The following is a 70,588-nucleotide window of genomic DNA, read 5'->3' on the forward strand; positions in this document are numbered from 1 at the left end:
TTCACCGAACATTTCTTAAGCCTTAATTACTGATCGGATTCATAAGTAAATAAAATAAAAACTGATACAATAATTAAATTAGATATATTGTGTTATGATAGTCACGACCATGCAGTACTGCCACAAATTTGTGTTTTATTATTATCATTATTATATTTATAATTATTATAGATTTCGGATCCGGTTTTAGAGATCAAATTTATTGTTTCCGATAAAAATAAAATTGTAGATAAGATTGTGTGCATATATTATTTCCGATAAAATTGACAGAGAGATCAGAGATACTTCCCTAGGCCAAACAAATATATTATTTCCGATAAAAATAAAATTGTGTGCATATTTTGAAAATTAATTGTAGATAAGATTTAATTATAATTACTAATATTCTAATAAAATCTTATTTTGCGGGTTTGACACTGGAAATTTGATCGAGGTGGTCAAAATTAGATCTCCAAGGTGTACTGGATTTGGAGATATACCAAGAAAATTATAGCCAATAAATTAGGGATTTTGGTATTCACGTAATCTAGAATTAACATAATAAAATTTTGTCCATATTGGTGAGCATTGTCTGCCATCTACTAATTATTTTAAATATTAATGCGATATATATAAACTTGTAGTCAACTGTAGCATCTTCGTGATAAGAACATAATAATTAACGATGTAAAAACCACCACGTACGTTCAATTCAAAATAGTTGTCCATTTAGTATGAAGCTGATTAGTCAATTAATGAAGATGAGTCAAAATTTTAAAATAATCTATAGTAGTCTTTTTCATATTTATTTCTTTATTTTTGGAAATATTGAGAGGAGAACAAATCTTTGAGGATGAGTAGAAGAGGAGGAGATGGTGCCACATTGTAGAATGATTTTTATCCAATTATTTATTTTGTTTTGAATTTAAGAGAAATTATAAATTTATAATAAGTGCGTCGAACTCAGTCTCACCATCGTCCAAAGATTATCTTTTTAATTTATTTGGCATTATAAAAAATAAGTACTCCTTCCGTTTCCGTCCCTCTATAGCTGAGTCGTATTCCTTTTTAGTTGTCCCATTATAGCTTAGTCATTTCCCTTTTTAGCAAAAAGTACTTTATTCTCTCTTACTTTACTCTCTCTTCATCTCTCTACCTTTTTTTCTTTCTACTTTATTCTCCTTTTACATAATTCATTTAAAATATTTTTTCTGAAATTTCGTGCCGAAAAGAAATACATCTACTACATAGGGACGGAGGGAATACATCACAACGACTAAATATCTTGAATAAAATTAAAATTCAATCACAAAAAGATTTCTAAATTCTAGAGTCGTTGAACTGCAATTATGAAAAAAAATACATTTTTAAGAAAATAAATAGAGTAAGGGAATATATTTGTGATTTAACAAACAACCAAAACTCATGCCAATATTGAGTAAGACAGACATGGCTTGTTTACAATCATGATCACAAAATTATCATGTAATGTAATAATGTTGTCAATGTCAAAAGCTTGTGAATCATCTAATTATCAATTCATAAAACTATAGATAAAACGTGTTTATACTATTTGAGATTATAAAATTGATTTGACTAAGATCACTCTAGCAGCTATTTATACCTAATAACTACTCCACATATAAAACTATTAAAATTTATATAGAAATTCAACCTGCGAATACTCCTCCACTTAATTATAATCATGCAACTCTTGCGACTTGCAATCTTTGAATATTTATTATGATTTAAAGTTCGGAACACGTTACATTAGGATTATATTTTTTTCAACTAAAATTTCCAAGTATTTTTGTTACTTTGTTCAAGCATTTACTAACTGGTGTAATATCATGTAGGGTGTAAGTTTATAGAGAAAAAAAAACATATGAGGGGCCACATGTGTAATAAGACAAAAGTAGATGGAGGTGAAGTAGAAATACAAAGTAGAGCTTAAGCAAAAATTTATTTTTCCCTCAAATAGGTGAATGCAATAATAACAAAAAATGGTGTGTGGTACTAACTATTGATGGAAACTAGACTCATTTATCAACTCATCATGGCCATTCATTTATAATTAACCCAACAGTACTACTCATCCATTATATTCAAGAAGCTGATTGCTGCTTGGATATTACTATGGTACATTTTCCTATTTTAGGATGGAGCTTCTTCTTGTTTTGATAATATAATTAAAATTAATTTTTTACTTATAAAAATTAACAAACCATCAAAAAATATGCATCTATTATAATTTTTACATTAATATTAAAAGAAAGAGAAGTAACGAAGACATAGAAATGAATTAACAAATTTTCAAAAAGTTGGAAATTTTGAAGAGCTTGGGTGACAACAAGTCATGAAAAAACTAGAGAGGAGAGTAGGCAAATTATATTAGCAGGCATTACAAACAATGATTGTTTATCTCAATTCAAATGATAGATTGTTTGGATCGTGGTCTCGTGCTCAAGTCAGCATTTGGATTTCGGATCCCATTTTCATCCAATTCGATCAAAACTGAAAATCTAAAATTTTATGGAAAATGAATCTATTCCAATTCGAATCGTTCAAAAATCTGAACTCCAAACAATAAAATCCAATCCGGTCCAAAAAATCCAAATATCCAATACCAAAAATCCAAAAAATTGAAAATTCAAGACCAAAATCCGAAAATCTTATATACCAAATATCATTAGAATTGTTACAAAGGTTTTATATCCGATGCCAGTTGCTGATGCTCCCAACAGACCTATGCGTGTTCTTGGAATTGCCGACTAAAAAAACAGAAGTGGCCACCACTCTCACTAATAATGCCAAACCCTAAACTTTTTAATTTATCTCCTAAATCAACATCCCCGCTCTCTCCGTAAGGCATTCGCAACGATGTCTCTTATCCGTCTTTTAATCATCTTATCTCTTCATTATTCATGGGTCCCACTATACTTTTCATCTCATCTCTTAGCTAAGAGACATCATCTGCAACCCTCCATCTCTTAACCATCTCATCCCTTAACTATTCATTCAATTTCATTTTTTATTTTTATTTCCAACAAATTCAATTAATAAAAACACACTTCATTAAATAAAATAAAATTACAACTTAAAATTCAAAAAATTAAAAAAAAAAACATATAATTAAAATCCTTAAAAAATAAAAATTACATAATTTAAAATACAATTTTATAGAAAGTATTAAAATTTAATTTAAAAAAAAATCAAATTTTATAGATATTATTAAAATCGAATTTTATACAATTTTTCATTTATATTTTTTTTATTAAAATCAAATTTTTTTAAAAAAATGATTTATTGCGTCAGCGTGACGACGCCCACTCGTGGGCCGGCGAGTGGGCGTCACGCCTAGCGCCAGCGCTCGCCACATGGCGCTGGCGCGTGACGAGACGTCTCGCGAGCCGTCCCTCGGGCACGAGACGCTTGGCGAGACGAGACCGAGACGGAAGGCTGCAACGCCATCTTTTAGCCGTCTCGTTTCTCCGAGACGAGACCGAGACGGCTAAGAGATGCATTGCGGATGCTCTAACATACTACATTTTTTTTTTAATTATTCCTATTTACAAATTTAACGGACCTCACTCATTTGACTAATTGCCGGACTCCCCACTTCTATTTAAACCATTCAACCCCCATTCTCTCTCCTCATCTCCTCCCTCTCTCTCTCTCCACGGCTGCAATTCTATCATTTCCAATGGCAGAAACTCCGTCCAATTCCAAACGCCTCACAGAAACCCCCAATTTCGAGGAATCAAATTCCAAGCGCCACAAACCCTACAACACCATTCTCTCCCTCCTCGACGAAGAAGAGGAAACCCTAGACCAACAAAATCATGACTTATCCGCCATATTCACAACCCTGGAGCAAGAGCTCTCCCTCGATTTCGACTCCTCGCCGCCTGCGGCGGAGCCCGCCGAGGAAAACGACGGCGTGAAGTCGATCATGAGGCACCTTCTAGAAGCCTCCGACGACGAGCTAGGGATTCCGAATTACTCCTCCGAGGAATTTAATACTAATAACAATGATGATTTCGGAATTATTAAATCTGAGGAAAATAGCATTTCGGTTAATTTCTTCGATAATGGGCTCTGGGAATTTGACGACGAGGCGGCCAACTATTACACGATTGTGCAGTCGGAGCTATTTATGTAGATTTTATTTTTTTTAGGGGGGAGGGTGGAGTTAGTGGGGAATATAGGGGTGAAAATGTTATTAAGGAGGAAGACAGGGGGTTTGGGAAAAGAAAACATTGGATGCGGTTTTCGTTATGGTCCCCTCTCTTTGCTAGAATTGGATATGTTCCCCTTTTTTTCTTTTATTTAGATTAGAATAAATTTAAAGATGTAGAATTGGGAAACCAAATAAAAAGTTATTCCTTTTTATTGCTGCTACAGAAATGTGAAATGACAGGGAATCGATTTGCACTCATCGTATTTATTTATTTGTTACTATTATTAAGCTTATTTGTAAACTATAATTTCAACTCAATGATCGTTTATATTTTTAAATTTTTTATTAAAAAATTGTTTTGGGAAAATTTAGATCATTAATAAGAATTTTCGCATAATGATTTATATAAAATTTGGATAAGTTAAAATAATTTATAAACGAAAAATACTCCATAAAAAAACTTCTTGTAGCCTAACTCCAAGAACTCATACTCCAAATCAAACTTCAAATTCTACCACAATTTAACTTTTTTGTTGTTATCCAATTTCATATTTATTTTTTCAATAAATAATACTAAATTAAGAAGTCTCGGTTTGTCATTTTGTCATTTCAGGATGTCCATGAAAAATAGTCCAATTTCTAAAAATGGAAAGTTTTTCTCTCGTGCTTTTCCCATTTTTTCTCATGTCTTATACTTTATCAATTTTTTCTCTCTCTCTTACTTTACCCGTTTTTTCTCTTACTTTATCAATTTCTTATTAAAACTTTGTCGTCTAAAAATCAAAATATGGGCTATCGTCTAACCCCGTTAACAAATAAGAAGTCACGTTATCCGGCTTCGTGGTTTGTGGCCAGATCTAGGTTGGCCTACCTATCACTGGTTTTTTCTTGAGATTTTCAGTAAATAATGCGTGCATCGTGTTTGGCTAATGTCTATGCTAAACTGAGTTTTCGATCTTCAATCTTTTACTTACTATATAGTGTTTCTTGTCATGCATGTTTCATTTTCAAGTTTCAACCACTTAGATCTGTGTAGATCTATTGAGATTTGTAACATTTGTTGTATTTTTGAATTGTACTATCATTTTATTTTTCGCTGTAATTAATTTGTTAGTTGTGAGACTTATCATATCATGTTGTTCCATATAAAAGAAGTCTCAGTTATACAATAAATTTTACGAGTTTGATCCTTTTAATCTAACCCGCAATCTAATTTACACCAAATCGCATTAATACAGCTTGGTTGATTTGAAATTTTGAATACTTATGGAGTAGTACAATTCAATTTGATTTGCAAATATTTGATGCATCAAGCATCATCACATCAAACCAATTTGTAATTTAAACTAAAACAAATATACAAAGTTGATTGGTTAGATTCGCTTTTCAATGTCGTTGGTCGTCTTAAAGTTGAGGAAAAATGATTCCTTCTCCTTTTTTACATTTATTGTATTAAACGTCACAATCGTTTGAGCATTTCCGATTTAAAAATATCTTTGTCCTAATCTTTTTCTTTAGACACAAATACTTTGTTATTCTTTTTGTGTTCGATATTTGGCATCCTTTTATATGCGTTATTCTCATATTCATCCCTTAGATCCTTTATTCTTCTTAATATGGGCTGTTAGATTTCATTCATCAACGGTCCAGATGATCTGCATTATTACACTATAATGTTGCATTATTAGTCGGTGTGCATTATTCAACTGAAAATTTGCATTATTAAATGACACGTGGCACCAATCTAACCGTCGGATGACAAAATTGTGGGGTTGAGATTAAAAAAAACAAAGAACAAAAGATACAAAAAGGAAATGAATACATCCCTATATATATATATATATATATATATATATATATATATATAAAATTGCCGGCTAAGTGGTTGCGAGTTGAAATATCACAGCCTTTTTCCCAACCTTTTTACCTCATAATTTTTATTTAACCATATTTGACGTTAAATTTTAAGTATATAACTTGTAATTTTGATGGAAATTTTTAATGACCAATACAGATTTTTTATGGTGTGCTATATTTATTAAAACAACTATAACTATAATTATAAGGAAATGTTTTTAAACAAGAAGGAAAAAGCGGAAGTTGACTTGTAGTGGAATGATGGTTTTGCGTTAGTGCTCAGAATTCATGCTGTCTGCTTCTATATGGAGTACATATAGGCTATTATCTGATTAAAATACAATAGTAGGAGTAACTATGACGACTATCATGATACGAATCGAAATAACTTCTTTATTAATTTGGTAATAATATTTGTTTACAATGTGATTTATAATTTCAATTGGTGACGTATTGAGTGCAAGTGTAGTTGTGGTCTATCTATTTAGGAAAAATATAGTGCATGAAAGAAAAAGAATGCAACATTTCTTGATTGGGAAAATCCTTTCAAATTATAGATTTAGTTTACTCACAATGATATGAATTGATAACATATGATCCACAATTTGAATAATAGTAAAAATTATAAAATGGTTAAATAAACTCAAATTAGTCAATCTATTACAGAATTCACATAGACTATTTTTTTTATCAATCTGTCATATGAGCATATGATTCGATTATGTCAAATGTGATAGTTTGATAAAATTAGGATTGTGTGTATTTAAAAGATAAGATTATCAAATAAGTAAAAATTTGTTAGTCTACTAACTTGGATATATCACTCAAAATAAATAAATTATCCTCTCAACGTAAACGCCCCAACTTTACTAATCACTAATCAGGCCATGTGTTGTTTGTTGATTTCATTGGGTTAATCTACTCGGTTGGGTTACTGCACTTGATTTTTCGGGTTATTCGGTTCAAACTAGTCGAGCTTTAACTATAATAAAAACCATAACCTTTTGCCAAAGATTTTTCCAAATTTTGATTTTGCATTTACTGTTCAGTAATGACACTACTCGTGGAGGAGTATTGTTGGATAATATGAAAAAGTTGTTGCAATGATGAGAGTTCAAGCTTTGTGCGAGAAATATAGAATTTGTTACCTAATTCACCCAATCATAGCTTTATACTTTAATATAAATGGCAAAATTCAACATTAATTGTCAAAGAAACAATTTCATCCTTACTCTCAATATCTCAACAAAACGACTGATAATGCAAAGAGAATTTATCGCTACAAAGCAGCAAACAGAAACTCAAACAACCAGCTCCCAACCAGTAAAATTATAAACTAAGTGAACCTACACTTCACTCCTCATCATCCTCATCTCCATCACCACCAGAGGCCTTCTTTGCAGCTGCCTTCAGGTTCTTTCGCTTCACTCTTCCGGGGCGACCACCACCGAAGGGGCTTGTGAGAGAGAAATCAATGTGCTTTTGGGAGTCCACTCGCACAAGGAAAGATGCGACATTGACAACCTGCCTCCCAACCCTGAAGATGCATATAATTATTCAAAGGCAAGAACAGGAAGAGGCTAACACTGTACACAAAGGTGATCTGTAGATAAACAAGGGGGTCATCTAGAATCAAATACGTGCATAAATACATTGCAGGTATCCTCAAATACCATGAGCTACAATCTAATACTCCCTCCGTCCCATGTTACTTGCACTGTTGCTTTTCGGCTCGTCACAAACTCCTTACACTATTTATAATTTAAGTTAGAATTAATGCATTTAATTAATATGTCAGTTTAAGTTAAGAGCTCCTTTATTAAATGATGTCTCATTACACTTAATATTCTTATTTAATTACACTAAAAAATCAATCCCAAATTTACAGCCAAGTGATGTCCCATTACACTTAATATTCTTATTTAATTACACTAAAAAATCAATCCCGAGTAACATGGGAAGGAGGAAGTATTTGGAAACATGGGTAATGTTCATGAATATAATTTTCATACTACTGCCATAGTTCAGGGGTAGAGAGTAAAACAATAGCATGGTGAATAGACTAATGAGAGCATTAATGTTAACTTAAAAATGTTCAAAATTGAGTATTATAGAGAGCTGCAAAAAACATATGTATCTTCAATACCTAATGTGCCTTTGCCTGATCAGGACTCTAGCATGGTGAATAGACTTGGCCATGCCTGCCTTGAAGACCAAAGTTTGGAGGCGGCGCTCAAGGAAATTCTCCACGGTGAGGGACAAGACATAATCGAGCTTGTTCTGGCTCTCATCCAGCAGACCATACCTGTTCATCCTCCTCAGAAGAGCCTCACCCTCAAAAATACGACGGGGATCCTTCTCATCAAGGGTCAAAAGATTTCTAGCATTGTTCCTAATACGACTCAAGGCATACTGAACCCTCCATAGCTCCCTTTTGCACCTCAAACCATACTCTCCAACAAGCTTTAGCTCAGCATCAAGTCGCTCCTTCTCATAAGGACGACGAGGCTTCTTGAATGTCTTCCCATCTGTGACACAAAAATGTTAATAATGTTTTGCACAATCTCATTCACACTGTTTACTTTCCATATTATATGTGCATTACATTCACCAATGACAGCCATTTACAACAAAAAATGAATTCCATTCTAGCTCAGCAAACATTCCCAATTGATTATTAGCATCTATCAATAGTAAAACTTACAGCTAAATGAATTAAGATTAGGGAAAAACAGGAAGACGATACGCTATTGGTATAGATATCAAGTAATAAGTTTGATCCTACGGTTTATCAACTATTGAGATAACATTCTCTACAGAAAGGATAAATAAGCAGATCGGTCTCCTTTTCATCTAGCAACAAAATCATCCACAATTACACAAACACACATCTCTCTGAATTGCATTTGTCAAATCTAGCATCGCTATTCATCATGAACACGAAAAACACTACATACAAAGTGGCAATCGGAACACCAAAAACTAAACGCACAAAAATTACAGAAAAAACTGCGCGTGAGTCGCGTATGCATATATCGATAGAACTATAAAGAGGTGCTATAGCAGCTTACAATTGCGGTAAAACGAGACGTGCACCATGATTTCCTGCCTACTCCCCCACCGCTGCCGTCAGTCCGCCGATCTGCTCTAGCTGATGGAGTTGTAATGGGGGACTAGGGTTCGGAATTAATTGAGGTATCAATTTATACTCTTCTATTTTGAGGCCAAAACCCTAATGGGCTAAAGTTAGTTATTAGCGTTATTGGGTTTCAAATTTTAGAGCAGCCCAAATAAATTACTTGTGCTTACTTAGTTACTCTTTTTTTTAATACTCCATCTTTTAATAATATATGGGAAAAAAAATTATTCAAAACTTTACAACATTAAAACAAAATAAAATACAGAGTGAAAACTACACCCTCCGTTCATGATTAGGACATGAACAGAGTCCTATTTTTTGCATGAATTTTAAGAAATTTGAATTGAAAAATGAGTCGAAAGTGAAACAAATCTATGAATTTTAAGAAATTTGAATTGAAAAATGAGTCCAAAGTGAAACAAATCTATGCATGTTAGTTTTATTAGAGCATCTCCAAGGGAAAGAGGTAAATAGAGAGGTAAAGTCATATAACAATCATATTTACTTTTTTTCCATAAAAATTCATTCTTCAAGAGGAGACGTATTTGAGAAGGTATTATAGCTTTCCCATTTTAAAGAGGTATATTTACCTCTCCATCAATGGAGAGGTAAAATATTATAATAAACACCATATTTTCCTTCTTTTCATGAAAAATCATTCTCCAATGGGGAAGATATTTAAGAAGGTATTACACTTTAGGTTTTTTAATGCATTTTGTACTATTATTTTATTTTTTTTAAATGATATACCTTTCTATATATCTTTTTCCTTGGAATGTGGAGTATTACTTTTTGGAAGGATATATGCCACTTTTTGAGAAGGTAAATAGATGATATACCTCTTTCATTTACCTTTCCTTGTTGGAGATGCTCTTAGAGAGTACTCCGTCCGTCTCAAGATAAGTAAAACATTTCTTTTGGACACGGGATTTAAGGAGTTGATATTTTAAGAGTTCGAGTAGAGAGAGTTAAGTATGAGAGAGAGAAAATTAGAGAAATAAAGAGAGAATAAAGTAGGTGGAGAATAAAGTAAGAGAGAGCGGAGAATAAGGCCATCCACATGGGGCGCCCTAAGGCGCGCTACATCATCAGTTTTATCCTCCTACCCTCCCACCTGCAGTGGGGCGCCATAAGGCGCGCCCTATGCATTTTTTTAATTGAATATTTAAATAACTACAAAAATTGGGAAAAAACTTTATTTCATTTATAAAAATTAATACATTACAATACGAATTAAAAAATACGCAAACTCAGCGACGGCGGTTACGGGCCCACACTTCTTCAATCATGTCGTTCATGAGCTGAGCATGGTCTTGTTGGTTGCGCATTGAGGCCTGTCTAGATAGAACCTCATTGAAGCCCGACGGTAATCCTCTAGCGGGGGGCTCGGTCGCCGTGCTGGACGAGCTAGATGCACCGTCATCATCGTTCCACTCGGTGATGCTCCCACCTTCATGCTCGACTATCATGTTGTGCATGATTATCCACGCATCCATGACATCGGCGATGACTTCCTTGAACCAGAGACGAGTCGGCCCTTTCACAATTGCCCACTGTGCTTGGAGCACACCAAATGCCCGCTCGACATCCTTCCTCGCCGACTCCTGCTTTTGCGCAAATAAAACTCTCTTCTCACCAATTGGGCAGCTGATCGTCTTCACAAAAATAGGCTACCGTAGGTATATGCCATCGGCCAAGTAGTACCACATGTGGTATTGGCGCCTGTTGGCAGTGAACTCGATGGACGGGCCGTTGTCATTGCATTGCTCGGTGAAGAGGGTGGATCAGTTGAGGACGTTAATGTCATTGTTCGACCCGGCTACGCAGAAGTAAGCATGCCAGATCCAGAGCTGATGGTCAGCGACGGCTTCGAGGATCATCGTCGGGTGGCTGCCCTTGTATCCACTAGTGAATTGGCCTCTCCACGCCGTCGGACAATTCTTCCACTGCCAGTGCATACAGTCGATGCTCCCTAGCATCCCAAGAAAGCCGTGCGCCGTCTCGTGCATCTTCATCAGGCCCTGGCAATCAGTGTCATTCGGCTTGCGCAAATATGTATCGTCGTAGGCCTCCACAACTCCCCTACAAAATCTCCACAGGCACTCCCGGCCTATTGTATCCCCGACGTGGAGGTACTCGTTGAAGATGTCCGTCGTGCTGCCGCAGGCCAACTGACTGATTGCAGCCGTACACTTTTGCAACGGTGTATGGCCGGGTCTGCCAATGCCGTCTTCCCGATACGTCATGTATTCATCACGTGACGGCAACGTCCGAACAATGCTGAGAAAAAGGTAACGCGACATTCTAAACCGGCGGCGGAAAACAGTCGGTCCCCACCGTGGTTGATCGGCAAAATAGTCTGCAACCAGACGTTGGTGAGCTGCCGCGTGGTCACGTCGGACAGACGTCCGACGTCGAATAGGCCTGTGGATCTACTCCGCCGCCGCCTCCTCGCGCTGCATTTCGACTAAGCATTCCACCATGGCCTCTTCAACGGCTGCATCTAAGGCTTCCGAGGTCGAACTACCTGACTCCGAGGAACTAGAACTAGTGGTGTCGTCGTCGTGGTTCATTTTGGTATGCGAGAGAGGTAGAAATGTGAGAGATGAGCTAAATGAGAGAGGCGAGATGTTCGTATGAACAAGTGAATGAGAAACGAGGTTTAAATAGACAAAATTCGGGAAAAAAAAATAAAAAACATGTGCCATCGTCCGCGCCCATCGTCCGCCTAGCCCACAATGGGGCGCACGATGGCGCGGACGATAGGCCATCGTCCCCGCATCTTCCGCGGACGATGTATCAGGCATGGGCGTAGGACGCGGACGATGGTGGGCACCCACAATGGAGGCATCGTTCGCGCCCGAGGACGATGGCCGCCATCAGGATCCCATTGTGGGTACCCTAAAGTAAAAGAGAGAATTTTTTGCTAAAAAGGGAAATGACTCACAATAAATGAGACATCTCAAAAAGGAATATGACTCGCTTATCTTGGACGAATGGAGTACAAAATATGACTGAAACATGTTAGTTGAATATAGGACCTACTAACGGTTTATACTGAAGTGAAAAGATATTTGTGTTGATGGACGAACCGAAGTGGCACAAAGAAACTCCTATTACAGGACAGAGGAAATATTGTGTTGTAGTAGTACTTGCCAAACAAAATATCTAAACTGTCATTGCAACTTTTTATGATAGATAGTCAAAGTCTATCAAAGTGGTGAAATATCGTTTTACTTTTGCAATGAATTGTCTATGTCATCTACTTTGATGACTTGTACTAAGTACTCCTTCCGTCCACAAAAAATAGTCTCGTTTGTCATTTTGGAATGTCCATAAAAAATAATCTCGTTTTTAAAAATGAAAAGTTTCTCTTTCATACTTTACCCATTTTTTCTCTCTATCTTTCTTACTTTACTTAATTTATCATTCTCTATTACTTTACCAATTTTTTCATTAAAATTCGTGTCGTCAACAATTTGGACTATTTTTTGTGGACGGAGAAAGTATTATTACCTAGTCTAGAGTGCAAAAGACTTAAACTTGTTTTATCGTAGATAGTCTCATGCTCTGATGGATAGTCTCTTTTGCTGTCAACAATTGGGTCAATTTTTTATGGACTAAGGAAAGTAAACTAATCTATTGTGCAAAAGACTCAAACTGACACAATTATTTGATCATATTAATAAAAGTAGACAGTTTATAAATACAAATAACTATAACATGTTTTACAGAATCTAACCATTAGTGTTAAACTTAAATATTCTATTCTATTTGTCCTAAATATGGTGGATAATCAAGTTATATTTTGGTTTGTTTTTAATTGCTAATGACAACATAGGTCTTAGATTCTTAATGAAAATCCATTTTTCATTGTTGCCCTCAACAATCGAACAATTAACCGAACCAAATAGTAGTTCATTGGTAGTAACTGATTGAAGTGAATAGCTATTCAGTTAACAAAATAAATATAAGTACTCTAATAACAAATATTGTTAAATTTGAGTCTCCAAACAAGTGATCATAAATATCACTTCATTTTCCTAGATCATAAATAACATTTTGGATAGCGTAAAAATATCTTAAATAAACTAAAATCAGTAACCAAATGCATATATATATATATGGTAGTATTTCATGTTTTTCTTGAATTGGTTCATTTTATTATTCCCTTTACTGGTTCTTTTTAATAATGCCTTAATATTAAGTAAAAAAAAGGTGTACTTTCACATCTAAATGACTAAAAAACTTGAAAATTTTGTTTGCTTCCAATAATATCCACAATATACACTATAAAGTATATAATAATGTAGATCAATCATTTTAATGTATAATGATTAAATTTGGATATTAACATTCTTCGACTTTTGCATTGCATATGAATTTTTCTCTAACTCACCATAGTATCCAATTAAATAAAATCAGAAATTACGATGTGATGTGGATTGCCTTTTTAGACGAAATTAATGTGAATAATTGATTCCCAATCAAGTCATTCAGAAATGAAGATCAAGGTAAATTTTTCTATATAAAGATACTATATATCAGTAAAACAAAATTGATTGTAATCACTAATAAGAGAAAAAAATGATATCAAGATCTTGCAAAATCCTTGATTGTTTCTTCGTCACTATCTGATCCAAAATTGCCGACACTTCGAGAAATACTACTCCAGTCAATAACTAAAAAAATGGCTCCACGAAAATAAAATAATCAAATTTTGATTGTGACAAAGAGTTAATCATGAATCGGATTTGTCCGCAAACGTTACAAATTGCTATCTTGTAAAAGAAATATCGTAAATGACTTACAAATGTGGAGTATATACATACTAATGAGAACATATTTTCAAAATGAATTATATTTTGCTTAGGCAGTTGGGACTTGGAAATCAATAGTAATTTTAAATTCAATGCAAAAAAATATAAAACTATTTATTTATTTAAAATAAAAAAGCGACAAAAACAAGTGGAGAGGAAGCTACTCTATCAGAACTAGGTTTCGCAATCCTGGGACTTATAATTACGTCAAATAATTGAGCTCTTATTAAAACTACATATTCACTTATGATGCACTGTCGGCTAAGTGAGGTAAAGAGATCACATTGTCTCCTCTCTCGTCTATATGTAACAAATAAGGTTATCAATAGTCACAATTTCATTGGCACTTCATTATTTTTAAATATTAAAATAAAATGAGTACGTATATTTTTTTTACCATTTATAAATTGAAACCAAATTTGCTCTACTTTTACACACAAAAAAATATATTCTTTTCTCTCTCTCTATATATATATATTCCTTTTTTTATAATCTGTTATTCCCTTAGCATCTATTTTTATTTATTATGGATGATAAGAATAAATTATTCTCCAATTCCCAAAAATTATACTACTCTACTACTGGAGTTACTAAGCCAAGCTTCTTATGCAAGTTTTAATGTGGCGTTGATAAAAAATACTATAAGATGAAAGAGAAACAATGGTAAGCAAGTTTCTATAAATAGAGATGATACTAGCCAAATGAGAAAATAAGATTATTTTTGGTGACCAAAGGGAGTACGCTTTAAGCACCAATCATGTATTTTCACATTAGTGTTGGCACATTTGTATCCTTTTGCGAAGGGATTAATTGGGAGGAGGGGGAAGACAGCTGACCATTGTGCTCGTATGTTCGGAGCTTATTACTTTGGCTTTGATGTGGGTCGCCATCAACCCCTCTGTCAGCATAACTAAAACTAAAAAAAATCCAACAACATTATGTTAGAAATAAGTAAGCCGAGTCGAGGAGTCCTCTATTCGCAAGACGAGATGCGCCGTGGTAGTGCTCTCAGATTTGACGTTTCGTCCCCAAAGATAAAATGACTTTGTCTATGATGTAGTAGCATAACTAACTAGATGTTCGGTGAACTGTATGATGACAATGGCAAAGCTTCGCTAAAACGACTTTCGCCCCTCCGCCGCCCCGCTTCTCATCCGGCCTACGATCAACGACTCAACAGTCCTTAATGTACCCTAATATCGGCATCGTTGAACCTTAATCAGCGGCGCATCATGTCCGCAATCCTCTGTTTCACCATGCTTCGCCTTCCCCTTCTAATCTTAAGTCGTCGTTGTTTAATTGCTTAGACTTCTTTCGCCTACGATTGATATCTTATTGTATTCTGATTAGGGGCTGGTTTGTAGTTGGGATCGGGATTAGGGTTGCAATCAAACCTGAATACAAAATCACTCCACCTGGTTATCTCTTTTTATTTGTTTATTTTTGCTTAAGATTTCTCAATTGTCTTTTAATATTAGATATATTTACTAAAATTTGCTAATCTAGTCGAAATGTGGCTTAATTACCATTTACCATTAGTTTTTTATCGTTCCGTTAAAAAGGATGACTTCGGCAACGTGTTCATTTGTTTGAGACTCGATTTTCGAAAAGTGAATATTTTTTACCAACTTCGAAAATGGTCCATAGGACTCAAAATGTACTTTAGTCTTCGTAAATGATAGAGATTGTTTGAGCTCTAGCTGTGATTAAAGAGGAAGCACTAAAGGATGAGATTATCTTATATGATGTTAAATTTGTCGATTTTGAGTGTACATTTCTTTCTCAAGAATTGATATCATATTTGGAGTAGATTATGTATCAATAAGTGTAAAAGAGAGAGGAGAAAGTGGAGAGGAATTGAAGAATTATTAATATGGAGTAACCGGATGATCTCAAATTCTTAATCACAAAACATGGTCTTATACTCAAGAAGTCAAGAACCAATCACTTATGCTAAACTATATACGCAATTAATAATGTAATTTATCAAATAAAATAAAGAGAAATGCGTTATTGCGAAACAACCTAAATTCTAATCCCTTCCTTCCCTTTACAAACATTTAATTTCTTCACTCCCAAACAATCCCTAATGGGGTAAACCTATCAATTCCAGCTAAGGCCCTGCAACTTCAATAATTAAAATATAGAGTGAACTACAGAAATGGTCCCTAGACTATGGATTTATCTCGTTCATAGTCCATGAACTTTAAAAATATCACCGGACATCCCTGGACTAAGGGTTTATCTAAAAAATGGTCCCTTTTCACTGTTTTCGATCAAAAATACCCTTTTGGGGGTTTGATCAATTTGATCTTTTTACACTTTTAACATTTTAAATCTGATATTATTTCAGTTGTACTAAATCTGATATTATTTCAAAATTGTCATTCTTCCTCCCTTTTGTCATCCTTCACTTTGTTTCTTTATTTCAATATTAGATTTAATTTTATAAAATTAAATCTTAAATTCCGATTTTTAAATATCAATAAATTATTTTAATTAAAACTATTAATTCATGGACAATATAAATATTGATTAAAACTATTAATTTTTGTTATTTTATATAATATTCAGCTGAATTGAAGAAGTACAGAAAAGTAATATTAATCATGATGGAAAAAATAAGAATTATTCTATTTAGTCTTCGTTCGGTTGTTATAATTGCTTGTGATTGAATATTATGAAGTTGACTAAAAATTTGACCATACTAAAAATTTTATATAGCAGTATTTTTGTTGAAATTTTCTAGTAAATTTTGATTGTTTTCAAATTAATAAACGAAAATTATATTAGTCTTACATTAGATGTATATTTATTTCAGAATAAATCGTGTTATATGATCTATTTATGATTAAAGTTATTAAATATTGATTAAAACTAAGGCGTTGTCGTACCTTATTGATTAAATATTAGACACTATCAAATATTGATTATGACTATTAATTTTTATTATTTAATAATTTTTATAATTAAAAAAATTTATTGAAATTTAAAATTTAATTTTATAAAATTAAATCTAATGTTGAAATAAAGAAACAAAGTGAAGGATGACAAAAGGGAAGAAGAATGATAATTTTGAAATAATATCAGATTTAGTACATAACTGAAATAATATCAGATTTAAAATGTTAAAAATGTAAAAAGACTAAATTGCCCAAACCCCCAAAAAGGGTATTTTCGACCGAAAACAGTAAAAATTGACCATTTTCGAAATAAACCCTTAGTCCAGGGATATCTGGTGATTTTTTAAAGTCCAAGGACTATGAGTGAGATAAACTCATAGTTTAGGGACCATTTTTGTAGTTCACTCTGAAATAAAAAAGAAAAAAAAAAGAGAGAACGAAATTGGTTTATACCTTCTCTCGTTCTGAAATCAAAAAGAACAAAAAAAAAGAGAGAACGAAATTGGTTTATACCTTCTCTCATTCATAATCGAAATACAATTCATGGCGGATCAGCTTAACTTGTAGCTCAAACTTCCTCTATATTCGCTCTCCGAATTCTAGTGTTTCACCTTACAACGGAACCACAACTGCATAATCTGAAACCAGAAATTACTAAAAATCGATTAATCGGATAATCAATTTTCAGATTTCGAGGAAAAACAGGGTAAAACGATGAGTAGTGGACAGAAGAAGAGGAATTTTCAGATTGAGGCGTTCAAACACAAAGTAGTGGTGGATCCGAAGTATGCTGAGAAGACTTGGAAGGTTCTTGAGCATGCAATTCATGAGATTTATAATCACAACGCTAGTGGACTGAGCTTCGAGGAGTTATACAGGTTTTGCTCGATTTGTGTAATTTGTTCTGCGATTCATTTCGTGCTATTTTGTTTTTCTGAAATTAGTTTCGGTTTCATTTGCTGCATCTGTTGATGGTATCAGTAGTTAGATGAGTAGCTAGATGGTTAAAGATCTTGTGGGACTTAGCTGAGATTTAGGTGATTTTGATTTGAGCTTCAGGATCCCTATGTGTAGCTAAATTTGACTTCCTCTGTTAGAGATGACCACCTAGTTATGTCGTTTGATTATTTGATTACACCTGTTGGCTTCGTGTTTAGCGGTAGGTAGAAAATATGCTTGAAGGAATGAGGCTTTGTCTGAATTTGTGTGCATTTCAGTGATGAACCAATGGGTACTTGAGGTAGAAAGAGTGCTTGGTGGGATGAGGGGATTGTAAATTAATCTTTTGACATTTTGATGATGGACGCCATTTTAATCTCTGTTTTGTGGTGATTAAGGTTGTTGTGATATGATGCCTTCAAATTGCCTCGATTTTAGTAATCTAATATGCAAAATGGAATCGAAAAGAAGTTTTTTTCTATGTTGAACTGTTATAAATGGATTGAGTCATATGTAAAGCGGTTTAGTGCGAGGACTGCGAATTTTTTGTCTTGTGTGGCTGGTAGAATTCTGAAGGAGCTAGTGAGTATAAGTAGCTTAATAGTATGATGTTATTGGAGTTGTGAAACAGAGAATATGCAATTTTTAGTTTATGCTTCTCCACAGGTTGCATTTTGTGATGGTGAATTATCACGGAATTGCTCAAGTGTTTAAGTTGAATGTTACCCTTGTTTTGTCCATTGCTTCCATTCTTTGTGATGTTTAAGTTGGTCCACGAAATTGTAGTTTTATGTTGTCATCTTTCTCCTAGCTATGAAAGATGTGGTTTTTGATTAGGAGGTTTTGTTGTGGATCCAGAAATGCTTACAATATGGTGCTACATAAATATGGGGAGAAGCTTTATTCAGGACTTGTGTCAACAATGACATTCCATCTCCAGACAATGTCCAAAAGTATAGAGGCTGCCCATGGTGGCTCATTCCTTGAGGAGCTTAACAGTAAATGGAGTGATCACAATAAAGCTCTGCAAATGATCCGTGATATATTGATGTACATGGACAGAACTTTCATACCAAGCACGCACAAAACTCCTGTTCATGAGCTTGGGCTAAATCTTTGGAGGGATAATGTAGTTCACTCAGACAAGATCCAGACTAGGTTGCTGAATATGATTCTTGAATTGATACTTAGGGAACGTACTGGTGAAGTTATCAACAGAGGGTTGATGAGAAACATAATCAAAATGCTGATGGATTTGGGTGCATCAGTCTACCAAGAAGATTTTGAGAAACCATTTCTTGATGTTTCTGCTGATTTCTACAGAGTAGAATCTCAGGAGTTTATAGAGTGCAGTGATTGTGGGGATTACTTGAAGAAAGCTGAACAACGTTTGAATGAAGAAATTGAGAGGGTATCTCATTACTTGGATGTGAAAAGTGAAGCAAAGATAACTAATGTTGTGGAGAAAGAGATGATAGCCAACCACATGCTTGGACTTGTTCACATGGAGAATTCAGGCTTGGTAAAGATGCTTCTTGATGATAAGTTTGAGGACTTGGGAAGGATGTACAACTTATTCCGCCGGGTTCCTAATGGGCTCTCGACAATTAGGGATGTAATGACATCCCACATCAGAGATACCGGAAAACAGCTTGTTACAGATCCTGAGAAGTCGAAGAATCCAGTGGAGTTCGTGGAGTGTCTGCTTGAGAAAAGAGATAAGTATGATAAGATCATAAGCTTGGCGTTTGGCAACGACAAAACCTTCCAGAATGCCTTGAATTCTTCTTTCGAATATTTTATCAATCTGAATCCTCGTTCTCCGGAGTATATATCGTTGTTTGTAGATGATAAACTGCGGAAAGGACTGAAGGGAGTGAAAGAAGAGGATATTGAGCTGATTCTGGATAAGGTTATGATGCTGTTCCGTTACCTCCAGGAGAAAGACGTCTTTGAGAAATACTATAAGCAGCATTTGGCAAAGAGACTGTTGTCGGGTAAAACAGTATCTGATGACGCTGAGAGAAGTCTAATTGTTAAACTGAAGACTGAATGTGGGTATCAGTTCACTTCAAAATTAGAAGGCATGTTCACAGACATGAAGACCTCTCAGGACACGATGCAAGGGTTTTACACAACCTATGGTGCCGAGTTAGCCAACGGACCTACATTAGTTGTCCAGGTTTTGACTACTGGATCCTGGCCCACTCAAACTAGTGTCACCTGCAACTTGCCATCTGAAATGTTGGCTCTCTGTGAGAAGTTTCGTTCGTACTACCTCGGGACCCACACTGGTCGGAGATTGTCATGGCAAACAAATATGGGTACGGCCGACCTCAGAGCTACCTTTGGGAATGGACAGAAGTATGAGCTGAATGTTTCAACTTATCAGATGTGTGTCTTGATGCTGTTCAACGGTGCTGATTCTCTCAGCTACAGGGAGATTGAGCAGGCCACTGAGATTCCATCTTCTGATCTCAAGAGGTGTCTGCAGTCCTTAGCTTGCGTAAAAGGGAAAAACGTGCTGCGCAAAGAGCCCATGAGCAAGGACATCGCGGAAGATGACGGGTTCTCTGTCAACGACAAGTTCACCAGCAAGCTTCGCAAGGTGAAGATTGGGACTGTCGTTGCACAGAAAGAATCCGAGCCTGAAAAGCAAGAGACGCGACAGAGGGTGGAAGAGGACAGAAAGCCACAGATCGAAGCTGCAGTAGTCAGAATCATGAAATCACGGAGGGTGTTGGATCATAATAATATCATTGCAGAGGTCACAAAGCAACTGCAGTCGCGGTTCCTGGCAAACCCCGGGGAGATCAAGAAACGGATAGAGTCCCTCATCGAACGAGATTTCTTGGAGAGGGACAATGCAGATAGAAGATTATACCGATACCTTGCCTGAAGAAAGAAAACAATTCCAGTTGCTGTACTTCCTTTTCAGGGTAGCTTTCTGCAGCGGAAATGTAACTTATTGACAGCTGTTGACATCAGTTTTATTCCTGCTGAATGCATTTGTTTTACTAGTCTTCATTCATTTCTTTTGCCTAAGTTTTCTATACCATAATAGGAAGAACAAGAAGCAGCAGCCAATTTCTCAACTGATTTCTGGATTTTATTTAAATTAGGATTTGCATTATACATACACCACAAGAGTATGGCTAAGTTAAGAAACTTATTCCTCTTCTAGATCACATTCTATACTATTTCCTTAACTCTCTTGACCAATGTCTCATAAGTTCAAAAGGAAAAACGGGGATACAAGCTGACTCGTTGCCCGGGTTAGGACTGCAACGCTCTCGTTTCCCTGCAAGCTTGCACAGCGTGATTTTAGGGCTCTGATTGGAGGATGCGATTTTGTATATCTGAGAAGCTATTCACATCCTTCCCCCATAACCTGCACATTCAGGTAAGGAACTGTGTTACAAGTAGAAATGCATAGGAAGTTGAGTTTTGTAAAAAAGGCTAAAACGGCCACCAGCAGTCAATTCCGATAGCATTAGCCCCTGCTTTGTCGGCCGTTGCATCATCTCCGACATGAACTGCTCTGCTCGTCCCTACACAGATTTGACCTACACCATTGCCAATGTACATCACTAGGAATTTAGTAGAAACTAGTACCATAAAATAACATCTATTGGTAGCATTTGGGCCCTACCTAAAGCAGCTCTAAATATTTTCTCATCCGGTTTTTCGTATCCAACCTCTGATGAGATGATGACTGCGTCGAACCTAGAAACACAAACAATCAGGATATGATGAGAGAAGCCAAAATTTAACCATGATCATAGAGGTGGAAAAATAGATCTATATCTCAATCACCAACAAATACATTTTGAAATAAGAGGTACCTAGAAAAGCAAGCTATGCCACTCACAGATGTAATACATTGAGGTCCTTGAGTAACTTCCTCAGGCGAGAGTCAAAGTTGGAGACAACGGCTAGTTTAACTGCACCAGCCATTCATTTCAGTAGAGATGTAAATAGCAGGTATAAAGAGCAACAATACCGTTTATATAGAAAGTGGTTGTGTAAAGTAACGAGATGACCTCCAGAATCTTTCAGGGATACCATAGTCTCATGAGCTCCTTGAGGAAGATGCCAAGCATCACCATTGGCATAGTACTGGTGAAGATATGATGAGATCAATCAAATAAATTAATACAGCCTTGTTCCTGTCCTAGCCATTCTTTCATAAACCATAAAAAACAAGATAGAAAACAAATAGGGCTGTTTAGATCAGCCAAACTGAAGAAATATACCTCGTACACTTCTTCAAAGTAGTCCACACTGTCGCAGCCAGTGGCTTCAGAAACGACGTGTTTCCAAAATGGCTTGCCATCACCCTGTACTAAACACATAATCGGAGCCCAGTTAGCAAAGGAATGTGCTGTCACAACCTTTGTTTCGTTTCTTGATTGGAAGAATGCCCAATGCACACATTAAACCAACCATATCATATACTCCCCTAATGTTTGAAAAAGAAGCACTTTCACTGCTTCGTCCTTTAAAATCAACAAAACTTAGACACTAGACTGTTTGATCAACCAAAGCAATCACCCATTCCTTTCAAAGTGACACACGAAAACTACCATATGCTAACGTTACAACTTTGGTGAGCATTTTGGTCTCTAAAATCAACAAGCACTAATGAGAAGCTGTTCAATCATTCATTCATATAAAGAATGCCTATATACACACATTAAAACTACCAACAGACACTCAGGACACCGTTCAATGAATCAAACACTGCAATCATTCATACTACCTTTCAAGAATGCCACATCAAAACTAACTACCATATGAATATTCCAAACCTTTGAAAAATCCAAAACTAAGCACCTGGTATCGAAGTTTCTGAGGCCATGTTGCAGAGAAAGCCCTTCTGAAACCTTGCTTTATATCAGCTGCAGTGGACTGCAGACCTGAAAAAATCAGCACAAAACCATAAACCCCCCTTTTCACAATTCACCAATTTATCGACACCCACTATTCCAAGATTTCATCTTTATACACCAAAACAAGAAACAAATTCGAGAAGATCGCTAATCTCACACCATATTTTGTGCCGATGGTCAAGTAAATTTCTTCGACCGGCTTCGCCAATTGCAGCAACGTGCCACCGGCGTCCAACAACAATCCGTCATACGCCCTCTCGCGCTTTCCATCATTACCTGAATTGTGGAAAAGCCATCAAAACTAACGCCATTTGAAGGCAATGAAAGAATAAGATCAATGCGAAATCGAGATGAATTATGACCTCTGTGAACTGTGGAGGCTGACGAAACGGAGGAGAATCTTAGAGGTGTGGGTTTTGGGAGCTTGAACTTGAAATTGAAGGGTTTAACGGCTCTGAAGAGATTGGCGACCTCCATTGTTGCAGCTGACCAACACAATATCATCAACAAGAAGGAATAATGCTTGAATGCTAATTCAATCCCAACAAATTTGGGATTTGATATTAATTTTTATATGTTTAATGTAAATGATAGATTTATTTTTAGTTATACTGGTATTAGGCTGAATAAATGGGCAAAATATGGCCCAACACATAATTATGAGCTACTTACGGATTGGGCTTTAAACCTCGCAATTAAATTTCTATGAAAATTCATTTTCACTAAATTCGTTGCTCAAAAACTTGGAGCAGCAGCCATGGCGACTGAGCTAGAAGAACTCATCGGATTTCTCTCACATGATTCTCCACCTGTATCCATCTCTGCTTCACTTTTTGTTCTGCTAATTTCGGTAACTTTTTCAATTGATGAGGTTTTTTTTACTGTTTTTGCAATATAGATTAAAAAGGCTGCGGTAAATATTTTTCGGGATTATACGGGTTCAGAAGATGGCTTACAGTCTGTCGGGAAATATTCTGCCGTCGCTGTTCCGTCTCTGTGTCGCCTCCTTGCTGAGAAAAAGGTTTCCTTATCTTTATTTTTTCGTTGATAGTTGACGAGTTGAATTCCTTAAATTGTTTGTTTGATGTATGATTTTTGGGAGAGGCTTGATTAGTTTGTATTCACTAGTTAAATTAGGATGATATGAAAAATTAAAGGTCACTTACTTTGGTGAAGTTTCGAAATTAGCAAGGGAGTACTTAAAGTGGCTGAATGGAAAATCAAGGCATGGTAGAGAAGTTAATAAAGATTTCGAATGTTACTTAAATCCACCTAAATAATCAAGTCAAATCGTTGAGAGTAGCCTGTTAGCTGAGAATATACTGCTAACCGTTTAACTTTTCTTGAACTAAATGGAGTTTTTGCTTCTCTAGTTTGGATGTGCCACCAGTAAAGTCATATATCCAATTCAGTTTAACTCCGTTGAACTGTTAGTCATGTAGACAAGATGAGCTGAAGTACAGACACACTCCTATTTGATTGCTATTTGGTTTCTCATCTGAATGGAAAAGTTAGACGATATTGTATCTTGGATTGCTGCTAGTTCTTTTGTAACATTTGACATCAGTATTTGTTTAGGAAGTGTCTGAACCTGCTGCAGAAGCCCTTGTTAATTTGTCACAAGTACCAGATTTGGCAGGAAAGATGGTTGAGATGGGTATTGTCAAAATTGTGATGGATATACTTTACAGAATAGACTGCGACATAAAACACTTACTGGTCATGCTTATTGTCAATGTAACACAACTGGATGCTGGAATTGAGTCTTTACTTCAGGTTACCATTACCATTTCCTTGGCTTTTCATTTTGTCCTTTTATTTCTGGTGTTGTACTATATGAAAGTTCTTTAGTTGAATAGTCATCGGCCTTAAACTGTGCATTTTTTGTTGAAATGCTGTTGGAGTTTATTGTATCCTAGTTTTTCAAAAGATTGGTCAACAAAAATTAATATAGTGAATATTATTCTGGATTCCAGAATGGAGATGAGAAGATGCAAGGTCTGTACGTCATGAAGCTGGTTCGATCATTTTGTGCTTCATCTTGTTCTAGTGAAAGGAAAGGTCAGTTTTCCTTCCATTCTTTATGTATTGTATCATTTCAATATCTTTGCAAGTATTGCAGGAACGTCAAACAAGTTGTAATCCTATTCTGGTAGTGTATGTGATTTATCTTATGTTTCTGGTCATTCTTTAGGCAGTTCAGGATCCAATCATCCTACAATTATATTTGATGGCTTAACCTTTGTCATCTTTTTTACCCTTACTAGGTGATGATCCTTTTGAACATGTGGCTTCTATACTTGTAAACATATCACAGAAAGAAGCAGGAAGAAAGCTTCTACTGGAACCCAAGCGAGGGCTTCTGAAGCAAATTATCAGGCAATTTGATTCACCAAGCCCATTGCGAAAGAAAGGGGTATTTCATTTTGTCTTTCTTTTCTTACTCCGTAGATACTACTACTAGATTTACTACCCTGTTTTTTGTTTGATATTGCTTGAGTATGAGAGCATGGACATAAATCCATAGAAACAATCTAAACTTAGTCCCTCATTGTTTATCTATCGTCCGCAATATTAATGTACCGGTCATATAGTGATCAACTGTTTTTTGTCCATTTAATTTATCTACATCTCTGGTACTTCTCCGTAGTTCACTTTACATGTATTTTTATTCTTATTTCTTTCTGTTTTGAAAAGGGGTTGTTGAAAACAAAAGGAAAGTAGATAACAGCTAGTAACTAAAACAAGTTTATCCATGTACCTGTCCAAAATGCTTGCGTTGCATTCGAACCAAAACTCTTGGGGTGTCTTTCTGAAGGAATAGTTTGGATTGGATGATTATAGAACTAGCAGCTAGAAAGTAGAATGGCTTTATATGCTCTAAGACATTAGGTTAGCACCTTTTGAGGGAATTATGGAATGTTTTCTGATACTAGTTATATTTTCTTTTTACAGGTTTCAGGAACTATTCGAAATTGTTGCTTTGAAGCAGAAAACCAGCTGCAAAATTTGCTTCTTGTATCAGAGTTTCTCTGGCCTGCTCTACTACTTCCAGTAGCTGGAGAAAAGGTAAATTTTCTTTGAAAACCAGTTTTCTCTTTCGACTATTTTTTTCTTGTTTGCCCTTCCCATTATTTTTCTTCTCTCCATAACCTCTGATATCAGAACTCTAGTGATTAGTAGTAGTAATCTTTTGATTTAGACCGAAGTTCTTGTACCAAACGAAGAAGCACCTAGCCAGATATGTATAGCCCTTGACGAGTTACGTAAAGTGATCTAATGAAAATGATAGTAATCTCTGATATCACTTATCAGAACTCTTGTGATTAGTAGTAATCTTGATTTAGACTGAAATTCTTGTACCAAACGAATAAGCACCTAGCCAGAGATGTATAGCCTTATGTAAAGGGAGCTAATGCAAATGATAAGATCTAAAATTTTCTGGTAAAGAATTCTGTGTGGTTTGGCTATGTAGCCCGACATTCATGTTGCGGAGTAATGGTGAACCATGTAATCTTTATACATGCATTTTATCACCCATCTTATATTTCTGTATTCCTTTGATCTGTAACAGATATACAGTGAGCAAGATACATCTAAAATGCCCCCTGAACTTGGGAGTGCACTCTCAATTGAACGTGAAGCAGTAGATGACCCAGAAATTTGTGTTCAAGCCCTTGATGCTATATACCTACTCGTCTTACAGGTGAATTAGCTTATCCCTCCACTAAGACAAAAACTACCGAGGGACATTTTTAATGGGCGATTTATTTAGTGGATTAGCCTATATTATTTTTACCTACAGTATGCAAAAGTAGTGTTTACCATCGTTTCTTCTTCTAGGAAGCCGGCAGGAGGGCTTTCTGGTCCATTAATGGTCCTCGAATACTACAAGTAGGGTACGAAAACGAGGAGAACCCTCAAATAATGGAGGCATTCGAACGAGTTGGCTCATTGGTAGGCCTACTTCCTCCCCCTTCCCGCAATAGCATCATTTTTGCAATTAACTGAACTACATCATCACTGGTGCATCTGACAAGTCGTTAACTTACATTATTCATATTTCACCAGCTGATCCAAGAGAATGGCGTGGAGACAGACACCACACTGGCAACATAGGAGCAGCCCTCCCTTTGTTATTATGAATTTCCGGTTGGGAGGATAGCTCCATCGGTTTGATCGAACAGTGCAGTGTTCCTTGGCATCAGCGTGAGCACAGGTTATCAACAGCTTAGATAATTTCTTGAATTGTGTTGTATTTTATATATATATATATATATATATATATATATATATATATATATATATATATATATATATAGGGATGTATTCATTTCCTTTTTGTATATTTTCTCCTTTTTCCTTCTTGATCTCAGACCCACGATTTTGTCATCCGACGGTTAGATTAGTGTCACGTGTCATTTAATAATGCAGAGTTTCTGTTGAATAATGCACACCGACTAATAATGCACCATTATAGTGTAATAATGCAGATTTTCAGTTGAATAATGCACACCGACTAATAATGCACCATTATAGTGTAATAATGCAGATCATCTGGACCGTTGATGAATGAGATCTAACGGCTCATATTAAGAAGAATAAAAGATCTAAGGGATGAATAGGAGAATAACACTCCCCTATATATATATATATATATATATATATATATTTTTGGCAACAGGTGATGTGAAATATATACATATGCTTTCAGTGAATATTGTGTTCCAATCAATATTGGAATTCTAATTGTGTTCCAAGTCTAAATGAGAAATCTAAGTTATTACTTGAATATGATCACTTTCGATTCAATCTAAAAAAGACATAACTAGAAAATAAAAGTAAAATTGATTAATTTTCAGATTCTAAATTCATAAAAATCTCTTCACTTTTGAAAAACGGGGGTTTATTTCTGGTTGAAGAAGTATCTAAGTTTCTGAAAATATTTTCTAGAGTGAACTACAACTTTCTCCGTCCCACAATAATTGTCACACTTTATTTTTTTTTTACCATAAATAGTAAGTAGGTCTCACATTCTATTAACTCACTTCACTCATATTTTATTATAAAACCAATATAAAAAAGTGAGTCTCACATTCCATTAACTTTTCCAACTAACTTTTCTTTACATTTCTTAAAATTTGTGCTCACAATAAAAGTGACAATTATTGTGGGACGACGAGAGTATCTGATTTTTCACTTTCGTACAAAAATGGTACCTAATTTTTGTTTTATATCGCTTTTGGTACCTAAAAATTACATTTTTAGTACTTGATGCTAATTTTCACCCTAAAATTCACATTTTAAATTTTTTGCCATGGATGGCATTTTTGGCCATACACGAAAAGATGACTTATTGTGAAGACGATGAAACGCTACTCAGTTGATAAAACGTTTTTTCTCAATCTAATAGGTTAGCAATTCAGGTCATCACGACAATAAATAAGGAAAATAGAGGTGGTGTTGTTTCTATTTTATGAAACATTTCAATTTTAATGGAACAACCCAAAAAAACGTTTCATTTTTAATGAGACAGAGAGAGTATATGATATACTAAGACTAAATTGTATTTATATTTTTTATTTTAAAATTTTCTTGATTTTAATTTTAATTCTTTATTTTCCAATTACTAGCATTTATTTTTGTAACGCTACGTCGAACCTCAATAAAAAATAACCATATATTTTTTACTAATCTACTTAATACTTTCTACTACTACTATTTTAAAGCTATATAGTTAATGTTTTTCTCTCTTTTTCAAATAAAAAATAACCATATATTTTTTATTATGCAGAGAAGAATAGTGAAAATAACTATTTCCTTTGCACTATTCTGCTTATTATGCGAATTCCTCTCTCCCTCTTTCCTTGTATGAATTCCTGTCTTATTCACTATTCTACTTCAAAGTCAACTTAAATTTCTACCTTCATGCAAAAATAAAAAAATCACTTTCTGGACTATCTGGAAATAGTTGTGCAAGAGTTGATTTTTTTAGGTTGAAAGAGATGGCACTAAAGTTCGTCTATAATGTGCTATATACTTGACAAAGAGAGGGTGAGAGAAAATGCATTCCGGTAGGATCACCTCCTCTACTCAAAAGTTCAATTCAAGATGGAATTAAGCCAACGAATAAGAGAACTTTTAGTGAATAAGTGCAAGCTTCGTTTCAAGAATTATCAAAACTTAGATCCTATCAATCTCATATTCAATAGAAATATGAATTATAACTCTATATATATATATATATATATATCCAAATTTTATCAACATTAAAAAATAAAACACAAAAAGTTTAATTTTACATTCTCACATTCAAAATTCATAGTTAATGTCATTTAACCAGTTTCAATCAAGACCAAATGTCCTTTGGTACAAGCTTCTAGACTATATCAAAGAGAGCCTTATCTTGGCCTTCTCTTTGCAGAGGTTCAATCAACATAGAAAAAGTGGCGGAGTTGAGTTTGAATCCCCTTGAATCCATCTCTTCCAACAATGGAATCGCATCCACGATCTTGTTCCACTTTAGAAGACCTTGCACAAAAACATTGTACGTCACAGTGTTAGGTAAGCAACCGTTGCTTACCATTTGCATCATCAAATCCTTCGCCTCATCCATCTGCCTCCGTTTGCAATACGCACCAACAAGAACAGTATATGTTACGACGTTGGGCTGCAAACCTTTGAATGGAAGTTCGTCGAACACATCCCTTGCTTGCAAAACTTTATCATTATGGCACAATCCCTCGATGAGGACACTATATGTTACTATATTTGGAATCACGCCTTTGTCTTCCATGGTATGTAGCATGGAAAATGCTTCATCAATACGATTAGCTCTGCAAAAACCATCCAACAAGACAGTGTAAGTCTTTACATCAGGAGACATTCGACGAGCTTCCATCTCTCTGAATAATTTGAAGCCATCTTCATCTTCACATTTTCCTTCACGAAATAAGGCCTCAATCATTATGGTATAGGAAACCACATCGTGTTCAAACCCTTTGGCACGAACCATAGCAAAAAGACGTGAAACTTCATCCACTCGCCCATTTTTGCAGTACAATAGCTCGTAAAATTAACCTTGATGCCGGATTCCTCTTGCCAATTGGAAAGCGTTTTCAGCTTCATCCATGTCTCCTCGGATACAATATCCATTAATCAAGCTTGTGTATGTAACAATGTCGGGTTGAACATCATTTGCTTCATAATGACCAACATACGCTCCGCCTCTCCCATCCTCCCCTCTCTGCAAAGAGCATCTACCAAAACACTATAGGTAACCACATTTGGGTAGATATTTTTAGCCAGCATCTCCTTCACCACGTCTTCAGCCTCGTTCCCTCTATTATAATGGCATAGCCTTTCGATTATTGAATTATACACAACATTGGGTGATATCCCCTTATCACCGAGAGTGGACAAGAGTTGGAGAGCATCATCCACTTTTCCATCCTTGCAAAGACCATCAATAACTATATTGTAAGCATAAACATCAGGTTTGCAGCTTTCGTTTTCCAATAGATTGAGCAATTCAAGCGCCTTGAAAGTACCTCCAGCTTTGCATAACCCATTAATCATAGCATTATACGTGCGTTGATTGGGATCGCATAGTTTCTCGGCCGACAACTTCCCCAACAGTTGTGCAGCCTCTTCGATCTTTCGAACCAACATAAGCCCTTTGATGAGTGTGTTAAAGGTCACCACTGTAGGCTCGTACCCGCGCTTGAAAAAACTGCCTAAAACTGCAAACCCGAAATCCAGTCTTTTCAGGCGGCAAAAGCAATCGATCGCAATACTCAGGCTGTAGTGATTTAGAGGAGGATCCCTTTTAAGCATTTCGTCGAACAGATGGAGGGCGACATGGTAGTGTTGCATCTTGACCACAACACTCAACAATTTCGTCAAATTAAAGACGGAGGGGCACGGCCGCATTCTTAGCATCTCCCGAAACAGAGTAACAGCATCATCGGCTTCACGCAAAGATTCGAAATCGAATCTGGGATAAGCTGAAAAGTGTCTAATTTATGGCTAACATTATCAAAATTGGATCTTGGTACAATAAATGACTCATAACGTGGAGAGGCGACGGCAAAAGTAGAGAATTTAGACGGAGAATTCGACAAAATTTTATCCAGAAATATAGCAGTATGTTTGGAGCTCATTCTTGGAATCTGGTTTTGGTATAGATATACTCCGTATCATATATCTTCTCTATCTTTTTCTTCTGTCATCCACAATATGAATAGCCCAACAATAGCCCAGCCATAGCCCAGCCACTGCCACATCATCAGCACTAAAAATCCTCCTGCCACATCATCAAAACAAGCAAATAGCCCAGCCATAGCCCAGCCACATACTATCCACATCATTATTAACAAATATATACAAAATAAAATAATTAAAAATAACACAATATACGGAATTAAATTTACGACACAAAAACGAGAAAATTCACTAATATTAATAAAATATAAAAAGTACATTAATTAAAAAAAATTACATAATTAAAAAAAACTAACGGCGGTCAATCCTCCGTGCCCATAAAACTTCGATTAAATCCTTTTGGAGTCGAATATGAGCCGTCGTTTGGCGCATGTCGGCGTGTGCTTGTAAGAGGCCGGCTTCATCGTGAGGTACCCCACTCCGTACGTTGGGGGCGGCCACGCCGTGGCTTGGACCGGCTTCATTATCGTCGTTGACCCAATTGGTCAGTTCGCCACCTTCATCTTCGACAATCATGTTGTGCATGATAATACATGCGTACATGATATCAGCAATGCATTGGACTTCCCACAAACGCGTTGGACCCTTAATTGCCGCCCATCGAGACTGGAGCACACCAAATGCGCGCTCCACGTCCTTGCGCGCCGACTCCTGCCGTGCCGCAAAGTAGGTCTTCTTCGCATCTCCTGGGATCATCGTGGGATTCTTTCCCTTGTAGCCGGACGTGTAGAACCCCTTCCAGGCTGCGGGACAGTTCTTCCAGTCCCAATGCATACAATCTATGCTGCCTAACATACCCGGAAACCCATGCTGACTCCCGTGCATCCGCAACAGATCTTGGCAGTCTTCGGGGGTAGGCTTTCGCAGATACTGATCACCGAATACTTCTATCACTCCCAGACAGAAATTCTTCAGACATTGCAAGGCAGTCGTCTCACCGATGTGGAGATACTCGTCCCACATGTCTGCCGCGCCTCCGTAGGCCAACTGTCGGATTGCCGCAGTGCATTTTTGAATAGGTGTGTGGCCGGGTCTGCCAGACGCATCGTGTCTGAAGCGGAAATACAGATATCGAGACTCCAAAGCGTTGACAATACGCATAAACAGGTTCCTGGTCATCCTAAAACGACGCCTGAAAAGGTTGGCGTTGAACCGAGGCTCCTGTGCGAAGTAGTCTTCGTATAGGCGCTGATGTGCAGCTACGTGATCCCGATCAATCACACTGCGGCGGTGGACCACTGGGGGAGGTCGAGGTATCGCCGGCTGCAAGGCCCTTTCCATCCATTGGTTTATCGCGTTGGTCGTATAGGCATCCAACGCCTCGGCCATTCGACGTTCGTACTCCTCAGCATCCCCTCCGCTACCACCACTACTACCACCAGCATTACTCATTTTGCGTTGTTGATCTTGAACAGAAATTAAGATAGAGAGAGTACTCGTTAAAACAAGTGGTGCGAATGAAAATGACGAACAAATCGCGTATATATAGTGTTTCGAAAAAAAAATTTATTTTTTCGCGCTAGGCGGTGCGCTGGGCGATCCGGGCGCTGCAATTGCGCCGAACGGACCGTTCAGCGCACCGCCCAGCGCTGCGCGGTTTCTCTCTCCAATCGCCCGCTGGGCGGCTGCAATAGATCGCCCAGCGAACCGCCCAGCGCCGGCGCTCGGCTGGGCGGTCGCTGGGCGCCTATTGTGGATGGCCTTATTAATATTATTATTAAGATGTTACAAATTACTCCCTCCATATGTTATGTTACTCACACTTTTTCTTTTTAGGCCATAAATTTGAAATTGATTTTTAGTGTAATTAAATTAGAATTTAAGTGTAATGAGACATCACTTAATAAAGAAGCTCTTAACTTAATCTAACATGTTAATTAAATACATTAATTCTAACTTAAACTATAAATAGTGTAAGTAGTTTGTGACGAGCCAAAACGGAATAGTGCAAGTAACAAGGGACGGATGGAGAAATATTTAATTTATTTTTAATATAATTCAAATTATAATTGATGCTTAATTATAGTTATAATTTTAATTAAAATTAATTATATAATAATAATAATTCATAATTAATAATTTTAATATACTTATTTAAAATATGAATCATATGATATTAAATAATAATAATAATAATAATAATAATTATTTTATCTTATTAATAACTAATCAATATAATTTTAATAAAATATAAAATTATGAATTATATTTATAATAATATAAAATGATTAAATTTTTTTAACTAGATGTTTTAGTCCTAAAATGATACTACTATAAAACAGTTATATTAAAAATATTCAATCAATTTAATTAGTTTAAACAATTAATTTAATTAGGTATTTTTTCTTTAATTTAAATTATGAATGTCAATTAGGTGTATGTATAAAATACTAAAGAAAAGAAGAAAATGAAGAAAAAAGAAAGAAGAAAGAAGAAAGAAGAGGGAATAGAAACTAAGAAGAAAAGGAAAGAAGAAGGAAAAAAAAGAAATCACATTTTTGGTACTCCCTCCATCCGACACAGGTTTTAAGAAATGTAATAGAAAGTGAGTTGAAAAAGTTAGTGGAAAGTAGGTCCTACTTTTATATATTAGTTTTATAATAAAATGTAAGTAAGAATGGGTTAGTGGAATGTGAGATCTACTGCCAAAAATGGCAAAAGTGAAAGGTGACAAATTTTTAGGGACGAGCAAAAAAGGAAATATGTGACAAATTTTCAGGAACGGAAGGAGTACTGTTCAATTGAAATTTCCAAATATACCCTCTATGACTCAAAAATCACATAATTAATACCTAGAATTATTTTTATCACGAAATATAAAAAATGATATGAAATAAAGATGAGGTATCATTTTTATGCAAAATAAAAGAATAAATATAGTTTACTCTACTATTTCGTATCAAAATGTAAAGATTGAAATTACTTTGACACTGGAAAGGGACATGGGTCCCGCTAGACGACAACAACGAGAAAAAGTAGTGGTCAATAATAATGGCCCACGTGTAGGAATATTACAGGAAAGCGGTACTAGATATTTCAAGGGCAAAATAGGAATTCCTGAGCTTGAAAGTCAAAGGCAAAATCAACGGTAATTCATTAACGCGATTAGGTTGGCCAACGCATGTGCTTTATAGGCTCCTAAAAATTCAATAGAAATTATTTTTCGAAAACTGGAACGAAGTTATTGATTTTATAGTGTTCTCGACATTAACGATTTGAATACTGATCAATCTAGAATGTTTAGCATAGGATGATGATATTTTGAGAACTTTTTTTAAAGTGAGATCATAGAACCAAATATATCCATCCATTAGATATTAATCCAACGATCCACACGCATGCCATATTAGTTATTTATAATTCTTATTATTTCAATGCGAACCGTTAATATTGTGTGTCATAAACTGATATTGTGTGTCATAAACTGATAAGTATTATGCATAATATTGGTATATTGATGTATAATAGTCAACTTACATCTTATAAATGTTAATAAATAGTAATATTGGTATATTGATGTATAATAGTCAACAGTAGGTGGAATATGTTGGCAATTGAAACATAAAATGAACATAAAAAATATCTCACATCGGTGTACACAAAGAGCTTAATCCACTATATAAGTCTCATGGGCCTCTCCTCCTATCACCAATTGATTTTAAGATGAAACTCATGGATTTCTATCATGGTATCAAAGCGGCTCGCCGACTGTGGGTCATATTTTACTGACCCAGCAGTATATCTGGGCTGAAACCGAAAAAAAATGACTGACCCAGCAGTATAACTGAGCTGAAAATTTGGGCCAGTGGTCCAACCAATCGAAAAAAAAATTGGGCAGATTGACCAATCGATCATAAAAAAGTCCAACCCCTCCAAGATTCACCTTGAAAGGTTTGAGGGAGAGTGTTGACAATTGAAACATAAAATGAACATAAAAAATATCCCACATCGGTGTACACAAAGAGCTTAATCCACTATATAAGTCTCATGGGCCTCTCCTCCTATCACCAATTGGTTTTAAGATGGAACCCATGAATTTCTATCAGAAGAAACTGATATTGTCCGTGAAAGAAATTGATATACTCTTTTAGCATGAAAATATGTTGATATTTGATTGTTTTTCTAAAACTTATGAACATGATACAAAACTATCTTTAATTTAATAATATATTTTTTAAAAAATAATGTAATTTAAAGTGAAAGAGTTTGTGGAATTCAAAGCCTTTGGGAAGAGATAAATTGGCTACCTTCAACTATCTATCACCTATATTTTATCATTCATGTGTATATTTTATTTATATTTGTGCTATGTATATTTGTCCAAACTAGGTACCAAATCATATGAACAATTAATAGATCAAATTCCTATCAATTAATTTATTCTGTGAATATGAAGCTTCTGACATTGTCTGTAATTTTTAATTTTTGATTGAAGAAATGATGCTCAAATAAGCATCTAGTATCTGTCATCAGTAGTTTTAAGATATAAGAGAATAATATCTTAGAACTTTTCATGTTTGTCTCTGTCGATATTACTTATGTAATGTTATAAAACATGACAAATCACAATGGAAATAACATCATTGTGTATAATTCAGATTGTAACGCTGCAGGCCATATTCACATAGCAAGTATACAACTATTTTAGATTATGTATACTTTAGAATCGATTAGATTCAGAGCCTCATTTAATGTTTTGGAAGTTTCTTGTTTAATTCAGATTTGTAAGTCTCTTGCTTATTTAAACTTCACCTAATTACCTTGGATTTGTTTCTATTGATATACTAAATTCATAATTACTCCAACAGAATTAAATACACAAAAGCAAAACTGGTAAAAGAACGAGCCATAGAATTATTTTCTTCAGTCAATAACGACAGCCACACGGTTTATCTCATTTTTTCTCAAATGATACTATATTTGATATTCAATTATTCAGATTTACAGTAAGATATTTGTGATGTTGAATTTGATTTATGGTGCGAAGAGACGCATATAAATACAAAGACATAGTAATTCATTGATGAGAGAAGAGAACACAGGTCTTCAAGTGTGTGTGATTATTACTTTTGAGGAGGGGCAATTGACCCCAAATTGATCTATCTCTATCTCTATCTCTATCTAGGGTTTGTTCATCGGAATTTCGATTCAATTTCCCGTCTCACTCCACGCAAACCCGGCATCGGCGGTGTTAGGTATGGAGATGATCAATGGTGTAACAGTGTCGGACGAATTGCTGGGGACATTTGCGCCGATAATCGTCTACTGGATATATTCCGGGATTTACGTCTTGCTTGGCTCACTTGACGATTACAGGCTGCACACGCGCAAGGATGAAGATGAGAAGAATTTGGTCTCCAAAAACGACGTCGTCAAAGGTGTCCTCCTCCAGCAGGCGGTTCAGGCCGTCGTCGCCTCCCTTCTCTTCGCCGTAAGTAGTGTTTTTTTTCGTTTACTTTCAATCGGTGTTGCTGCGTTTCTGTCTATGTTATGTGTTTCGCCGATGATTGTATATGATTTTGTTGACTTTGAGGATGAGAGCTTGTGATTTTTGTTGCTTGTGTGAGCGTGTGCAAGCTGCTTTGCTGTAGATTTGGAATCTTTCATTCTGCGTTTTGGGGTTAAAATTGCTTGTTGTATAACGGTAGGACTGTTGTATTTGCGAGATTTATCGCGAATTTGTGATCATATTAAATGGTTGATCAGGGGGGTGTAGTAGGTTATCCTTGTTCTGTTGTATGGAAATTGGAATTGCTATTGATCATTGCTGTTGCCTAATTATCTGGAGCGATCATTGGATTGATAGTATGCTTGAAGATGAGACACTGAAGCATCAGATACTTGAAATATTTTTTCTGTTGGATGTGCTTTGTCTTCTTTCTGATGGCATTTTACAGTGACTCAACTGCCTTTTCTTTTGCTTTCAGTAGACGCGTTCCATGATTACACATTTCAATTTATTGAATGCTTACAACTAAAATTTTGGACAATATTCTTGTTGAAGTTCTCTAAAACGCTTTGGCAAACGAGCTTATAAATGCTGCTTAAGTTGTTGGGCTTGAATAAGCCAAACGTCAAAGCATTTTCTTCACTGGAGGAAGAATTTATGGGAACTGACACATATATATGAACTATGCATATTAATAATCCATGATATGTCAAATCTTGTTGTGCATTCAATAATTGCCTTGTTTTGGCTAAATGAGTTTGAGCATATATATAATATATGCCTTCATAAAAGTACATACATTTAATATTTTGTCCTACTAGTGATTTCTTTGGCTGATTCTTATGAAAACACCCTATAAGTATAAATAACTCCCGCGCATCTAACTTTTTATAAATTTCCACATCTCCAATTCAAGTCTCACATCAATATTTCTGTTTCCTCATGTATTCTTAATCTACTGGTCGTAGATAACTGAAAATGCAATTGAGTCAGCATAGTTATTTAAAAGGTTTTTTAAGGGATTGTATCTTGCTTGTTTGGCATTTGACCACATGGGTACGTTGTTCTTGAATCTTGATTAAGCGGAAAAGTTGCTTAGGTCTTACCTACAACTCCATTACCTTCAGAAAGAAACCGCTTGACATTTGAAGTTGCTTAAAATGATACCATACCAATTTGTCTTCTTCCGACGGTTTTTTCTAGTTGAACAGATCAAATGTGATAACATGCGATTCATCTGTGTCACAACCCTAAACTAAATTGAATGTAAAAAACAGCAGTTGATTATAGAGTTTATGCTAGAAAAATATTATACTCCACTTTGGTGGTTATATCTAGAGTGTCAGTACTCTCTGGGGATTGTTTCTTCATCTCCAGATTCTACCAGGACTTTTAGAGACATGCTTCAGAATTATGATATATTATCAAATAACAACGATAGTTGGCCCATCTCATAATTATTTTCTCGGGTCTGCTGGCATTAATTTCATGCTAGTTTCAGTGGTGGTAACACACTTTGATGGCTGATGTGTTGTTATGAGGATTATCATATCTGATACCTAGTTATGGATTCACTTGTGGATTGTTGCAACTCGCCTACTCTAGGAAATTAAAGCTTTTGTAGGCTGTTTATTTGTCGAATGACGGAATGAGGTATCTCATTTTTTATTTAGTTTGTCGATTAGAGTAAAATTTGTCCAAAGCTATTGTAAGATGCTCATACCCTTTTTAGTCGGTCCGCTTCAGTTAACATCTATTCTTGACATGCTGTGATGCATTTTTTAAGCAAAAGTCTTGCATACTGGAACTTCCCTATGTGAGATAAATTATAAGTAATCAGTATCACCTTAGAATATTTGCTGATAAAATCTGTTTCTTTAACCATGTAATCGGGGTCTGTTAAAGTTGTGTGGCCTACCACCTATATAGACCAGTGTCTTCTCAGATATGTTAAAGACTGGATATTCGTAATAGCTTTCTGGCTGTGTAGTTTATGATATTTTCTGACTGTACTAGTTTTCATTTAATTTATCGTGCCTCTTGGAGGTTCTAACTTTATTTGGATACTTTTGTGATCTCTATGTTTTCCTGATCCTGCCTAATCAAACTGAACTAGTGTTAGCTTAATCATCAATTTTACATCCGCATAATTATCATTATGCTAGTAATCCGTTGTTCAGTTTATAATGAAGTATACCATGCAGATTACTGGAAGTGACAGTGATCCTGTGGATGCTCAGCCGACCTCCCTCATTGTTCTTGCTCGGCAATTCTTGGTTGGGATGATGGTGTTAGATACCTGGCAATACTTTATGCACCGCTACATGCACCAAAATAAGTTCTTGTACAAGCACATTCATTCTCAACATCACCGGCTGGTTGTCCCCTATGCATATGGAGCTCTGTACAACCACCCCATTGAAGGTCTGCTTCTGGACACGGTTGGTGGTGCTCTATCCTTCCTCGTATCAGGCATGTCTCCTCGAGCTTCTATCTTCTTCTTTTCATTTGCTACCCTCAAAACAGTTGATGACCACTGCGGGCTATGGCTACCGGGCAATCTCTTCCACCTTCTCTTTAGAAACAACTCTGCCTATCACGATATCCACCACCAGCTCTACGGCAACAAGTATAACTTCTCGCAGCCATTCTTTGTGATGTGGGATAGGATCCTCGGCACTTACATGCCGTATTCGCTTGAGAAGAATGTCGACGGGGGCTTTGAAGCACGGCCCTCGAAAGAATATAAGGAAGAGTGATTTTAACAATAATCACCGGCTGTAACATTTGTGTATCACTATAGGATTTTGTTTTTTTTGAATTGTTACGTTTACCTTGACTAGTGATTGAGTGCTTTTAATATTCGTACATATACATACTTAAATGTGTGTTTTCTGATTTTGGTTGCTGTGATATAATATCATTTCCAAATGTTTCAGATTGTTAGTTTTCTGGTGAAGAACATGTGGGATTAGCACAAACCTCTCTCTCTCTCTCTCTTTGACTCCAGCTTTGGCGATTGATGAAATATTAATATATAACAATAGGTCAAAACTATGTTACAAGAAGCATTACAATAAGGTCATAGCTTAACTTCTACTACAACACAACACAACACCTTGAAAACTGGAGCTACAAAGCATAACAAATTAATGGTCTGTTCTGTTTTCCTACCTCAAGGGACACACTATGCTCGAAATTTCCCAGAAAGATCGATCACAAGCTGCAACTTACAAACCAACCCTCCTGGTTAATAATGAGGCCATTCACAGCAAGATAATCATAGACCATTGTGGCGTTCAGAGAGCGAAACAAGATCTGTATGCGCGACCAAAGAATTGGTGACGGAAATCATGCAGCCCATCGAGTCTATGCAGAAGTGGAGTTGCCCACCCAGTATTGCTTGACTGCTACCATTATCTTCTGAGGTATGAGGGGGCCATCTTCATGATCCATCATTTTGGAATCCCACCTCATACCTCCGATGATCTTCTTCACCTTCACGAGCACATCCACTTCGTCACGGAATATGACTGCACCTTCAGGCCTCAAGATCCGGTCCATTTCTAACAAGATGTCCTCAAAGTTACACCTGCATCCATAATTTAGTTACTATATAGCCTTGAATGAAAGAAAGATTTCGAGCAGCCCTACATATTTCATCTCGGAAAGAAAACCAATCCAATTTTCTTAGAGTAGTGTGCTTTTCTAGGCCTAATAACAAAAAGCTGAGGCGTAACAGATGCTTACTTGTCCTTGTACAAGCTGAAAACACCATTAGCATGGATGAGATCATAGGTCCTTGGATATGTAGAGAAGGCTTCACACCTGGCAAGACAATTATTCATTACAAAAACCCGTTATGTCTTGCAGAGAAAAAAGTAAAGGCGTGGGGAAGAGCAGCGTAGAATGCAATCAGAGATGGAAAAAGAGAGCACAAAAAGAGACGACGAACTAGAACTAAAGGTCATCAACGAGCACCCAAAGAAGCTAACATCTTATTTATGAGTATAACAATAGAACACACAACAGAGTTCCAAATAAATGCACATCTCAAGTCTAAACTTGGATTGGCATCACTAGAGTTCATTTTATAACCCTTGTCCTTAGTAACTCAATTCTAAGTTACGAGCTTGATCTGTTGGTTACGAAAATTAATGTAGGAACATCTATCATGTTAGCTTCCTAAATGCTTAATGGTCTAACTAAGATAGGCTTAATCAACCAAAATAACGAAAGCTTAACTCAATCCGGCGGGGCAAACATAAACCCTATTGACATACATCGACTAAAAGATGATTCAAGAAGACTGAGCAAGTGAGTTTAAGAGCATGTGCAATAGTATGAAAAATAATTACATAGTACAAAATAGAAAGACAATGGCGTACGTCGTACCAGTCATGATAGATGCCAATCAATCCTCTCTCAAATATGACACCAAGGGTACTTTTCTCAGCAATTGTCGGTACTACATTCATGACCCACAATTTGGGAGATTGAAGAGCAGCAGCAAAGCCTCCAAGGCCAGCATTCATATCCATGATATTGCGATACCTTCCAGAGTCGAGAATCTTGATAATCTTTCTATAGGCATTCACATGCTTTTTCCATTGCTTATTGTCCTCGAGATATGCCTCAACAGAAACTCCAGCAATTGAAGCACTAGCAATTCTTGGTGGGATGGCATAAAGCCTCTCGGGGAACGGCCTGAGATCCCCAGACAGTTCTTCATTGTTACCATTGTTAGTCTGAGTAATACATGGCTCCACTTTCTTGTACCTGAAATTGGAGGAAAGTAGGAAACATTATGACCGGATAGTTTTGAAGCTTCGGTTTGAGCCCAAATTTTTGAATGACTATCTATCTGAATAAGCACCGACAACATGGACTTGGTCATGACATCTTCCATTATGTACTTGCAAAATGAAAGATTCATACCAGACATCATCAGCATCTTCAGATTTACAGATAGTGGCTCCTGAATTTTCTTGTGCAGCACGACAGGAATTGACATCCTTTGATTTCTGCCATACTGCAATTTCACCAATCTCGGCCTTCTTCTCCCAGCAGAGAAGCTTAGCAACCTCTTCAATCTTTCTTTGTTCCTCCTGGAGATCTTCCATTGGGCGTTGCCATGCCTTATAATTAGTCTTCCAATTGATGGGAGGCCCCGAAAGCACCCAATACCCACCAGGTCTAAGCACACGATCGACTTCCTTCATATAGAGTCCATCTGTAAAGAGAGAGGGAGAGAGAGAACAAAATCACTAAGCACCATAGGTAGTTCAAAGATAATAAAGATCATTCTCTTTCGTGGTGCGGGCACAGGAAATAAACAACAAATATAGTAGATCTTACCATTGACACCCCAAGGTATAAGACAACGCGAACAATGAGCCATATCAAATGCACTTGACGGATATGGGGTCTTAATTGTTCCAAGAACACCAATGACAGCAGGGACGCCCCTTTCAAGAGCAAACTGAACCTGGGCTTCATGTGAGTCTCTTGGTGCAAACGACATTGCTATGACATTTCGTTTCCAGAGATATGCACCCCAACTAGCAACCTGAAACATAAATTACAAAATAAAGTTAACCCACAGATATTTTAAAGCATTGCAATAAGAAAATACATAATATTCAAAAGACAATCCATTAACAATAGCCAAAGACACTAGACTATAGTAACACTTTTGTAGCGCCCAACATACCCCGCAACCAGTGTCCAAAGCCGTCCTAACTGTTCCATTTGCAATTGGAATGACCGAAGCAAGCTGGTCAATGTACTTATCAGCTCCCTGAGGAAACTGTGTTCCTCCCCCAGGAAACCTAAACACATTCCCCTCGTACTGGATCCAGTTCTGAATGGCCTTCTCGACAGTCAAGCTTTTGTATGGAGCGTTAGCATAGGGAACATAATCACGACTCTTTGGCCAAGGGAATGGGGCCACATATCCTTTAGGAGCCGGAATAAGGCAATGCAGCTTTTGTTCTTGAGAAGGGCAATGTCTCTCGCGGTAGAACATGTTCTCCCTAGGGAAAGACATCGCACGTCTTTGATCTTGGCAGGGGGTATAATCAGTGTACTTAGAAGGACAAGGTTTGTACACCGTCACCTTGGAATCAGAATCATCGATTACCCCAGCTTCACCACCATGATGGGTTTCAAAATTGAGGTTCGAGAGGATATTGCAATCCGATCCACTCTCAGCCATCCGGATAGCTATTCTGTCCCCTTTCCCAAATCCACTTCTCTGCCATGCTCCTAGTATGTAGAAGAAACAGCACAAACCAGCTACAATAAAGATTGACACCGAACTCCTGGTCCTACCATCCCCCAAATGATGCTTGTTCGCCATCATGGGCCCTGAAACGATTAACACTACTGAAATTTAGTGAAGACAAAAGAAAGAGTAGCATCAATCCAAAGGGGGGGTATTTTTTCCACATCTACTATGAAAAGCTTCTGCATTTGACTAATGATAGAAACAAGCTAATCAAGCAACTATAAAGATTATTAGCTACTCCACATCTTTTCTGCAAAGCTAAAGCAATCGATCGTCTGTGTGGTACACTGTCAAAAGTTTCATCTTGAATGTTCAGTGAAATGGAAGTGGATCCATCGATCAGTTGTACAAAATGCAACAAAACATCATCATTTCTTTGCTATAACTTCAAAAGAACAGTCCAGGAGAAGCTCAACAGTCTAGAGACCGCCCCCCCCCCCAAAAAAAAATAAAAATAAATCAACAATACCTTAACAAGAAGCTAATAAATATGCACCTTAATCAAAGTTATGAGCACCCAAAATATTTCCCACAATAATATTGAAAGGACAACCCAACCTCAAATAAAACTACTCCTTATCTTATCTTACCTTCTCTTATCCTAATCCCAAATGAATCCTTAATCCCAGATACTAATGGGATGCCCAAATACGTTACAAAATTTCGCTTTAGCCAATTCTGAAATCAGAGGAATAATTGGAACAAGGGTATCGAGCTTCTTAATAGAATTATTGAGTATTTTTCCTCTTTCTTTACCTTCTCTTATCCCAATCCCAAATGAATCCTTAAAAAAAGCAAACAACAGCCATCGCGTTCAGAGAAAGAAACAACCTTTACTAAGCCCATCAACAGAATTAAACAGAAGACACACGATTAGGTAACTAACGTAGACAAAAGAATGTAAAAAAAACATCAAAATTCATATACCAATGGCATCGGTTGATACACTGACGCGAAACGCTGATTCAATAAAAGCTTGTATCTTTCGGTTTGTTGGAACTCAGGAAATGCAGAAACCGGATCCAATGCTCAGAAATTTGGGATTAAAATAAAGAATTGTAAAAACCCTAATGATGGTAGCCGAAAAAGTGCAACCTAGAAATAATCGAAATCGTTCAGTTATTATCGCCGTGGTCGGATTATTTGGCCGTGTGTTCTTCTTCGTATATATAAATGGACCTCTCCCAATTCAACACAAAGGTATATACTGACAATCTTTGTCCGGCAAATAAATTTCTGGTGTTTGTAAATTCTTAAAAAGGAAAAAAAATGAAAATATATAAAATGAAATGACGTTTATTGGTAATAATTCAAAATAGGATCTAGTGAATAGTAAAAAGGCTAATAGCAATAATTAGCAACTAATTTTATTTTAGTAATAGTATAAGTTTGACTTGAATGTATTTGTACTCCAACTCTTTTTAATCTTACTATTCTCTTACTTAATTTCTATTACAACAATATCAATAGAAAATTAGGATTCAAAGCATTATTCTTGAATATCGAAGATTATAATGTGGACCGTGATTTACCTTACTGAAAAATATTAGTACAGTAATGATATGAGATTTTATATAGCTATGATATACCGAAAATAATATTATCTATATTGAAATTAGTTATACTGAAAGATTCAGTATATTATATGATTTGTATTGACCAATCCCTCAATAGCAGGAATGGAAAAAAGGCGCTGAAGAGGTCTGAAGTACACTCTAATGGAGTCGAAAGTCTTGACGCACTCTTATGTTGATGTATCAAAATATATTGAATAAGGTTGTCATAAACTACAACGAGAGCAAATCAGCACTGCCCCCCGACATGATTAATTGCAATTATATGTGCAAGCATTAGGTCGGGGTGCAGAATGACCTCGTCAAGTTTGTTAGTAAATCTGCTTAAGATATGATCTAATTGCCATACTTTTGTCGATATTCTCCAAAATTAAATGAGATTTTCTTCGACGAAGAGAAAATTACGTTCATGTCAGTTTGGTTTCCCAGAACAATCCCAAATTTTGCAAGGGTTTTGAGATTACTAGTGTCTTCCCTATGAAAACCAAAGTTTCCGCCCCCAGTCTACCCACGATGGAGGAAAATCTCAACTTCGCATTGTCCCCGTGCCGGAAAATCGTCCCGTGGGGAACTAAAGCGGCTAAAAAAGAGCGAAGGGAAAAGATCTGAGCAGTGAAACCACCCGATCCTTTCCTATATAAGTATTATAGGCAGTTGGACAACCTCTCTTGCACACTATAGTGCTAAAGCGGCTAAGATTTGCATCAAGCTCTACTAGCTCAACTTAAGGAAGAAATATTGAGGAATCAAGTAGAATTTTAATTATGTATTTTCCTGTTTTGGAATTTTAATTTTTAATATTTGCTTTGTAGTGTTATCTATTTAAATTTATAATTTGGATGATGGTTAAATAATAAAAATATAATTAAAGTTATAATGTGAGTAGAGATATGTATAAAGCTATAAGATTGTTGTTCTGGGCCCTATGCAGAAATTGTAGAAAATGATAATGTAACAAAGTTATTGTATAAGTTGAAGTACGAGAGATATGAATTATAGATCACCTTTCAAGAAAGTAGCTAAAAATTTGACGTTTAATTTATACTACTAATATATTTATATTTGAATATTTATGGACCCAAATATGAGTATAGGATCCACTGGACATTGATGAAGATTTTTATATTGAGTACTCTCATTAAATTATTCCATCCTATTGTTTTTGGAAAAATATAAAAAAATAAATTTAAAAAAATTAGTACAAATTGAATATTATTTTTGTATAAAGGGAAATGCAAGTGAAATGTAAGATTCAGTAAAAAAGAAATAAGACAATAATAAATGTTCTATATAAATAGTGAGACCCGTAATAGTAGTAAAAGATAGAGTAGGAGTATTTTCTAATAGAATAAAGATAAATTAACAAACATTGTATAAACAAAATACTCTTAAATTTTTAAAAATCGGTTTTTTTATCAACCATGATTTCTTTACTACATTACCCCTCTTTTATATTTGTAAAGTCAAATCACACTCAAATTACATTAATTGTGGAGTAAATGGTATGAAATTCTTGCACAATACAAACCTTTCCATTATTGATCCAAATTTCAAATTGTGTCTTATGCGTGTCTTAAACAAATCAATTTAATATTTATCAACTCCCATAAATTTAAAAATTATAAGATTTTTAAATATTTTAAACTTATTTCTTAAAGTGCTTGAATCCTCAAAAATTTGAGTAATATTCATGGCCAACACCAATGATATTTTACACTACTAACATGTTTGGATCTAACGATGAAGAGAAATATTGTGTACGAATGAGTTGAACAACGCTCCGAGGATGAATTTCAATTCCGAAAATTTGTATGAAGATGATACACACAACTCACAAGACGAGATAATACGAGAAGGTTTACAAGACGAGATGGTACGAGAAGGTTCACAAGACGAGATGATACTAGAAGGTTCACAAGACGAGATGATACGAGAAGGTATTGTTTGGATGGCAATATTAATAAATTAAGAAATTAGATGTAAATAAGGAGTATTATTTAATTGGATGTGAAAAACTATTATTATTAAGTATTTCATTAAATGATAACATTAAAAAATTAATTACATATGCATTTAGTAATTTTTATAAAATAATGATTTAGTAATAAAAAATTAATTGAATGTTAATGACTATTATTCCATTGGATGATAACTTTTAGAAATTAAGTATATAAACACACATTCGTTTTAATAACTTAGAATTTTAAGAATTATTTGGTAATAAAAAATAATTGGATGTGAATGACTACTAATATTTCATTGGATGATGACGTTTGGAAATAAAGTATATGCACATGCAGTTATTTTTATAACTTAGAATTTAAAGTTTAATTAATAATAAAATAATTGGATGTGAATGGATATGATTATTTCATTAGATGACATCAATAAAGAAATCAACTTAAAATTTTAAGAATGATTTCATAAAAATAAAATAAAATTGGATCTGAATGACTAATAATATTTCATTTGGATGATAACGTTTAAAAATTAAGCGTTTGCACATGAAGTCATTTTTATAACTTAGAATTTTAAAGATGAATTAATAATAAAATACTTGGATGTGAATAGATATGATTATTTTATATTTCGTTGGATGATAACACTAATAAATTAATTATATATGCAAGTAGTTATTTTTAGAACTTGAAATTATAATACTTATTTAGTAATAAAAATTAATTGAATGTGAATGACTATTATTATTTCATAGGATGATAATATTACAAAAATTAAGTATATACGCATGCTGTCGTTTTTATACCTCAGAATTTTAAAGATGAATTAATAATTAAATAATTGGATGCGAATGGATATGATTATTTCGTATTTCTGTGGTTGATAAGACTAAGAAATTAATTATATATGAATGTAGTCATTTTTATAACTTGGAATTATAAAAATTACTTAGTGCCCACTCTATCATGTTTTGCTATTTTCATTCCTCCTTAATAAGAGTCGTATTTAACTTTTATCATAAATGGTAAGTAGGTCACACATTGCACCAAGTTATTTCATTCACATTTTATTCTAAAAGTAATATATTTATGTGAGATTCATATTCCACTAACTTATTCAACTCACTTTTATTTACATTTCGTAAAAACCGTGTCATAACCAAATAGGACTCATATTGCGGGACAAATGAAGTAATAAAAAATTAATTGGATGAGAATGATTATTATTATTTCATTGGATGATAACATTAAGAAATTAAGTATATGCGCATGCAATCGTTTTTATAACTTAGAACTTTAAAGATGAATTAATAATTAATTATATGGATGTGAATGGATACGATTATTCGTATCTCGTTGAATGATAACACTAATTAAAAAATTAATTATATATGCATGTAGTCATTTTTATAATTAATAATTATTTAGTAAAAATAAATTAATTAGATGTGAATGACTATTATTATTCAATTGGATGATAACATTATAAGAAATTAAATATATACATATGCAATCGTTTTTATAATTTAAAATTTTAAAGATGATTCAATAATAAAATAATTGGATGTGAATGACTATGATTATTTCGTAATTTTTGTTCGATAATAACACTAAGAAATTAATTATACATACATGTTGTCGTCTTTATTAATTATATACACACGTAGTCATTTTCATCTTCCGAAAATTGAATATTGTAAAATATTGTATAGTAAAATATTGTGAAATCAACTATGGTAAAATATTGTGAAATCAAATATTTATTCGTTCCTATTCGTCATCCGAAAATTATGCAATCAAAAATCATAGACTTCATTACTTTTCCAAAAATTGGTACGTCTTTATAATCAAAGTATATTTGACAACAATAAAATATTTATATAGAAGGTAATTTTGATTCATTTTTTTAATTTAAAAAAATTTATCTTTTATATTTTAAAAAATATTATAATTTTATTATAAAAATATGTTTCAATTATTCATATTCATTATCCGAAATGGCAAAATTTATGAAATCATATATTGTGTACAATATATCCATTAATTGTAAATTAATTTTAATTTTCAGAAACCTCATTTAGAGATATATAATTAAAGCAAATAAATTATACCTATAGTTAAATAATCTATGATTTATTAAATTAATATTTGTTGTCAATTTTGGCACAATGAATTCAGAATCTAAAGAAGTCTAGCTCTTGAATAAAAAACTAAATAGGTTAGAAAAATCAATATTTGTTTTTTCGCTCGACAACCAAAGGCAAGTTCCGGAAGACCTAGGGGCCGAGAGATATAGGACGCCATAGATAAATGAAATATCATCATTCTTGGAAGAAGAAATCATGCAAACATACATATCATATGGATGTTACGTTAATCTAAATAATTAATTTCAAAGATCTAATACGTACATCATTTCCTAAATGTGTGTAATATTGATTACAAAACACTTGTTCTTTCCTAAATAATCATACAAGGGTAACCATGTAATACATTAAATTAATTAACAACTATAAATTTATTTTGAATGTAAAATACCTAAAATGTCCAAAATTGTATTTTTATTAATTTATCACTGCTCTTTGTAATATGTACGTTTTTAAAATATCGTATTAAAGCATTTGAAATTCCAACCACCCTTATTCATTAACGATTCGTGGGGACCAATTATGAGAAAGATTGATTCCCGAAAACGAAAATTTAGTGTATCAAATCATAAAAGATAGCTTCAAATTTTAGGAAATACTAATACTAATAATTTGTAGGAGTACAATAATAGCAATAATAATAATAAGCATTAATAACAAATAGGAGTATCAATAACGGCAGACGCGTATGAATGAATAGTCAGTCAAACGGCAGACGGGCCCACATGGCCATAAATATGAAGTGGGCCCCAGCCCTGCATATGGATCCAATATGGGCTGCTCCATCCTATATTCTCTGGACTCAAGAGGATACGAAATAATCATATCGTCGGTAAGATTAACGGCTCTGATTGTTACCACCACATTTATAACATTAAATTATTTCTCTTTCTTCTGAAAAACATTTGTCATAAATAGGGTGGGTTCTCGACAAAAATACTAACATCGCAATAGATATTTCATTTTTGATTGATGTGGATTTTTAAATTTTATTTTTAACTTATTAAATAAAAGTGAGGGGAAACAAATAAATTTTACAAAATTTCGTGATATTAATTAAAACTAAAGAAATTGAGACCTTTATTTTCAAAAAAGAAAATAGCAGCCTGGAACGAGCCACATATGATTTTTTAAAATCAATGATACAAATAGAATGATACAGACTAGGTATTCTTACGACCGATGTGGGAATTGAGTCCGTAATATTTGACCCTGGGCCAATGTCCTCGTTGGCCACGGCTGGTTCTTTGCTTGGTCACGGCGGATTCTTTGTCTGGCCACCACTCCGAGTCGGCTCCAAACGTACTCGTTGGTCACAGCGAGTTCGTTGCCCGGCCATCACTCCGAGCCGTTTGAGCTCTCAATGAAAGCACCAATTGATACAGACCAAATGGGAGAACTCGGCTAAAAAACAACTAATATTCTCACAATCAATATGGAAATTGAGTATGTAATATCGAAACAAAAGATCTTTAGTGTTATTGATTTTATTTACCACTTGCTATTTATTTATTAAATTGAACATATATTTATGTGGATAATAAATGGTCGACATGAGAATGTGGACTAGTATGAGTATCGTCAGTGTCACACACTATTTTGCAGTGTAGGATAAAAAAGTGGGGTATATATTGTTTCATTTAATAACCAAAAGTTGATTTTAAAAATTTCGAGTTTTTATTTCCTATCAAATGATAAAAATAATGATTAATAGTATCAAATAAGTCCTATATTCTATGCAGAGTTTTAAAATTATCGTGATCTATCTTAGACTACTGAAAATAGTATTGAAAATATATCCCGGATAATGATTTTCGTCGATGACATTTTATTTTAAATGAATGATAGTTTATACAGATATTTTTAAAATGTAAGTATCACATACTTAAACTTTCGGCTGCATCTTCATAAATTTGTACTTATAGTTGAGCTTTTAGATTCCTTCACGAAAAAAAAGTTAAGATTTATTATCACTTATTGTCCATACAACTACGAACTCTTTGTTCATCTTTTATACAATAAATCACGTATCATATTGAATGTCGCAAATTATACTTTTATCATTATTATTCCCAATCTTAAGAATTATTTAAATTCGTAATTAAGAAGATGAGATAGAGTATAACTTTCCTACCGACAAATAAAATTCAGAGCCCCGCCTCATCATCTTAGCATGATTACAAGTATAGAAATCAATATTTTGCTATTTATAATTTATGTGCTACTGTACATCCACTTTTCATGAACACAAATAAACGAAAAATAAAATTAAAGATCTTAATTTATATCTCGCTATTGCTGCCTCGAATAAAAGAATATTCTCATTTGGTTAGATAAAAGATGAATATGTACATATGTTTATAAGGTGACAACAAAAGTTATGAATATAAACAAAAATATCGATAATCTCTATAGTTGAAAGGCCAACTATATATCAACCGATTTTACTTCTTGAAATTGTAGCTTTAAAATGGTGTCCTAAAACCATCTCCAATGGTACTCAAAACCTAAAATAAATAAGAAAATAGTTTCAATGGTATCAAAACCCAAACCCACTCCCATTTTGGATTTTTGACAAATAAATACCTATTTTTGGGTTTACACTATAAGATACATTATGCTATGCATCTAAAAGTACTATTTAGCTAAATTAATTTTGTTTATTAATTATTAACACACTATTGGCCATTTAAGCACTATGTCTATTAATTAGATCGCCTCTTCACTATATTTCATGATTTACAAGATATTATTGTCACATCAATTATGGCCCAAATTTAGGGTACATGGACCAAAAAATCTATTATCCAAGAAAATAAATGTTATTATTACAAAATATTTATAGTTGTCTTAAATATTCCCACACAACAATTATATTGTACATTGTGAGTTGGTGGGAGGCAGCAATAGGGCCACTGCAATTATAAAAGTACTCCCTCCGTATCTATCATTTTTAATAGCAAAATGTATTGTACTGGGCCACGATGCTGAATGGGCTCGGCCCAATATTAAATAAGCATATTAATTTTATGATTTGTGATTTGTCACAAGTGTTAGACCTACCTCTCTGCCTTAACCGTGAATGGTCATTTCTACATTTCTTGTAAGTGACAATTAAAGGCGCATAAATTTATTTACTGATTTATAAAGTCTAAAAGTCTAGTTGGCAGATAAATTTTACACGTGGCATTTCCACTTGTATATGATTAATGACATGGAAAATAGAGATGAAAAGTGATTTGTTTATGACACTCAATAAGTTGCATTATCAATTGAATTTTTTGTATATTATTACAAAAACAATTATGTAAAAATGGTAGATTAACTATGATGAATAATCCACTTTGAATTTTGCATGCTACAAAACAAAAGATATATATGTACTACTCCATATACTAATATTTTGGGGGAAAGAGTACTTATTATTACAATTAACACATATTTAGAGATCGCACGTTTGGTAAGCAAAAACAGTAGGTTCTAAAAAAATAAATAATAAAAAATTATAGGTCAAAACAAGCGACAACAATGAGCTAGAAACGAGGATTAGGTTTGTGGAGTTGGGCATGGTTTTGCAAAGCCCGAGTTTATATGGCATTTGACTCAGTGAAAATCTAAGTCACTATTTAATTTGCATGCCGTCCACATTGAAGACATTGTACGATAAATCCAATTTATTACTAGTACATTTGCAATAAGGTTTTACGAGGGGTTTAACTTGTAATTAAAGTTTACGAATGACTTTTCAAGAAGCAAGAAAATTTGAGGAAATCCATGCCCTTGATTTCCATAATCCCCACAATATTCGAGATTATTGACTTCTGCTGCCCTCCATTTAGCTCTAAATCAACGCGTATATCATTAAATATTTTCACCAGCATGTCAAGGCCAAATAAACGAGGGCCACAGATTTAGTCATTCACTTGTTGAATACATTTAAACACTACACTACTACAGTAGTAAATGTTGTTTGCGGTTTGAAAATTTTATAGTTAAGTTTTTAAGAAATTACTAAAGGAGGTGGTTAATTCAAACACTAACCTTTTTTATCCCAGCATATATTGGTGGAAGCTATATTTTCAAAAATAGTATCATATCAAATAAGTTAGATCATTGATATGGACTATTGCAACAATTTACATTAAATTTGGATATATTTAAAGATTTACAAAAGTATGTAAAAATAAATAAAGTTGATAGAGGCTTAACCCCTTAAGCTATTGCTTTGTGTCCACGGATGCCCATATCAACGTGTGCCACTATAGTAGTCTGTAATTACACTTTTCATTTTATTATCTTTGATTTTTTTATTTTATCAATATTTATTACACATTATAACTAAGAGGTCAGTCATTAAGATTGGATACCATTCGTAAATTATGTTTACTATAAAATTCTAAATTAAGACGGTATACTTATGTTCATGTTTTAATCATTTATTGAGTCGAGAGTTTTAAATTAAGACACACTCCTGATTTTATTAACGAATAATCTACTTCATGGGTAGAGAGTCGTAGACTTTTTGCATTAGTATATGTTAATGTCTCAAGCTTATTAATCTTTTAGAGTTGACAATAAATCCAAAGTAAAGATGCTTGGGAAGTAAGTATATGTGTCCAATTACCTTCTCAACTTGACAAAAAGCCACATAATTAATTGGTAAATATCAAGTCAGTTTAAGTAGGAGTCAACTTAATTTGTTTAACCAAACTATTTAGACGATATTTTTGAGATTCTATAATATTTACCAATTAAGGATAAGTAAACCTACCTTAGATGATTAGATCACAAATTATTGAAATATCTCAAAATCTGACAAGTCAGTGGAATAGAAACTGTGGGGAATGGAATTAGAAGTGTCAATATAGGATCCTGAGACACTGACTCCAAATACAAATTTAAATTCAAAACAACAAATAAAAATTAAAAAATCTGACCAAGACTATACTAAAAAACAGTATCATAATCTCATGGGAATTTGACAGCTGAATATAATTTTGAGTTTTCTGCATTGGTGGTTGTTTTCCTAATTTCTATGCAAAGATTTCAAACACAACCCCATATGGAAACCATGCACTCAGAAGCTTGCTTTGTCTTCACACGAAAGATACATACATAAACATACATCCATACATATATATCAATCAAACCTCAATATCTATCTAAAAACCTTAATATTTTACACTCCTCAGATTCCTCAATTTGGACATAAACTACTCCAAACAAGGTTAAGTTCATGAGTCCTAATCAAGGAAGTGGAAATTTAGTCAAAGCCTACTCCACATATATATTTTTCTTCACTTAGGGTTTTCTTAGTAGCTCTCTTTCTTAATCTCTCTCATGCCCTTCTTCATAGCTACCACGAAAGGCGGCTGATCATCCTCCTCCTTCTCCGCAGTGCCTTCATATCTAGGGTTTCGATTTTTTTTCCTACCAAACTTGAGAAATTTTAGGGTTTTCTTTAGCGCCCGATTTTTTTAGAACAAGTAACCAATGGAGCAAGAGTGGAATATTGAAAATGATAACAATGCAGAAGTGACGCTGCCTGGCTTCAGATTTCACCCCACCGATGAAGAATTAGTAGGGTTTTATCTAAGGAGAAAAGTTCAACACAAGCCACTCTCCATTGAACTCATCAAGCAGCTTGATATCTACAAATATGACCCATGGGATCTTCCAAGTAAGAAATCAACTTTTAATTTTATTTAATCGGATGCATATTTTCAATTTATGATTAAAAATTTAGGTTATTTATTTATTTGTTGGTCAACGTTTGACCAGAGATGGCCACTACTGGGGAGAAGGAGTGGTACTTCTATTGCCCTAGGGACAGGAAGTACCGGAACAGCGCCCGGCCGAACCGCGTCACTGCGGCCGGGTTCTGGAAGGCCACCGGTACCGACCGGCCGATCTACTCATCAGACGGTGGCTCCAAGTGCATAGGCTTGAAAAAGTCGCTTGTTTTCTATAGAGGGAGAGCTGCGAGAGGAACGAAGACTGATTGGATGATGCATGAATTCCGGCTGCCCTTGGCCGCGCCAAAGAAATATTTGGACAAAAATATCCCTGCACATGTAAGTGTAGGAATATTAAAGGTCGCATGTTCAAATCTCAGCATCACTTATATCAGATTTTGACTTTATTGACTTTTTTTTGGTAGGAAGCATGGGCAATATGTAGGATTTTCAAGAAAGCAACCACGAGTGCCCAAAGGGCTCTCACTCACTCTCACCAATCTTGGATTTCAACATATTCCGACAACACTACGATGAATCCATCTTCTTCTTTGAGCATGAGCTTCTCCACCGATTGGCAGCCGTCGAGTTTCTCTCACCTAAATCATCAATGGCCGTCAAATGGGATCAATCAAAATGCGATCTTTGACGAAGCAAGTCATCAAGAACAAGCTCCAAAGATCTCCATCAATGATGCTTCCTCGTTGTTCCTTGACATGTCGACTTCCGTCCTCGGAGATGGGGCGGCAGCAGCGGAGATGGTACAAGAAAACGGTGGAAGTGTGAATGTGGGAGAGGGGGTTGAAGAGTGGGGGATGATGGTTAGGTATCCGAGTTATGGTTTTGCATTGAGCTCGAATTTGGTGTGGGATTCATCTCCTTGTCCAAGTGAATTGTCCACGGCTTATTCTACTAACAATTGCTACACTTGATTAGTATTAGATTTTCATATAGGTCTAATTCCAAAGTTGTATCTCTTCTCTTCTTTTTATTTCTTTGATTTTGGTGAGAAAATTGTTTTTCCCCTTTACGATAATAGAAATATTTATTGGGTTTTTGATACGATCCTATCTCCCAATTATTTAGTTATATTTCTTTGATTTTGATTTTCCGTATCTTTTTCATATTTGTTTAGATATTTGTTTCTTGTTCAATAAGTTAGGGTAGTAGTATTAGAGTATTATAAATATGAGATATTGTTATCATTTTATTCAATCAATTAATGAAATATTTTCTCCACCAAAGATAACGTGTGTTTTCCAATCCTAACTTTGGATTCCCTCCGCCGATCCTAATTGAACGACGGAGTATTCTATCAGCCGCCGAGTTATCTGCCCGACGGGAGCGACTCCCGCGCACAGAAACTCCACCATCATCCACCGAGCCTATTGGTCGCCAGAAATTTATCTCCACCGCCGAGCGAAACTTGCTGCCGGTGCTTGTTAAGGGAAACACCCTTAACAACTGGTGCTTTCATCGTGGTCTCACCCTCCCACCACTCTAACCGAAGCTACACCGCTGCCCGACGAAAAACATTCCGCGCACAGCAACTATTTTGGTTGTCGAGTCCCGCCTGTCCGCGGAGCTCTAGACGGGAAGGATTCCCGCGTGCCGCGTCGAAGTCAGAAGATCATCATCTACCACAACCACGCCTCAGTCCGTCAACATGTCATACGAATATCACCGTCGTCAATACGACCCTCGTCAGGCCACGCGGCAGTTACATCCTTACCAGCCGGTCCGACCACGACATGCAACTTGCTGGGACCCTCTGGGCAGCCGCGATCCACCGGGTATTCCGCCCTATGATCAGCCACCACCCAAGTACAGGCATGAACCCTACGGTCCGCCGCATCCTCACCAAATGGGTTCTATCCAGACACGCCGCCCCACCTGTTGGGATCCTCCCGGTACACGACCACTACCGAGTTTCCAACCTTATGACCTACCACAGTCAAGGAAGCCTTCTTGTTGGGAACCACCGCCCCACCGTGCATTCCAAGGATACTCAGATTATGATCTACTGGCGCGGTGTCCGCCTAGTTGCTGGGATCCGCTCCGACAACAAACCGATAACTGTTATCCACCATCGTCTCTGCCGGATTCATACATCGAGCTGCGAAACTCCTACGCCCGATATCGCCCGTGGCAGCCTAAATATCACCCTCGTCCAGCCACCAAAGCGGAGGGCCCGATTAACACAAAGTTAGACCGCTTATTGGAAGCATTTGACAGGATGGAAACTTGGGTCGGTGCCACAAATCGTCGGGTTAGCAAATTTCGATCATCACCGCAGCCCGAGCCCGATCTTGATCAGCCAAATATTTCTGCACCGATCCGAAAGATGGCATATCCTCCATCGAGAAATACCATGGTTTCTTTTGTGCCGTTGGGTTTACCCCTCAACGTCTCATCGGTTCCACTGCGACAACGCACCATCGAGTATACCAATCGCAAGTCGGATTTCCAATCACCACAACGCTCGAGCATGCCGAGCCACTGCCATTCAGTAGCGCCACCGCCCGCTGCAGCTGCTGTGCTATCTTCGAATCTTCCCCAACCAGCCCCGCCTTGCAACCCCGACGACGATGGTGGAAAAGAGGGTGGATTGTTAAATGAACCGCCCCCACCCATCGTGATCTCTTCGCCGTGCAGCCCCTATATCATGGGTGAGGACGAATCACTGTTAGATGACAAATAGGAGGTTGATTCCATTGAGGAAGTGAAGAAGGTTGTCGTTGCTCGAGTGACATCCCAAGATGTTATTAAGAATTGTTTGGGTGAAAATGGAGATTTGCATGATAGTGATGTTGCAAGAATGATTCATCGACCGACATTGCTTGTCATCGATGCACGAATGATCCCACCACGAAATTACACGGCGTGTTTGGGAATTCATGGACGTGTTGACAAGCTTCACATTTTAGTGCTGAATTTTGACGATTGTTTTGATCCTACCTTGATGATTTTTTATGGAAATGATGAAGGGAGACGCACAACTATTCGGTGGGCATTTGATCCAAGAGGAGATACCGCGCCAAAGCTTCTACTTTCAACTCTCTTCGTGGTTTTATGGTTCCTACCTTTAGGACAAGGTGGATTTCAACCGTAGGGGAGTTGATACGATCCTATCTCCCAATTATTTAGTTATATTTTGATTTGCCGTATCTTTTCCATATTTGTTTAGATATTTGTTTCTTGTTCAATAAGTTAGGGTAGTAGTATTAGAGTATTATAAATATGAGAGATTGTTATCATTTTATTCAATTAATTAATGAAATATTTTCTCCACCAAAGATAACGCGTATTTTCCAATCCTAACTTTGGATTCCCTCCGCCGATCCTAATTGGACGCCGGAGTATTCTATCAGCCGCCGAGTTATCTGCCCGACGGGAGCGACTCCCGCGCACAGAAACTCCGCCATCGTCCGCCGAGCCTATTGGTAGCCGGAAATTTATCTCCACCGCCGAGCGAAACTCGCCGCCGGTGCTTGTTAAGGGATACACCCTTAACAGTTTTTCAGAAAAATCTAACCATGCATTTCACAATCTCAAAGAGAGGAGGATGCAATGCATCTAGGGAAGAAGCATCTCCCGTCGCCCATGAACAATTATGCATACAGAGAGAATTGTTATGCTATCTATATTACCAATAGTACTTGTATTGGTAATCATCTTTTATCTAGTTGATTCGGTTCTGATATCTTGATATATAATTTATAGAGAAAATTGACAAATAGGACTTTAATTTTTATGAATTTATTAAATAGATAAAACAATAAAAAAAATTAATGTCGGCGTGACTAAACAAGAATGGAGCTCGCATGCTCACACAAGATATGTTAAAATATTAAAGAATAATAAGTTATGTCTATCATGAAAGAAAACTTTTAAAATGAAAAAGTACATGCATGCACCCAGTGAAGAAAAAATAAAACAAAGTCACCGATTAAAGATAAATAACAATAAATATCAATAATAATAATAATTAATAAATAAATAATACTCCCTCCGTCCCCAAATAGTATGAACTTTGGGTTTCGCACGGGTTTTAATAAATAAGGGAAAAAGTAAGAGAGAGAAAGGATAGTGGAAATAATGTTAGTGGAGAGTGGGGTCCACATTATTGTAATGGTATAAGTGTTAATGGTAATGGTATAAGTTGTAAATAAAATGATGTGTAGGGGTAGTATGTTGTTTGAATTTTTTAAAATTAGAAAGTTCATACTTTTTTAGGGACGAACGAAAAAGGAAATAGTTCATACTCTTTGGGGACGGAGAGAGAAAAGAAAGAAAGAAGCAAAAGAAAAACTAACTATTACAAATGGAACTCAATCTTCATCTTAGAGCATCTCCAAAGGGGAAAAGGTAAATTAAGAAGGTATATTTCTCATTTACCTTCCCCATAAAAAGTAATTATACCTTTTTAAGTAATGGACTTCAAGGAAAGAAGGTAAAATTAAAAAAAAAAAAAACTTACTTTTTACCTTTTGTACCAAGAAGAGGTAAATATACCTAGTGACGTATACAGCTAAGAAAAGGGGTACAACTGTACCAAAATGTGTTGTTAGCTTAATATTTACTGCAATTACTAAAACGTTAAGTGTTTTGGTGGTTGCTAAAGCACTTCCGCATGGAATTTCCTCGAGTTCGACTCCCGGCATATTGCCTGTTCAGCCCTTTTGTTTTAAGTAGTTTAGCTTTTTTATGTTTTGTTCAAGTACTTAGTTTTATGTTTGCAGATTTTAGTTTGGTTTTGTAAGTCTCAGGTAGTGCTATATTATTTTTTATATCTCATTTACATTTTTAATGTATGTGCATGACTTTGTTTTTCCTATTTTTTATTTTAGATGTTGATAGTTGCATTTTATTTTATTTATAATTAACATTTTAATTCTTTAGTATGAATTCAAAATTCAATTAGTTGCACTTTTTATTCTTTTGTTCTATGATTATATAACTGTTTTTTATGTGATACCAACTCTAAGTTTAATTATGCTGTAAAATGACTTTAAAATTGAATATTATTGTAAGATGTTATTTTAAATATTATTTTATTTTTAATATGCTATACTCCATCCATTCATAATAGATGTCATACTTTCTCTTTTAATTTGTCTCACAAAAGTGTCATATTTCTTTTTTTTGAAAAAAGTTCTCTCTCACATTAATATAAATATGATATTTTCTCTATCCACTTAACACATAAAATAACATCTCCTAAAATTCTGTATCATCATTCAAGTGTGACATCTATTATGGGACGGAGGGAGTATTTTACATAAAATTCGCACCCCAATCCAAAAAGTCTGTATCCGCCACTGAATATACCCTCTCAAGATAAAAGAAAGTATAATACCTCTTCAAATACTTTTTCCATTGGAGCATGAAATTTTATGAAGATATGGTAGTTATTTCTCTCTACTTATTCATTTACCATTTCCCTTGGAGATGCTCTTAAAGCATCACCAACTCAAGGCATTGTGCATGTCCCTTCATGCATGCACAAAGGTACTGCATTGGTCGACCCTGGCTCCGAGTGCGTCGCATATTAAGGCATGCGACGACTCACCATGCATGCGGGCATCGCACGTGAGCGTCTTGGCCAATAGACATGCCTATTTGGTATGGAGGATTATTATTCTGACAATTGGTGAAAGGAGTGTGTCTGTGTGTATTTTGTCATTGATTCCGTATGTCTAGAGATTTATTCATTCCCATAACGAATACTTGGCGGCTTGTGATAAATTCTTCAAGCCATGGTTGGTTGGGAAACGACAACAAGGACTTTCGACTTTACAGAAAGGTACATTAGCAACATGACATCTCACAATTGGAAATACCAATGAATTCGACTAGTACTCGCATAGTTACATGTCGATTTATAGATAACAAGGAATCGAGTAATTTATTTAAGAGTTAGTCCTAAATCGTGTTTCTGACTCTCGTCTTTTTTCCAAATAAAATTGTCCCCAACTTAAGACATGTAACTGGTGTGATTCAAACATCCTACTATGATATTTAAATCTCCTCAATAGATGAATGACGTAATAAGTTAGATTTCACAAAACAAATAATTTGAGAAAATTATACTCTATTAACATAAACAGCCACGAATGACAGATTAACTAGACACTTTGAAATGACAAAGGAAATCCAAAATGAGTTGGTAGAAGTGATATTCAAAAGAACCCAATGAAAAATACAGATCAAGCTTAAAACTCCCAGTATAGTTTCATGATTCCTCTAGGCTACTCATGAGTCATGTCCAAAACTATCTCAGCACATGACTCACACTTAACTCTTGCCAGCAGCCTTTTCCTTTGTCTTCTGTATCTTCAATACCTTTTTAACAATCTTTTGTTCTTCCACCAAGAAAGCTCTAATGATCCTACAAGATCAAAGGAGAAACAGATGTGAGCCTAAACGAATGGCACACAGAGCTGAATGGTTGTAATAAAATGCAGGAACTAAAATACTGAACTAGTGAGCAAGACAGTTAATCAATGCAAAAGGAAACATCACACACACCTTTCTCTCACAGCACCACCAGACAACACTCCACCATAAGCACGGTTCACAGTCCTCCTGTTTCTGGATAGTCTAGACCTCTTGTACTCGGCAGGTCTCAAGTGAGGAATCTGATGGATAAACGGCAAAGAGTGGGGCAAATTAATCAGAATGCCAACCAATATCACAAAATGAATGTTTCCCAACATGATCTGGCTCAACGATTTAATTCTGGTGTATTGTATGTAAACAGTGCTTTAACTAAACATAACCTAATTTTTGTTAGAAGCACAACCAATTGTAAGTGACATCCAATATTTTGTTGGAAATAAGCTTTCAACTTTAATCTTCTTAGTTAAAAGAGCATACAACTCAGTTTACATTTCCTTTATCTCAAGCAATGAAGAACAACGAATGGGAGATGTAATATACAGCCACAGCCACAGCCACAGCCACAGCCACAGCCACAGCCACTCACTTGGATTTTATATATGATACCTCAAAATGACTATTTTTCAATTTATACACAAATCCAACCAAACTATTCGAATTTTTAAAGAAGGGGAAAGCCAAAAAAATTTCAACGCATAGAACCAAAATAAGTAAAAACAAAATCCGGTTGAGTACAACACAAATTATCAGGATTATTCTCAGAACGTCTTCTTAACCGAACGCTATGTGCTTCATTCTTATCAATTTAACAAGATATGAGAAAATATATCCATCCATCATAAGCCGTGACCCGTGGTTGCAAAATCGGAGCAAAATCAAAGAGTAATCAGTGTTTTCAGCATAATACAGAAACAAAAATCATCACATTTCACATACCCCTTGGATTCTCTTTCCAGTGACAGGGCACTTAGGGCCGCTTGCCCTCTTCTTCGTGGTTTGGTACACTAGCTTCCCCCCTAAAATTCACACACAAAACACTCTATCAATCATAAAACAAAACGAATCGATAAAAAACACAAGCGATGAATCAATTCACGCATTCATTGAATCAAGCCGAAGTTAGAGCGCACCGGGAGTCTTGACGACGCGATGCTGGTTGGATTTAGTGGCATAGCTGTGGCGCTTCCTGTAGGTTAGTCTTTGCACCATTTTTGGCGTGAATTAGTATTCGTAGCTGCAGGGGAAAGAGAAAAAGTAGAGTGAGGAATATAAGATGTTGATCTTCAAACCCTAGATTGAAGCATCTGATTTTTTTTTTTCATTTGAAGCATCTGATTGCTGCTTCGGTTTTTACATATGAGCCCAAATTCTTCTGGCCCACTAATTACTCTTCAAAAACATAAAGATTAATAACTTAATACTATATGATTAATTAGATATACATTACTTCTTCGTCCCAAGGAAAATGACTAATTTCTTGAATGACACGGAATTTTATGCAGTTTTATTCTATGTGTTAGATGGAAAGAATAAAGGAAGAGGGAATGAATAAAGTATATATAAAATGGTTGCTATATTTTGTAATTGATCATCTTAGATGGAACGAACTAAAAAAAGAAAATGAGTCATCTTGAATGAGACGAAGTATTTAAATTAGCCCCTAAATTTGAACACAAACTAAACTTGAGAAAACTTAATTTTTTTTGCGCTGCTGAACCGCGCTGCAGTCCACACAGGTGACCAATCCTTAGGTCTGCAACCTCCCATTCTCCTACATAGACATTTCCTTATTCATGACTGGTTAGACCCAATAAATTGCAACATTATAAGTGCTTTTATATTTTGTTTAATAGTAGTATGTCCGTTATTATACTTAGATCTAATTATGTTGCCTAGTTAATCTCGGCACATAAATTTATTTAGTGACAATTTCATATTGGAGGAATGATATGCTACATACCTTATATAAGCTTATTATGTGAACATCCCTCTCGTTTCATGCACGTTTAGAGCATTAGCAGTGGTGCGGACGTCCCGGCGGACATCCCAAAAACACCTCATGCCACGTCATACGGACATCCCACTACGGATGTCACGTCATACAGACATCCCACTGCACAGTGGCAGACATCCTCAAGGACATCCCGACGGACTTCCAACAATAAAAATTCACAAATTAAACAATTTATGGAACTAAAATTTCGACACAAATACGGGGAAAATGAAACCACTTTATTTAAAAAAACATACTTAATTAAAAAAATACATAATTATTAAAAAAATTACATTGTTAAAAAAACCGCATTCTCACTCCTCCGATTCCCCGCCGCCAGTCCCCTCGTAGTCCCCGCCGCCGCCACCCCCCTCGTCGTCACTCTCCGACATGTCTCCGAACCCCAAATCGCGCTGCATACTGTTGATGATATCCTTAAACGACCGCTTGTAATGGCGGTCGGTTGATTGGCGCCATTCAACCATTGCACGTAACAAGGTTTCATGTGCCGCGATGCGGGCGAATGAGGGGTTCTCGGGATTGTTTTGGGTGGGTGCTGCAGATTCGGCCTCGCCGGATCCGCTGGTTCTTCCCCTCCCCATCCGCGCAGCGGACTTTTGCCCAACCAGGCGACGGCGGCGGCCCGACGATGTGGGTGTCGGGAACTCTGCCTCGACAAGGGGGAATTCGTGGGAACCAGCACTGCTACTGTACTCCCTGGAGGCGCTGATCTTCGTCGCTTCGGCCAGCCAGATTCAACACCCACAGTGAACTTGGCCGAAGTCTGTACCACAAGATAGACCTCCCAATATTTGAATTCCCCGAACCCCTGTGCAGTGTCGATGAACTGATGGTGAGACAGGAGCTTCACATCCTTGACAGACATGTCGCTGGTTGCCGAGCGGAGGTTGTTTGTGTAAATGCCGGCAAATAGGCTGAGCTGCCTCCTCAGCTGCTCCCACTGTTTCCGACATTGCTCTCCGTTGTGAGGCTTCCCCCCTGCCTGTTTGAACTGGAGGTAGCTTTGACTAATGCGCCACCATATCCTGTCGATGTGTTGGTTAGCCCCGACGTACGGATCCTCCACCACACTGATCCACACCTTCGCCAGCACGATGCACTCCTCCATGCTCCAGACGGTCCTCTTCTTCCCGCTGGACCCCTCTCCCACCTCAGCGCCCCCGCCTCACCACCGTACATCGGGACGGGCGAGGTAAAGCCCCGTCCCCTGCCCCTCCCTCTCCCTGGCCTCCTCCTCCTCCCTGTCGCCGTTGGTGCGTCGGTGGGAGAATCTCGGATCGGAGATAGCCCCAACTCCTCAAGCGAGAACGTCTCGATGCCAGTGAACTGAGTCTCGAGAAGAGTACTCAGCGGGTTGTCTGGCGCCAGTAAATCCATATAGGGCCGATAGACGTTGTCCATCGGCGATTGGGAGACCCCCTGCCTACTCTCCCCCGCAGCTCCAGGCGATCCCTGCATCATCCCCGACATCATTCCCGGCATTCCGGGCATTCCGGGATGCGCCCCGGGCATCTGGGACATTTGGGACATCATCCCATACCACTACGGGTACTATTGTAGTACCCGGGCATCATCCCCGCCGCTGTTTGAGATTGGGGCATCATCCCCGGCATTTGGGGCATCGCGGCGGACATCGACGTACTACCGCCGACGGGAAAATAAGGCGTCTGTGACTCGCTCGTGGAGGGGAAATCGCTATCGTGGTGCTCCATTGTTCTTCGAAAGAAAAGTATTTTAGAGAGAGAGATACTCGTTAATACAAGTGGTGTGAATGGAATGAAGTTCAACGATACGTATTTATAGAATTATTAAAAAAAGAAATTAATGCAATAATCGGGACGCCCGTGCGGATGTCCGTGGGAGTCAACGCAATGGCGGACGTCTGTACGGGCGTCGCGACGGATATCCGCGGAACGCCGCGGAACTTCGGTGTCCGCAGCGGATGTCCGTATCCGTGCCTCCCTTGCACAATGGCGGACGTCCCGCGCGGACTTCTGGAACGCCGGGACGGACGCCATTGCTAATGCTCTTAGTGTTGTTCATTTCGATTTATATATTTAGTTTGATTCTAATACATTAAAAAATGCTATTGAAAATTTTAAATTCACAAAATATATAAAAATTAAAATCAAAGCTCGATTTACTCAAATAATGAATATTATTCAAGACATTTGTTGGAAATCTTGGCATGTTGGGTCATTCGATATTCGTTCTCAGAATATTTGAATGCGTCCACAGGCCAAAATTTCCAACAACTTGCGTATACATCCCACATGTTTGATAACATTGATTGCATATACTAGGTATGGAAATAAAATGTCCAACGAAACGAGTAATTTTACTGTGGTATGGAAAAATATTGTCCCACGTATTTCTGACTCATCTATTTCAAAAAAAATGTCCCCAACTTATGTCTTTTAGTTAAAATCCATAATTTTGCGAAAATTCACACTTAAATATATCTAACGATGAGTCAATTTTACCAAATTATTATGCGCCTATACAGTGTATATTGATGTGGTGTAAAGCATAATATTAATCGAACTCTCCACAGAGTTTAGGCCTTTAAAATAGAGACCGTAAATTGGGACATAAAACAAGATAACCGTTTATTAATGCGAAAGAGAGGGCTCAAATGATATTTTTTACCGTAATTTTTTTCATGATTTAGTTTTATTATTGAAACATTTATTTTTATATGAACATTGTTACTACAGTGTTATTCATTAAATTCTATTTATTACTCATCTAGCCTTGGAATAGGTGCGTTTTACAAACAATGCTCTTGATTATACATGCTCTTATTTGGAGATGATATTACTATATGAGTAGTGATAAATTAACAAAATTTGTATGTACAAAATTGGTTATTTTAGGTATTTTACATTTATAATAAATTTATGATTACTACTTAATTTAATGTATTACATAATTAGCCTTCTTTGCTCATTTAGGAAAATTAAGCTTACCATAATCAATATTTACACAATTAGGAAACGCTTTAGCAATCAATTCCATATATAACATATATTAATTGCATAATTTTTCTACTCATAAAATATGACTGCATCATATGTATACAAAACTTTTAGTTTTAAGTTTTAGTGTAATCAATTATAAATAATATTAGTATTTTGTAAACGACTACATGTCTATATGCTTAATTTCTAAGTATTATAATCCAACAATTTAATCATAGTCATGCACATCCAATAATTTTATTATAAATAATTTTTTACTTTCAAAATTATAAAATTAATTACATGTATATATACTTAATTTCTTTGCGTTACCATCAAACAAAATAATCCTAGCTAGTCTTCACATCCAATTATTTTATTATTAGTAATTTTTAAAATTTTAAATTATAAAAATAACTACATGATTATATAATTAATTTCATAGTGTTATTCTACTATTAAATATTACTAATATATTACAAATCTAGTTATTCTACTATTAAATAATTCTTATAGTTCTAAGTTAAAAAAAACAACTACATGCATGTATACTTAATCTCTTCGTGTTATTATCTAAAAATTTAATCATAGTCATTCACATCCAATTATTTATTATTAAATGATTTTATAAAAATAACTAATATACTTAATTTCTTTGTGTTACCATCAAATGAAATAATCATAGGCATTCACATCAAATTATTTTCTTATTAAATAGTTATTATAATTCCATGTTATAAAAATGATTACATGCATATATACTTAATTTTTTAGTGTTATCATCCAACATAATAATAATATATTTCCCATCCAATTATTTTATTTTTAATTAATTTTTAAAATATAAAAAATGGCTACATGTATTTATACTTAATTTCTTAGTTCTTCCATCAAATGAAATAATCATAGTCATTCACATCCATTAATTTTATTATTAAATAATTTTAAATTTTCAAGTTACTAAAAAATAACTATATGATTATATACTTTATTTCTCAATGTTATCATCCAACACAATAATAATAATATTTCACATCTAATTATTTTATTATGAAAGTAATACTTAAAGTTCTAAGTTATAAAAGCGACTATATCCATATATACTTAATTTCTAAGTGTTATCATCCAATAATTTAATCAAAGTCATTCAAATTTGAATTATTTTATTATTAAATAACTTTTATAATTTTAAATTATAAAAATGATTACATGCATATAAATACTTAATTTCTTAGTGTTAGCATCAAATGAAATAATAATAGTCTTTCACATCCAATTATTTATAATTAAATATTTTTTTAAAATTACAAGTTATAAAAACGTTTACATGCATATATACTTACTTTCTTAGTGTTATCATCAAACAAAACAATTATAGTCATTCACATCTAATTATTTTATCATTAAATCATTTTTAAAATTCCAAGTTATAAAAATGACTAAATGCATATATACTTACTTTCTTAGTATTATCATCAAACAACATGATCATACTAGTCATTCACATCCAATTATTTCATCATTAAATATTTTAAAATTCTAAGTTATAAAAACGACTACATGCATATATACTTAATTTCTTAGTGTTATCTCGAAATGAAATAACATTAGTATTTCACATCTATTAATATTATTACTGCTAGTATTAAATAACTCTTAAAATTCTAAGCTGTAAAAACGACTACATGCACATATATTTACTTTCTTTGTGTTATCCAACGAAGTAATAATAGTATTTCATATTCAATTATTTTATTCCAAGTTCAAAATACGACAGTATACTTAATTTCTTAGTATTATCGTCAAACGAAATAATCATAGTTATTCACATTTATTTATCTTATTATTAAATAGTTTTAAAAATTTTAAATAATCATAATCATTTACATCCATTTATTTTATTACTATAAAATTCTAAATTCTAAATTAAATAATTTTTAAAATTTTAAATAATCATAGCTATTCGCATAAAAATTGTAAACTTAAATTTCTATAAGAAATTAATTTAAGATTATAAAATAATTATATTTTCAATCTATTTTAGAATTATTTAAGTGCAATTTAAAAATAAGAAATAATTGCACCCTAAATATGATATAATTGCAAGCAGACGGAATAAAATGACTAGACAAACTATATGATGCATCATGCTAAAATCGGCTACCTAAATTTATTATACTTCAATTTATAAAATTTCTCTAATTAAATGGCACCAAAATGGTGCATTGGTCGTCCATATTTTTCATATTTCCATATATAAGTAGTGATTTAACTTAATAAATATAACAAAAGGGTAATCAAGTAAAGGAATAAGTAGTTTATAAGAAAACCGGTTTAAATAAAAATCGGTTTAAAATTTAAGGGCATTTTGTGTATACAATTCTTGTTAATTTATCTTTGCTCATACTATATTTTATCTTTCATTCTACTACTTTTATATGCTCAGTGATGCTATGAATAGTAACAGAGAAACAATCAATAATGAAAACAAGGTTAGGCTTCGCTATCACATATTCATATCACTTCATACACAAGCACATTTTGTACGAGTCTAAATTCTGAAACAGTTGAGTTACGAGTAATTGCAAATAACAATAATTAGTGTGATTCTATCATCCTATGATATTTAAACCTCATCAGTTAGATTCAACTAAATATAGGAGTGTAGTTTGTTGAATGAATCTCTCTGGAAATGTGAGAAAATTATAGTGACAAAAAGTAGAAGAGAGAGAGCTCAAAAAAAAAGTGAAGATTGAAAGGGGAAGAAAGAACATAAACAACCATGAATCACAGACTAACTCAACAATTTCAAGCGACAAAAAGGAAATCAAAATGAGTTAGTAGAGGTGATATTCAAAAAGAACCCAATGAAAAATACAGATCATGATTCCTCTAGGCCACTCGTATCCAAAACTATCTCAGCACATAGCTCACACTTAACTCTTGCCAGCAGCCTTTTCCTTTGACTTCTGTATCTTCAATACCTTTTTAACGATCTTTTGTTCTTCCACCAAGAAAGCTCTAATGATCCTACAAGATCAAAGGAGAAACAGATGTGAGCCTAAACGAATGGCAGAATCACACAGAGCTGAATGGTTGTAATAAAATGCAGGAACTAAAATACTGAACTAGTGAGCAAGACAGTTAATCAATGCAAAAGGAAACATCACACACACCTTTCTCTCACAGCACCACCAGACAACACTCCACCATAAGCACGGTTCACAGTCCTCCTGTTTCTGGATAGTCTAGACCTCTTGTACTCGGCAGGTCTCAAGTGAGGAATCTGATGAATAAACGGCAAAGAGTGGGGCAAATTAATCAGAATGCCAACCAATATCACAAAATGAATGTTTCCCAACATGATCTGGCTCAATGATTTAATTCTGGTGTATTGTATGTAAACAGCGCTTTAACCAAACATAACCTTATTGTTCTTAGAAGCACAACCAATTGTAAATGAGTCATGACATCCACTATTTTGGGGGAAACAAGCTTTCAACTTTAAACTTCTTAGTTAAAAGAGCATACAACTCAGTTTCCATTTCCTTTTCCTCAAGCAAATGGGATATGTAGTGTAATAAACAGCCACAGCCACTAACAATTGGATTTTAGATATGATACCTCAAAATGAGTATTTTTCAATTTATACTCAAATCCAACCAAACTATTTGAATTTTTAAAAAGAAGGGGAAAGCCAGAAAATTTTCAACTACTAAAGCGTAAAAACAAAATCCGGTTGAGTTCAACACAAATTATCAGGATTATTCTCAGAAAATCTTCTTAAACGAACTCTATATGCTTCATTCTTATCAATTTAAGAAGATATGAGAAAACATATCCATCTATCATAAGCTGTGGTTGCAAAATCGGAGCAAAATCTAAGAGTAATCATTGTTTTCAGCAAAATCCAGAAACAAAAACCACCGCATTTCACAAACATTATAAATACAGACGGCTTAAACAAAATAAAAAATCAAGCTACATACCCCTTGGATTATCTTTCCAGTGACAGGACACTTAGGGCCGCTTGCCCTCTTCTTCGTGGTCTGGTACACTAGCTTCCCCCTAAAATTCACACAAAACACACTCAATCAATGGCAAAAAAAACTAATCGATCAAAAAACAAGTAATGAATCAATGAACGCATCCAATGAACCAAGCTTAAGAGGAGATAGGATCAAATTAAAGAGACACGTTAGAGCGCACCGGGAGTCTTGACGACGCGGTGCTGGTTGGATTTAGTGGCATAGCTGTGGCGCTTCCTGTAGGTGAGTCGTTGCACCATTTTGAGGTGAATTAGTATTCGTAGCTGCGGGGGAACAGAAATGAAGAGAGAAGATGTTGATATTCAAACCCTAATTGAATATCGTCCTTTTTCAATGCCTCTATAGCTCTTATTCTGATTGCGCCTTCGGTTTTACATATAAGCCCAAATTCTTCTGGCCCATTTCTTACTCTTCCAAATAGGGATTGTCAATCGGGCCAACCCGTTCGGGTTGTCGGGCCATTCGGGTACATGCTATTTTTCGGGTTATAAACGTTCGACCCTAACCCTAACCCTTCGGGTTTCGGGCTAACCCACCGGGTTATTCGGGTCAATGCGTATTTTTAATTCTTTTAATATTTTTAAAAAATAACACGTATTTTAAAATTTCTTTAATTATATACATATTTTTAATTAATCATGCAACAATGAAATAACTATTTTTAATTTTCTTTAATATTTTAAAAAAATTAAGTTATTTAAATTTAAATAACTTATTTATTACATAATTATCTACAAAATATCTATCAATAGTATGTTTATGTTTATGTATTTAAAACATAAATCAACACTTTGTTTCAAAATTCAAACATAAATCAATTCGTAGAAAATTGAATAAAATTTTCATAACGTGAGAGGTGCATCGTAGATGTAAAAAAATATTTTGAATTGTTAAAGAGTGAGTTATCAAGATGCTAGCTAATTGGAGTAACTCTAAGTTTTCTTGAATTATGATTGGTCAAATTTAATTTATTCTAGCTGAAAATAAGTTAAATAATAATTTATCTTTGTTTTAAGAATCATCAAAGTACGCATAATTCAATGACGAAGCGGCGCCAAAACACTTTGCACTATTATATT

General features: G+C 35.3%; 10 protein-coding genes and 2 pseudogenes across 13 annotated transcripts; 6 read left to right on the top strand and 6 right to left on the bottom strand.

Annotated features, from left to right (window-relative positions):
• Window positions 1-3,682: 3,682 nt before the first annotated feature.
• LOC121766667 lies at window positions 3,683-4,141 on the top strand. The gene has a single exon (XM_042162938.1). It carries the CDS (start codon window positions 3,683-3,685, stop codon window positions 4,139-4,141), a length of 459 nt encoding a protein of 152 aa, XP_042018872.1.
• Window positions 4,142-7,168: 3,027 nt separating this feature from the next.
• Window positions 7,169-9,219, bottom strand: LOC121769293 (40S ribosomal protein S9-2-like). The gene is made up of 3 exons (XM_042166050.1): window positions 9,088-9,219; window positions 8,163-8,544; window positions 7,169-7,553 (listed from the first exon to the last, which is right to left on the bottom strand). The coding sequence occupies exons 1-3, from the start codon at window positions 9,113-9,115 to the stop codon at window positions 7,370-7,372; spliced, it is 594 nt and encodes a 197-aa protein (XP_042021984.1). The 5' UTR covers window positions 9,116-9,219; the 3' UTR covers window positions 7,169-7,369.
• Window positions 9,220-17,336: 8,117 nt separating this feature from the next.
• On the top strand, window positions 17,337-20,848 carry LOC121767837 (cullin-3A-like). Its single transcript, XM_042164158.1, has 2 exons — window positions 17,337-17,756; window positions 18,676-20,848. Exons 1-2 carry the CDS (start codon window positions 17,593-17,595, stop codon window positions 20,714-20,716), a joined length of 2,205 nt encoding a protein of 734 aa, XP_042020092.1. The 5' UTR covers window positions 17,337-17,592; the 3' UTR covers window positions 20,717-20,848.
• A 56-nt stretch (window positions 20,849-20,904) lies between these two features.
• Window positions 20,905-23,461, bottom strand: LOC121767840 (haloacid dehalogenase-like hydrolase domain-containing protein 3). Of its 3 annotated transcripts, XM_042164161.1 has the most exons (10): window positions 23,382-23,461; window positions 23,072-23,194; window positions 22,869-22,985; window positions 22,654-22,736; window positions 22,074-22,157; window positions 21,861-21,936; window positions 21,689-21,761; window positions 21,470-21,543; window positions 21,290-21,383; window positions 20,905-21,208 (listed from the first exon to the last, which is right to left on the bottom strand). In XM_042164161.1, the coding sequence occupies exons 2-10, from the start codon at window positions 23,184-23,186 to the stop codon at window positions 21,142-21,144; spliced, it is 783 nt and encodes a 260-aa protein (XP_042020095.1). In that variant the 5' UTR covers window positions 23,187-23,194; window positions 23,382-23,461; the 3' UTR covers window positions 20,905-21,141. The 3 variants fall into 3 exon arrangements, with proteins under 3 accessions (XP_042020095.1, XP_042020096.1, XP_042020094.1); XM_042164162.1 differs by lacking the exon at window positions 23,382-23,461 and having other exon boundaries at window positions 21,294-21,383; window positions 23,072-23,337; XM_042164160.1 differs by lacking the exon at window positions 23,382-23,461 and having other exon boundaries at window positions 23,072-23,331.
• Window positions 23,399-26,960, top strand: LOC121767838 (protein HGH1 homolog). Its single transcript, XM_042164159.1, has 9 exons — window positions 23,399-23,520; window positions 23,608-23,730; window positions 24,288-24,485; window positions 24,686-24,770; window positions 24,977-25,125; window positions 25,665-25,778; window positions 26,284-26,415; window positions 26,553-26,666; window positions 26,781-26,960. Exons 1-9 carry the CDS (start codon window positions 23,467-23,469, stop codon window positions 26,826-26,828), a joined length of 1,017 nt encoding a protein of 338 aa, XP_042020093.1. The 5' UTR covers window positions 23,399-23,466; the 3' UTR covers window positions 26,829-26,960.
• Window positions 26,961-28,986: 2,026 nt separating this feature from the next.
• LOC121769059 lies at window positions 28,987-30,889 on the bottom strand (annotated as a pseudogene).
• Window positions 30,890-35,800: 4,911 nt separating this feature from the next.
• On the top strand, window positions 35,801-39,327 carry LOC121767232 (sphinganine C4-monooxygenase 1-like). The gene is made up of 2 exons (XM_042163458.1): window positions 35,801-36,363; window positions 38,586-39,327. The coding sequence occupies exons 1-2, from the start codon at window positions 36,130-36,132 to the stop codon at window positions 39,138-39,140; spliced, it is 789 nt and encodes a 262-aa protein (XP_042019392.1). The 5' UTR covers window positions 35,801-36,129; the 3' UTR covers window positions 39,141-39,327.
• A 73-nt stretch (window positions 39,328-39,400) lies between these two features.
• On the bottom strand, window positions 39,401-43,903 carry LOC121767231 (probable methyltransferase PMT2). Of its 2 annotated transcripts, none has more exons than XM_042163455.1 (7): window positions 43,598-43,903; window positions 42,095-42,750; window positions 41,740-41,950; window positions 41,320-41,614; window positions 40,777-41,160; window positions 40,132-40,209; window positions 39,401-39,973 (listed from the first exon to the last, which is right to left on the bottom strand). In XM_042163455.1, exons 2-7 carry the CDS (start codon window positions 42,743-42,745, stop codon window positions 39,751-39,753), a joined length of 1,842 nt encoding a protein of 613 aa, XP_042019389.1. In that variant the 5' UTR covers window positions 42,746-42,750; window positions 43,598-43,903; the 3' UTR covers window positions 39,401-39,750. The 2 variants fall into 2 exon arrangements, with proteins under 2 accessions (XP_042019389.1, XP_042019391.1); XM_042163457.1 differs by having other exon boundaries at window positions 42,095-42,765.
• A 9,939-nt stretch (window positions 43,904-53,842) lies between these two features.
• LOC121766668 (protein FEZ-like) lies at window positions 53,843-55,016 on the top strand. The gene is made up of 3 exons (XM_042162939.1): window positions 53,843-54,029; window positions 54,131-54,423; window positions 54,510-55,016. Exons 1-3 carry the CDS (start codon window positions 53,843-53,845, stop codon window positions 55,014-55,016), a joined length of 987 nt encoding a protein of 328 aa, XP_042018873.1.
• A 734-nt stretch (window positions 55,017-55,750) lies between these two features.
• Window positions 55,751-56,785, top strand: LOC121766669 (leucine-rich repeat extensin-like protein 3). The gene has a single exon (XM_042162940.1). The coding sequence runs from the start codon at window positions 55,751-55,753 to the stop codon at window positions 56,783-56,785; it is 1,035 nt and encodes a 344-aa protein (XP_042018874.1).
• A 3,376-nt stretch (window positions 56,786-60,161) lies between these two features.
• LOC121766378 (60S ribosomal protein L34) lies at window positions 60,162-61,817 on the bottom strand. Its single transcript, XM_042162671.1, has 4 exons — window positions 61,617-61,817; window positions 61,423-61,502; window positions 60,616-60,725; window positions 60,162-60,475 (listed from the first exon to the last, which is right to left on the bottom strand). The coding sequence occupies exons 1-4, from the start codon at window positions 61,693-61,695 to the stop codon at window positions 60,382-60,384; spliced, it is 363 nt and encodes a 120-aa protein (XP_042018605.1). The 5' UTR covers window positions 61,696-61,817; the 3' UTR covers window positions 60,162-60,381.
• Window positions 61,818-68,233: 6,416 nt separating this feature from the next.
• On the bottom strand, window positions 68,234-69,835 carry LOC121767257 (annotated as a pseudogene).
• Between the last annotated feature and the right edge of the window lie 753 nt (window positions 69,836-70,588).

This window comes from Salvia splendens, chromosome 15, assembly GCF_004379255.2.
Source record: "Salvia splendens isolate huo1 chromosome 15, SspV2, whole genome shotgun sequence".
Lineage (NCBI taxonomy): Eukaryota > Viridiplantae > Streptophyta > Magnoliopsida > Lamiales > Lamiaceae > Salvia > Salvia splendens.

Coding starts and splice junctions, on each gene's coding strand:
- LOC121766667 (XM_042162938.1), top strand. CDS start 3,683: ATGGCAGAAACTCCGTCCAATTCCAAACGCCTCACAGAAACCCCCAAT.
- LOC121769293 (XM_042166050.1), bottom strand. CDS start 9,115: ATGGTGCACGTCTCGTTTTACCGCAATT. Junction 8,545..9,087: donor CGTCTCGTTTTACCGCAATT/GTAAGCTGCTAT, acceptor TTTGTGTCACAG/ATGGGAAGACATTCAAGAAG. Junction 7,554..8,162: donor ATCAGGCAAAGGCACATTAG/GTATTGAAGATA, acceptor ATGCATCTTCAG/GGTTGGGAGGCAGGTTGTCA.
- LOC121767837 (XM_042164158.1), top strand. CDS start 17,593: ATGAGTAGTGGACAGAAGAAGAGGAATTTTCAGATTGAGGCGTTCAAA. Junction 17,757..18,675: donor AGCTTCGAGGAGTTATACAG/GTTTTGCTCGAT, acceptor TTGTGGATCCAG/AAATGCTTACAATATGGTGC.
- LOC121767840 (XM_042164160.1), bottom strand. CDS start 23,213: ATGATATTGTGTTGGTCAGCTGCAACAATGGAGGTCGCCAATCTCTTC. Junction 22,158..22,653: donor CTCAGAAACTTCGATACCAG/GTGCTTAGTTTT, acceptor TGTTTAGTACAG/GGTGATGGCAAGCCATTTTG. Junction 21,544..21,688: donor GACCTCAATGTATTACATCT/GTGAGTGGCATA, acceptor TTGTGTTTCTAG/GTTCGACGCAGTCATCATCT.
- LOC121767838 (XM_042164159.1), top strand. CDS start 23,467: ATGGCGACTGAGCTAGAAGAACTCATCGGATTTCTCTCACATGATTCT. Junction 25,779..26,283: donor TTCCAGTAGCTGGAGAAAAG/GTAAATTTTCTT, acceptor GATCTGTAACAG/ATATACAGTGAGCAAGATAC. Junction 26,416..26,552: donor TATACCTACTCGTCTTACAG/GTGAATTAGCTT, acceptor TTCTTCTTCTAG/GAAGCCGGCAGGAGGGCTTT.
- LOC121767232 (XM_042163458.1), top strand. CDS start 36,130: ATGGAGATGATCAATGGTGTAACAGTGTCGGACGAATTGCTGGGGACA. Junction 36,364..38,585: donor TCGCCTCCCTTCTCTTCGCC/GTAAGTAGTGTT, acceptor TATACCATGCAG/ATTACTGGAAGTGACAGTGA.
- LOC121767231 (XM_042163455.1), bottom strand. CDS start 42,745: ATGATGGCGAACAAGCATCATTTGGGGGATGGTAGGACCAGGAGTTCG. Junction 41,615..41,739: donor TATACCTTGGGGTGTCAATG/GTAAGATCTACT, acceptor CTCTCTTTACAG/ATGGACTCTATATGAAGGAA. Junction 41,161..41,319: donor GAAGATGCTGATGATGTCTG/GTATGAATCTTT, acceptor CTCCAATTTCAG/GTACAAGAAAGTGGAGCCAT.
- LOC121766668 (XM_042162939.1), top strand. CDS start 53,843: ATGGAGCAAGAGTGGAATATTGAAAATGATAACAATGCAGAAGTGACG. Junction 54,030..54,130: donor TGACCCATGGGATCTTCCAA/GTAAGAAATCAA, acceptor ACGTTTGACCAG/AGATGGCCACTACTGGGGAG. Junction 54,424..54,509: donor ACAAAAATATCCCTGCACAT/GTAAGTGTAGGA, acceptor TTTTTTTGGTAG/GAAGCATGGGCAATATGTAG.
- LOC121766669 (XM_042162940.1), top strand. CDS start 55,751: ATGTCATACGAATATCACCGTCGTCAATACGACCCTCGTCAGGCCACG.
- LOC121766378 (XM_042162671.1), bottom strand. CDS start 61,695: ATGGTGCAAAGACTAACCTACAGGAAGCGCCACAGCTATGCCACTAAA. Junction 61,503..61,616: donor TCGCGTCGTCAAGACTCCCG/GTGCGCTCTAAC, acceptor TGTGAATTTTAG/GGGGGAAGCTAGTGTACCAA. Junction 60,476..60,615: donor GGTGGTGCTGTGAGAGAAAG/GTGTGTGTGATG, acceptor TTGATCTTGTAG/GATCATTAGAGCTTTCTTGG.